At 38.4% G+C, this 70,710-nt stretch overlaps 7 protein-coding genes across 9 annotated transcripts; 3 read left to right on the top strand and 4 right to left on the bottom strand.

Annotated features, from left to right (window-relative positions):
• Positions 1–15,672: 15,672 nt before the first annotated feature.
• Positions 15,673–16,968, bottom strand: tex36 (testis expressed 36). Its single transcript, XM_056768420.1, has 4 exons — positions 16,776–16,968; positions 16,550–16,690; positions 16,264–16,347; positions 15,673–16,178 (listed from the first exon to the last, which is right to left on the bottom strand). The coding sequence occupies exons 1-4, from the start codon at positions 16,827–16,829 to the stop codon at positions 15,876–15,878; spliced, it is 582 nt and encodes a 193-aa protein (XP_056624398.1). The 5' UTR covers positions 16,830–16,968; the 3' UTR covers positions 15,673–15,875.
• A 597-nt stretch (positions 16,969–17,565) lies between these two features.
• Positions 17,566–25,502, top strand: edrf1 (erythroid differentiation regulatory factor 1). Its single transcript, XM_056768741.1, is given in 24 exon segments — positions 17,566–18,037; positions 18,386–18,594; positions 18,684–18,750; positions 18,850–18,975; positions 19,067–19,191; positions 19,270–19,417; positions 19,508–19,600; positions 19,857–19,978; positions 20,124–20,235; positions 20,392–20,539; positions 20,622–20,733; positions 20,825–20,936; positions 21,014–21,280; positions 21,395–21,466; positions 21,815–22,238; positions 22,452–22,652; positions 22,775–22,996; positions 23,169–23,395; positions 23,543–23,701; positions 23,800–23,949; positions 24,031–24,184; positions 24,269–24,387; positions 24,513–24,685; positions 24,799–25,502. Coding segments are annotated over 24 exon segments (3,786 nt in total). The 5' UTR covers positions 17,566–17,956; the 3' UTR covers positions 24,962–25,502.
• A 364-nt stretch (positions 25,503–25,866) lies between these two features.
• Positions 25,867–39,007, top strand: tonsl (tonsoku-like, DNA repair protein). The gene is made up of 28 exons (XM_056768727.1): positions 25,867–26,106; positions 26,494–26,589; positions 26,769–26,911; positions 26,986–27,169; positions 27,306–27,435; positions 27,798–27,969; positions 28,109–28,223; positions 28,750–28,895; positions 28,968–29,120; positions 29,199–29,321; positions 29,398–29,593; positions 29,751–29,806; positions 29,911–30,000; positions 30,106–30,178; positions 30,265–30,428; positions 30,614–30,737; positions 31,833–32,062; positions 32,144–32,609; positions 32,714–32,889; positions 33,073–33,158; positions 33,240–33,396; positions 33,950–34,028; positions 34,301–34,608; positions 35,900–36,071; positions 36,276–36,451; positions 36,681–36,754; positions 37,899–38,032; positions 38,248–39,007. The coding sequence occupies exons 1-28, from the start codon at positions 26,082–26,084 to the stop codon at positions 38,448–38,450; spliced, it is 4,251 nt and encodes a 1,416-aa protein (XP_056624705.1). The 5' UTR covers positions 25,867–26,081; the 3' UTR covers positions 38,451–39,007.
• Positions 38,855–40,368, bottom strand: nkl.4 (NK-lysin tandem duplicate 4). The gene is made up of 4 exons (XM_056768728.1): positions 40,227–40,368; positions 39,726–39,796; positions 39,456–39,560; positions 38,855–39,326 (listed from the first exon to the last, which is right to left on the bottom strand). The coding sequence occupies exons 1-4, from the start codon at positions 40,267–40,269 to the stop codon at positions 39,150–39,152; spliced, it is 396 nt and encodes a 131-aa protein (XP_056624706.1). The 5' UTR covers positions 40,270–40,368; the 3' UTR covers positions 38,855–39,149.
• A 3,780-nt stretch (positions 40,369–44,148) lies between these two features.
• On the bottom strand, positions 44,149–45,476 carry LOC130436460 (prosaposin-like). The gene is made up of 5 exons (XM_056767109.1): positions 45,337–45,476; positions 45,188–45,249; positions 44,951–45,049; positions 44,407–44,564; positions 44,149–44,311 (listed from the first exon to the last, which is right to left on the bottom strand). The coding sequence occupies exons 1-5, from the start codon at positions 45,377–45,379 to the stop codon at positions 44,275–44,277; spliced, it is 399 nt and encodes a 132-aa protein (XP_056623087.1). The 5' UTR covers positions 45,380–45,476; the 3' UTR covers positions 44,149–44,274.
• A 4,199-nt stretch (positions 45,477–49,675) lies between these two features.
• LOC130436459 (antimicrobial peptide NK-lysin-like) lies at positions 49,676–52,241 on the bottom strand. 2 transcript variants are annotated; one of them, XM_056767108.1, is made up of 6 exons: positions 52,162–52,241; positions 50,582–50,644; positions 50,436–50,497; positions 50,212–50,310; positions 49,964–50,121; positions 49,676–49,817 (listed from the first exon to the last, which is right to left on the bottom strand). In XM_056767108.1, the coding sequence occupies exons 2-6, from the start codon at positions 50,622–50,624 to the stop codon at positions 49,736–49,738; spliced, it is 444 nt and encodes a 147-aa protein (XP_056623086.1). In that variant the 5' UTR covers positions 50,625–50,644; positions 52,162–52,241; the 3' UTR covers positions 49,676–49,735. The 2 variants fall into 2 exon arrangements, with proteins under 2 accessions (XP_056623086.1, XP_056623085.1); XM_056767107.1 differs by lacking the exon at positions 52,162–52,241 and adding an exon at positions 50,915–51,236.
• A 12,737-nt stretch (positions 52,242–64,978) lies between these two features.
• Positions 64,979–66,833, top strand: LOC130436462 (prosaposin-like). Of its 2 annotated transcripts, XR_008909085.1 has the most exons (6): positions 64,979–65,057; positions 65,302–65,468; positions 65,649–65,698; positions 65,935–66,030; positions 66,123–66,281; positions 66,735–66,833. XR_008909085.1 is itself a non-coding variant. In XM_056767110.1 (5 exons), the coding sequence occupies exons 1-4, from the start codon at positions 65,426–65,428 to the stop codon at positions 66,276–66,278; spliced, it is 345 nt and encodes a 114-aa protein (XP_056623088.1). In that variant the 5' UTR covers positions 65,341–65,425; the 3' UTR covers positions 66,279–66,281; positions 66,735–66,833. The 2 variants fall into 2 exon arrangements, 1 of the variants encoding a protein (XP_056623088.1); XM_056767110.1 differs by lacking the exon at positions 64,979–65,057 and having other exon boundaries at positions 65,341–65,468.
• Positions 66,834–70,710: the final 3,877 nt, after the last annotated feature.

Here is a 70,710-nt window from a genome sequence, read left to right on the forward strand (position 1 = left end):
TATTATTATGAACCGTCTATGTGTTTATTTGAATCGAACAACAGCAGAAGTATACTTTAAACTTGCACTTCATCATAATCATAATCATACAGCATCACCGTTTGTACGCACCACAGCCGACTGAATTCTTACTCTTCCGCTACCATTTTGTGATGCTGTAATATGGCTCTTCTTAAAAAGGAAGTGAGTGAGATGCAAGTGACATTTTTTCATTGCAGAGGTATAGTCTAGATAAAACTCAGCTTTTCTAACCCAGGGGCAAACGAGTCGAGCATTTAACAAGGCTAGAGATGTGATGACTGGAGTCTTTGTGCAGGAGCTGTAGGGATGTTGAAGTGTGACTCAAGTTTCTAAAACCTGATATGTTACCCTTGAACCATCTCTTTGAAACCTACCCGCCAGTTACTGAACCACCATAACACTACCGGAGCTTCTCTGAGAGGAGACACGGGGAAAAGAACCAGTAGTAGATTTTATTAAACAAATTCAATAAAATCAGTTTAATCCAATAAAAATTGGTGGTAAATAGCAGCTACAGTTAAAACCATCGAAACAAGCATGGGTTTATATGCTAATTTAACCCACATGAAATAAATGAAATGAACAGCAATACACTTAAAGGGATAGTTCACCACAAAATGAAAATTCAGTCATCATTTGCTCATCATTTCTTACCTGTATAAATGACTTTGTTCTGATGAACACAGAGAAAAATATTTGGAAGAATGTTGGTTATTTTCAGTTCAGGAACATCACTGACTACCGTTGTAGGAAAAAGTGAAATTGTAGTGAAAGGTGCCCCAGAACAGGTTGTTTTCGTAAATTCCTCAAAATGTCTCATTTTGTGTTCACAAAATCAATGTAATAAAAGTCATTTATACAGGTTTGAAACAATCTGAGGGCGAGTAAACATTGACAGAATTTCCATTTTTTGGTGGCGTATTCCTTTAGGAACGTTTCACCCAAAAATAAAAATTCTGTTACCATACCATTACCATAGTAAGAAAAATTGAAAAAAATATAATTTAAGAATAATTAGTCCTACTATGGTAGTTAATGGTGGCCAAGAACAGTTCGGTTACAAGCATTCATCCAACATCTTTCTCTGAGTTCTTCTGTCATTTTTTTATACCGATTTGCACAACTTGAGGGTGAGTATGATGACAGAATTTTCATTTTTGGGTGAACGGTCCCTTTATTTATTTACTATAGTAAACTGATACTATAATATCACTATTTACTATAGTAAACATCCGAGCCAATGACCTCAAAAGTGTTCAGTCACATGGCGTGGTTGTGTATTGGGGGACCCCTTCAACCCCTAAACCCCTAAGTGTATATGAACCTTATTATTTTGACTATTAAGGTATTCTACAGTATTTACTACAGCTGATCAATTCACTAAAGCTACTAGACACAGTACACAATACTATAGTATATATTGACAAAGTGTTTTAATTTGTATATACAACAGAATACTTTACTGTAATAAATAGCCTACTAAAGTATGCTTTAGTTCTTAAATGGGTAAGTATGCATGCCAATATTAAAACCCAAGTTTAGTTCACAGATGTCAATTACCACACAAATGACTTACAATAAAAATAAAACCCTTATTTAAAGTGCAGCAAGTATTGCCAACAATAAGCCAAAAACGTATGTGCAACAGTATATATTACATGTCAAAGTGAATTGCCATTCAAGACCTCATTCACTTTTGAAACGGTGACAAATTTGAGTAAAATAACTTGAATTCAAGCATATCAACACTACCTACTTCACTATACACACATATCCACTATTAACAAGCATAACATAAACATAGAAGACATCTCTTACATCTTAAAACAACAGCCTGTCAGAAACAACAACACGGCGACTGTCAGCCCTTTCCTAAAACATCCCCAGAGGAACATTTCCCCTCCTCAGTTTCCTAACCGTGGGCTTAATTGATGTGCGAGGAAGAAAAACTATGACGCTGCCAGATCAGACCGCATTCAGGGGTCCCCGCGAGGGGGGTTTCGGGAGCCAAACGCAAACTTTTATATGCCTCTAATATGGAGCGGGCCGTGAGATGCCAAACCGCGCTCTTTCCGTAAAACGGACGGAAAACTTTCCCAGCGTTTGGGGATTAAAGTTGATTAAAGGCGATACGGGTTTTAAACGCTCATTTGTGTTCCTGCTTCATTAGAGGAACATTGCATCATCTTGACTGATGTCAACTTGGACTTCAAGAGTAAATGTGCATTCGATTCACCGTTTACTCTTTTGGTGCGTTTTTTTTCATGTGCCTCTGATGACTTTCAAATGGGACCAATATAAGAACCTTCTGGAAGCTGGAAAAACTTTTCTCAGGAAACCTTACATGACATCATTTATCATGCGTGCCCACACACAAACACAAGCACACAAATCCAAACTACACCCCTTTAAGTTGTGTAGCTGTTAAAAGCACTAGTACGAAATTAACAATGGCTTTACCACACTATATGGCTAAACTGTGATATTTGTGGTAAAACTGTAATGAATTCATGGTTAATTTTCGTGAGGGAACATACCCTGGTATATATATAACAAAATACCACGGTATTCCCACCAATACATTAGCAGAAAAGGACCACAAAGTACCATGGTAACACCGTGGTAAAAATACCATGGTACTGCCGTCTCATACTGTCATTGTTGGATGGCACGGCTCTCTCTTACCCTCACAGATTTTGTCCAATCTCTGGCGTTTGACCTTGTGTTTGTCAATCAATGCCATGGCAGCTCTCCTCTGCTGGTCTACTGGTCACGGAGCTTAGCAACAGGAAACTACAGCCCCCAGAATCCTCCAGTGGGCATAACGCCACCTGCACAGAGATACATGTATATGAACCACTGACATCATGACAGAGTTTAACCACAGGAGGGAGCCAGATAACATACCGTCACAAGTCACTTCAGGTGTGACTGAAGAAATAATAATCAAGAACAAACTCTGTCTATTTCAATTCATCAGTCACAATTATTGAGGCCGGTTCGACTTAATTCAGCCATGTGCGGACTGATCGCTGTTAGTCTCATCATATAATTGTCTCATGGCAATTATTTGACATAATCTCAATTATTTCAGATAACCGCAATTATTGGAAATCCTTAGAAAACAAGGCTGATCTGCAGCATTTCACATCCACACTCCTTGATCAGCACTCACTGTTACGTTCGAGTGACATTTCTTCACTTTAAATTGTATCGGATTTGTATTCTTAGTGTTTCTGAGTTTTATAAAAGTGATTCCAGCTGTGCTGCATCTGCACAGCAAGACGTCATCTTCCTCACATCTCCGTTTTTTCTGTTAAACGGCCTTTTCTGTTCAGGTCACTCTATAGGGAATGTCACTAGTTATTTACAGAATTTTCACATTTGTTAATGCATCAGTATTTAATTCTTGAAGAAATAAATTGTAATTAATTGTTATAATTGTCAAAGCCTTCAAACAGACAATTATTTAATAGACAATTAATCGGCAATCAAATTTCCTTTGTGACAGCCCTACTCATGAGTCATTATGAGACATACATCTGTCGGAGTAAAACAATAATGCGTCCATCAGAATTTATACGTAACGTGTTAGACTTAGTTTTATTACTTTTCTAAGCAAGTGGACGTACCATTTTCACCAAAAGAAACAAAAAAACAAACTTTTAAAAGGTTCAGAATATTTTTTGTTTTAATGAAAGTCATTTTTATTAAGTTATTCCCTTTCTGTTAAAAAGCCATGCCGGTTTTTATGAACCTAGGTTCATGGTGAAAGCCAGATTAAGCTATTCAAAAAACTCAAAATATCTTACACAGAACAACAAGATATTTTACTAGCAACTAAGCAAGAAACTTTAAAGGGACAGTTCACCCAAAAATAAATCATCATTTCCTCACCTTTAAGTTGTTCCAAATCTGTATACATTTCTTGGTCCGCAAGACCAAGACCAGCACTCAAATTGAATCTTGAAGATTCATACAACACAAAAAAGTACCAATTACAGTATCATGCGTTCCAAGCGTTCTTCTCTATTCAGCAGCAAAATTCTCACATTAATCAGACGATGCACCAGCAATTTAGTGATATTGCTGCAGTTTTGGTCTTGAAATAAAATCCCAAACCACCAAGTCAGAGACCAAGACAAGACCACCATCAAAAAGTGGTCTTGAGACCGGTCTGTAGACCAAGACCAAGACCAAGGTTTACAATACTATCATGAACTAAAACATGTTGCTCACAGTAGTTGATGTATTAAAGTCTCCAGTAAAATATGTTTAATATATAGACAGTGGATTCTCACAAGATGAACACTTATTCCTGAGTAAGTATTGAGTGTTTGAAGGCTTCTCAAACATTTCTGTCGAGTAATACAAGATGTGCTGACAAGGTAAAGTATGTCACGTTATCATGTCACCTATATTATTTCAACTAGACTTTAAAGTCTAGCTCACAGGACTGCGCACAACTTCAAGCAGCTCAGATTTAGTGTTTAGCGTTTTAAAAATGTCCTTTTGAATCACAGAGCTCTGCAAGCGGGGCTGAAGGTCTTCCTCAATCAAAGCCGTGGCAGATCCCGAGCAGAGAAAGACACACACGCTGAGCCAAACTCACAGAGACACATCTCGCTTCAGTGATTTAAGCACTGGTGCCCTCACACTCAACCCCAGACCGATCACAGCCCGCTCGCACACACTCCAGAGTCCACTCGAGCATACTACAAAAACACGACTCAATTTCAACCATCCTGCTGAAGGACAAATATCGACTCTTTAGACATGAGAGAAGCCCGCAGGGGAGATGCGCGATAGTTTTTTTATAAAGACTGTTTCATAACAGATCGTTTTCAATTTGCAATGCCGGCATCCAGCGTTTCTGAATCCTCGTCTCAACACATTTTCCTCTTCTCGCCATACTTGGATCCAGTACACAAGCGCAATGGTATTACCTTGGCCTTATTAACACAAACCTAAAGACATGAATGCTGGGTAATATAACAGATCCGACCTGTTAGGGGGCAACAATAGCCGGCGCACTCATTCTGCGAGAGCTTTGGTGTCACAGGGGGAGGTGAAAGTGACACCGCCTCTTTTCCAGCTCTTTAACACCTCGTTCTCTGGCTTCTCATTAGAATCTAACAGCGTAACACACACGGTTTAATGTGTAACTCTGTCACTAGGAGCTTTCGGGGTTTATAGAACATCAAGTATGTCATTCATTGAGTTTACAAAAAACAAACATGCTCATAAAATGCTCGCTGAATCTCAGTCAGTGCACTCTGAAAAACAAAAATGTTAAATGTGTGTGTTTTTTTGCAGTGATCCCACAGAACTATTTTTGCTCCCCCATTGAACCTTTCCGTGTTCATTTATTTCACACATTTTTACATTCTGTATTGTTTTCCGGAAAACAGTTCCTTTTATGCATCTGAAAGGTTGTTAAAGGCCGTTTGTAGAACCGTTCCGCCTGACAAATAACCTTTTAGGAACCTTTTGAAGATTGTAGTTTACACTTTATATATCAGAAATACCTTTAATCTTAGAAGATGATGGATGATCCTAGATACACTGTACATTTTTACTCCCTATATGGAAAAAAGGCCTAAATGCTATATTAAACAGATAGGGAAAATAGGGGAAATAAAAATTCTGTCATCACTTACTAGCCCTGGTGTCTTTTGTGAAACACAAAAGAAGATATTTCGAGAAATGCCTCTGTGGTTTTGTGTCCATCCATACAATAAAGGTCAATGGGGTTCAAGGTTGTTTGTTTATTGACATTCTTTAAAAGATCTACTTTTGCATTCTGCAGACGAATGAAAGTCATACAGGTTTGGAATGACACGAGGGTCAGTTAATGAAAGAACTTTCCCTTTAAATGAACAAGGTCATCCACTGTCACCTTGGCAACAGTCACTCCCTGTGACCGGCACACTGGTGTTTGAGGTCAGAGGGAAAAATGCAAAAACATAACCTGCTACTGAAGTCGTGAAAAAAAAACAATGCAATTCTGACTTGATCTGCAATTCTCTACTTTTCTACTAAAGTAGAAAGGATAAATATGTAATGACACTATGCATGGGCCGAATACCAGTTTCAAGGTATACTGAGGTTCAAAGAGTCAAAACTATTTTTTCGGTGTTTACACAAATACATTCATAAATAAGTCATGTAATGCAATGTTTGATCTTTAGGCCTAATATATTCTTAGTATTATATTTTAAGCCTTTATTTTTTCCATGTCATATATGTTCTATGATTGTTGTTTAAAAATAAAATGTATTTGTGTCCAGTTGAAAAGTTTACGCAGATGTTTGAAAATAACACATTTTAGTGTCGCAACTGCACTACCGTGGAACCGTGACACTTTTGTTAAAGGATATCATACCATCAAAATCTCATACCGGCCCATGACAAAATGACACCCAACTAATTATCCAATGAAAATCATTCTAAAAGGTCGTCGGTCAGGTCATAAGTGGTTAGAGCTTGAGATGTAAATCTCGCTGCCGTTTCTGCGACGCTGGGCATAAAAAACACAGAACCACAAGCGACACAAAGACATCAGCTGTATACACTTCAAAGACTGTGTTTTTAAAAGCACTCTTTTACTCAAGGCATGAATTACATCTGCTCCATTCACAAACCTGCTGCTTTGATTTGCCTGCACCTGTGTGTGTGTGTGTGTGTGTGTGTGTGTGTATGTTTGTGTGTTATGACAGCCGCACCACTCTCTTTGATTGATGTTTGCGTGTGCCGCTCTCCATGTGTACCCAGCACAATAACTGCATTTTCACTGACCTCACTTAATTTCAATATTCATTGAATGTTATGCAAAACAGAGCTGTTATAGGAATGTTCTCATTAAACGCTGCTTTGATACTCTGCGTCTGTGTTTCAAACTCTTCATTCACTTTTCATTTTGATTGACTCGAAACAAAAACTGTTAAGAACGTAAGACTTAAATTTAACAAAGTCAGAAAAAAGGAATTGTACTTGGCCCTATGTAAACGAAGCCAAGATTGCTAATTATGATATTTTAACAACAACAATTTTTTTCATGCAAAACACTACGGCCTGGTTTCACAGACAGGGCTTCAGGCTATTCCCAGACTTAAATGAATGTTTGAGCTGTCTCAACTGAAAATAACTTGCCCTAACATATCGTAAAATATGTCAGTCCCACTGTTTTGTCTAAAGAAGCACACCGGTAACGTTTCTTTCCAAATCATTTTTATAAAAGACACTCAAATATCCTAATCCAACGAAGGCGTAGTCCTGGCTTAAACTAAGCCTTGACTGTGAAACCGGTCCAATATATTATTATTTATTTAAAGATATATATTTAATCAAATGAGATTTGGTGGCTTAAGTATTAACTTCCAAAGAAATATAAATAGTTCTGTAAATAAATAAATAGATTTATTCTATATAGCCCACATACAAAAACAAACATAGTACTTGCTTTGATTTTAAAATGAAATATGACATCGCTGCCCATTTTTTCCAACTAAATATTATTTCGACTTTATGCAACATGGCGGTCACTCTCAATGTTTTTTCTTTGGAAGTTTCGGAGCGATTTGTTGAGGTGGCATTTTAAATATGCAGATAATTTCCTCCAGAGCACTCGCCTGTTGTGGCACTGAACAATTTCAAGCAATCACAAACAGTTTTTTTTTCACAGAGACCTTTCGAAATGCCAGCGCTCATCAGAAACGCCGTGCCGTTTCACTTCCTCTAATGCACATAAAGAGAGAAGACGAGCTTTAAATCAACCGCTGTAAAGTGTGTGAAACAAGCTAGAAGCTTATCGGAGGAGAGAACAGAGAGAGGGGCGCACTGTTCGAGTGCGATAAACCCTCACGTCTTCATTTTTAAACATTGTTTTGCAGATAGGGCTGAGGTTTTAAATGATGTCATAAGCACTTGACCTTGCTCCCACGCTGGCTGGTCCATATCTCCTAACGCATCACTTTCTTTATGACATGTCTTCTTCCTCCCTACTTATTAATATCTTGATTGCTTCTCCTTTGCAACAACGAGACTAAATGAAGAACAAATAGAAACTTGACAGTAACGTCTTGAGAAAAAAAGACCCCAGTAATCTCTCCGTCTCACATGTGCTCGGAATACAACGACAAGAGCTGTTTTCAGAACTGCCAAGACAGCACCGCTCTGAGAAACGTGACAGTCCCCGACTCCTCGTGTGTATGCCATTAACAACATGCGTGAGAGACCAATACTAATAAAGTTCAGTGAGAAAATCCTCAACAACTTAGACACATTTATCCCTTAAAACTGCTAATATTTCAACAGAAGCACAAACAGTCTTTATCAAAATTCTCAGACAACATTTCTTGAGCTTACCAGAAGATGCAATTATATTATCATGTATATCATTAACACAATATTAATGATCACAATTATTAGAATAATTCTCAAAGCCCTGTGTATTGCAACACTTCTACAACTCTACAACTGTTTTATAATACTTGGCAAGAAATAAATACTGAGGCAACATTTTAATTGCCTAACTAAACACGTTCAAATGGTTTTGTTCTTTTCAAACGTTTTTGTATAGTGTTAAAAACTGAAACAGGAAGTTCGTCTGGGCCAGCATTGAACCAGTGCGGTTTACATTTTCCCAAGTGGTTTACACTTCAAATTTGAGCAGAATTATCTGAGACGAAGTTAATACTTCAGTGAGAAATAACTGAGGAGCGCCTGAAAGAGCAATAAAAGTTCTCCCCTGGGCCTCTCCATCTGAGAGAGAAACCTCCTTCTTCGACAATGCCATCATCACTTGACAATCGCTCCCACGCATCTATATCTTCTACTACAGCGTGACTTTCTTTCTCTGCCACTTCTCTTCCTCTCTGTCTATGACAGAAACCTTCACATTTACGACACAGAAAGAAGTGAACCTGACATTTGTAATTTGACTCTACAAACATGTGTGAACGCCTCACTGATAGTCGTATTGATCTGTCAGGGCTATAATGAGCTAAGCACTCCGTCTCGACCCCTCGCGGTCACAGCACAATGAAGGGGCCCCTTTCCTCTCTGACCCCTCGCAACACATTGAACTCCATGACCCGGGTTTGACTCTCACTCTTGGGGACGAACTTTAATAATCTGGGGTGGACTGCTCACATCGCCTCCCACGGTGCAGAACGGCGGCTCTTCCCAACGATTTCAGAATACAACAAAGATTTTACCAAATAAGCTATTTGTTTTTTTCTTTATTAGACATCCGCCTCGTTCTGAGAACCGAAGATTAGAGACCGTTTGACTCTTATCTATCAGAGATAGCCTGTGAGCCCACCTCACAAAGAAATGTCACAAGATATATAAAGCTGTGAGAAACTCTCTATGTGGCGTAAACTAGGTGTCCACAATATCTCTGTATATGAGGCAACTCACATTTTTTATTATCCGCAAATACAGGGAAGAAATAACTTTAGGGTTATTTTTGTAATCGAAGCAGCTGTTCTTAAATCATTTCCAAGTCTGACATCGGAAGCAAATTCAAATTCATAACATACGGTCTACTGTGTGTAAAATAGTTTACCTGCAGTTAGTCCTGTGCGTTATTCAAACCACTCTCTTCTGTTCCCACAATGACTTTTCTAGACAAAGACAAATAAATCAAGCGTCAGCCGCCGTCTTGAGATCACGAAATCACCGTGCCCCAGTATTCATTTTTACAGATTCATTTTTATTTCAGAGATTTGCTTTTTAACACAACTAAAGGGCATACAAGTGAACCATACTGAATTGAATCAATCCTTTCTTGAAGACGTTTCATCCCGAGTCAGATTTTGAGTGACAGCTAAACACATCCAGAGATTCAAGCAAGCAAAGAATGATGGAAAGGTTGAATTCAGAAGCTTTGGACGGACGCCACATTCCAATTTCATACCAATTACCTTCCAATAAGGTGATCTCTTACACATCCTCACATCTTTCTAACTGCAAAGAAGCCGCTGGAATACATCACTACAATGTGCGCAGAAGAGGTTTGCTCATATGTGTTCAAGTGTGAAACTGAAGAGGAGTCATTGCTCTTCGTCCTCAAGAGTCAGTCTCCAAAATTCACATGACACTCATCCATCCGCTCGAAAACAAACAAATGTTTTCTCCGCACATGTTAGGAATGTCAATACATCTCGATGCACCTGTTAAAGAGCGGGACAGAGTATCTGACTCAGTCAAGCTGTTATCCCACTCTCTGGGAAAGATCAGGTGATCACTCACATGTAACAGATTCATTAAATATTTTTTCAAATGACAATTTTACTGACAATTTACTTGAAGGCTCTAGAAGTTAGATTGTAATATTCTAATAATGTTATCAGCATGAAGAAGAACAAAATAACCATATCAATTAAAAAAAGTTAAATAAATGTTAGAAGATGCAACATCGATCATTTATGGTAATACTAATGTCCCCCATTACCGTTTCTCCCAGACACCAATGAAATTACACAAAGACCAAACTGATTCCAAACACTCTTCCTCGAAGACGAAGTTGAAATGACTGAGCATCCAATAACATCTCCTGAAGAGACATAAACTTTCATCCAGCTAGAGTTAATCTGTCTGTGGTGTCAGGAACCTATAAATGAAGATTGTCTGATGTGTCAACCCTCCACACCTGGAGCACAAAATCACGCCATAAATATTAAAGAAGCTCTTTTGCGTTTTCCTACCTGACTTTAATAAATGTCTCCTTGCTTCATATGCTGCCATGTAGACTATGATTCAGTATGTGAGTGCGAGTGCTCCGGGCGAGAGAGACAGAATTCTTAGTGGGGAGACGTGTTTAGAATCAAGGTCTTTGGTCATCCAACCGACACATCAAACTGAGAATACAAACCTCACTGGTCATTATTTACACATGCATTTGTATTCCATGAACCAGCAAAGCCTCCATCTTAAAATCCGTTTGATAAGTTAAGCTTGCCAAAGTCACACACATAACATAGATCTTTCGGGGCCCCGTGCCTCCTTGAAAAGGGTCCTTGACAAAGCCCTTAGAAACAGCAGATGTCCTGGTAGAAAACATCTGTACACTCCCCCTCTCCACCAGATATTGCATCACGCAGACAAAGGGACATTTCCCAAAACACACACTTTACTTCCACTTCTCACTAGATTACACTCCTTCACTAAAAACGTCGAGGAATCAGTAAGAACCATCACAAACAAGTTGTGCGAGACTAAACTTTGAAACTACAGCCAAGCAAATGGAAGGTCGGGTTTGGCCAAAACACGTTTATTAAAAACGCACATCGTGTTTATGTACCTGATCGCAAGAAATTACAATCAACTCTCACTTCATTTGCATATGTCTTCATTATATTCTCCACTTAAAGACACTGAGGGAATAGGGTAATGCGATGAGCCAGCAACACATATGAGCTATTTTTACACATGGTCACCTACGCGCAACATTTGGTTACATTGTAGCCGCTTAATCACGCAGATCAACGTAACAATCAATGTATACACGGATCAAAGACACAATGAAACAACCGAACGCAGTTTAATTTCTAACTATGATCAGCTGCTAAGTGGCTCAAGATGTCCTCGGATGTTAGAGGAACAGAGAGGAAAGCCCACCCATTCCCTCCATGTCGCAGGCGAATAAACGCACACATGGACGGACACTACGCGCCAGACCAGCCGCTGTTCCTTTAACATGCAACCGGCCGAGTGGGTTTTACATCCAACCCGGATATTATCCTACAAATATTAGTATATCACTTTCATATAGCCACCAAGAATCAAGCCGATGCTAAAATGCACGCAGAAGCGTTCGCGATGAGTGACTCACCTTTCAAAACGCAACCCAAACTTAATCCAGCGTGTTTCCAAACTGAATATCTGAGAATGTTTTTTTTTGAGGCGTTTGGTGATTTTAGAGAAGTTACGGATGTGGTTGAGTTGGGTTCACAGCCAACGAAGGTGGCCGAGTGGGTTTAGAAAAAAAAAGAGGAGGTGATTCGGAGACTACGATGCACTTCGTTTTATCTTTTCCCCAGTGCAGGATTGAGATGTCTCTGTTTTCCTTTTCTTTTTTCTCTATCTTTTGACAGAGGCGGGGCATCTGTGCGAACGGACCAATGGGGAGGGGGTTAGGGCGCGACCACACCCCCATAATCTTTGTGCGCAGATACTGGCGAGTTTGTCCGAGTGACCACAGCAGCACACAGGCCTGCACTCCTTCCTTAATCTGCATTACATGCAAGAGATTGCCATCACAGTTTGGAAGCAGAAAACATTAGAGTTGGTCCAGTTTTAGAAACTTTTTAGGCAGTATTTGTAAGTTGAATTTGAGTTGATTGTGTGCGTGTGTGTGTGTGTGTGTGTGTGTGTGTGTACATACTCTGTATACATATATACGTATATTTACATATCATCGTTTATAATAAATATTATTAAGAGAAATTGTTCAGTTTTTTGTTTTTATACCTTTTTCTTTTACCCAGCACATAAAAACACACCATTGTTTCTATATAAGGATATATTTTGATCTCTTTAATTTTTTGTATTTCTCTGTCACTGTTTTGCAGCAGCACCCTGCATTTAAAATGTAAACCTAAAGTACATGGCATTAAAAAGCTTTATTCTGATTTTGAGAAACAAAATAATAAAGAAAATATTTTTGTCTCCTGTTGTGTTTTTATTTTCATCTCTCTCAACATCAATTTTAAGGTACATTATACTGACATGATTGCGTGTTCTTAGAATATTGCCAAAGCATTGAACATAACAAAAGACACACAATTAGTACAAACATAGAGTAAACTTAAAATTATTTTAATTATTTTAAAATTAGCTAAAATCATTTTATACTTTTTTGTGATCCAGAAATATCTCATACGTATGAAAAATACTCAAGTGGACCTGTTATACAAATTAATATTCAATGCAACAATTTTTTCTAAGACACACACACTCTTCTCTCCACCCACACCCCAAAGGCCCTTAACACACATTTTGGCCAAATTCAGCACTTTCAAGTTCTGCCTCTCTGGGCACAAACAGAGGAGCTCATTTCAGATTTATTGCACTCTTAGTTTCTATCTTTGACTTTCAGCATGTGTTTAAGTTTCATTTCTTTAACCACAATGTAAAACATTACCAGCAATATCAGCATCCTCTTTTACCGCAAACTTAAAGTTCACTCAAAAATTAAGATGCTGTCATCATTTACTCACCCTCCGGTTGTTTCAAACCTATATATATGTATTTGTTCCGATAAATACCCAAGAATAGATATTTGTATGAATGTTAACCATTTTCAGTTCTCCACATCATCCACAGCCATAGCAGGGGAAAAATGCATTTTTTTTTTCTGTTGAACACGAAGTTGTATATTTTTAAGAAAATAAACATCTGGGGCATCTTACAATTTTTTTCTATATGGCAGTCAATGATGTCACAGAAAATGCTAACATATCTTTCTCTGTGTTCATCAAAACAAAAATAAAATAAGGCTCAGTGAATGATGACAGATTTTTTTATTTTTGGGTGAACTATCACTTTAAGATATTCTACAATTAGCATTTCTGATTCACAGCTCTTTAATTCCTTTAATCTTTTCCTGTATTTTCACATGTTTTCCTGTATCACTCACCATGGTTATGGTGAGTTGTATAAGGCTTGACTTATCTTATTCACACTGATGCAAAGATGTAAGCGGTCTTTAACAATGATTTATTCTAATGCACAAGGCCTCTCCACCTCATCTCAATGAATATTTCATCACAACGAAGGTATATTCTGCTGTGAGCCGGGTCTCCCGCAGCCATTTCTCAAGGTTAGACAGTTATCACAGGGCCAAGCTGAAAACAGGAGGTAAAGCTGAGCAGCAACACTGAGTGATATCACTCAAAAACAACTTCAAGAAGAACATGGTGTTCACTGGAAAATAAAAAAGCATTATGCGTCATGAATTATAACGGTCAAAACTCAAAGGTGGGGTTTAAAAAACAGAACAGAAACAATTGTAACGTAATTGCGGCTTGAATTAATTTCTGCATCACAAAGCAGCATTTGTTTACACTTGTCTGGGGAAAAAAGGCTAATTAGAGTGTTAAGATGAGCTCATTATATAATCAGACGAGAAGCACATGGGTTAAATGATTTGTCTTGACCCCTAGTGTAACACATGCCAGATTATTTCATTAATTCATTATCTGGCATTATTAATTATAGCGAGGCGAGAGAAACAAAGTGATTAGGTTGGAATGGCCTTAAGTTAAAGATCTAATTCAGAAATGATTTATGCTGATGAATCCGCTCTATTAACTCCACGCATTCTAATGTTCTAATGTACCTTGACACCTGACCATCCTTTCATTAATCCTTGTCATAGAAACATTCGTTTCCATGGTAACATGACAGGTTTGATGTAATAGATTTCTAGCACCTCTATTGACAACTTGATTGCTTTTCAGGGAAATAACGTAATAGAAATTAAAAAATCACAGATTGGAGTGTATGAACTGATGACCGTGCAGCACAATCAAGTTAATTTCAACTTCTTTTACTCAAACATCAACATGAGATTTTGAAAATTCCTTTGATCCCAACAGTATTATTTTGACTGTTTGTCAGTGTTTAAACTGAATAATCCATATTTGCCAAATAGAGATAGATATGATGTCTTTTCAATATATAATCACTTGGAGAAAAAAGCCTTTAAGATAAATGTTTAGTGAAAAAACAGGGAGAGAGAGAGAGAGAGAGACTATTGCTGTCCCCACAATAAGTCACTCAATATTAAAAGAACAATGTTAAGAGAATTCTATGTGCCGTCGCCATGGCAACATGCTTTGGGCTTGTCTTTCATGAATTGGTTATGAAAGAAATGCTCCATTACCATCGAAGCAATAAATACTTAATTATAAGATGTCACTTTCTTGCATTATATGTTAGAAGATAAGACAACGCGGAATGAAATACAGGGAATCTCCTAATATCTCTCTTTCCCTCTCTTCTGATATCTGCTCATGTTGTTAAAGGAGTAATAAAGGCACAGGTTGATCCTCCTCGCTGGTCTTTTCCAGGTGCACACACAGACGACCATACAGCTGCTGTTTCATATGCAACACCTGTTCAAATAAGATGCCAATCTTAGAATTTCTCTTGGAACATGAGATGATGTAACGCTGCTCACTGTTTAATCTCTTTCAAAGCTTCGGCACAAATGTTTCCCTTTTTTTCTTTTTTCCCTCTGTATCCGCATAACATCAGTTTCTCTATTTCAAACACGCCAGGTGAGCAAAACGAAAATGAGGAAATAATTTGTGTCAACAACATTAACTCCACTTAAAAAGGAGATCCTCTCAGTACATTGATTGTTTCTACAAAACAGCATTGAGATGAAATACTTCCTTGACTTGAAGTCTTTCGCTTCTCGGATGTTTCTGAAAAAAACACAAGTTATGTCACATGTCTCACAAGAGGTCTCAAACTTTGCTCACATTTTCAAGAGAATGCAATGCAGAAGTCATACATTTCAATACAAACTGGAATTTCCTCCAATACTAAAATATCAAAGTTGATCATTGATAAGACAATAAGGTTACAATTAACTGCCATGTGCTCTGATCCATTTAAAAAAAAAGCTGGACTCTGTTGTGCTACTAATATCATTTATTTTATATAGAATGAAACTGCCATTTCAAATAGTCTGCCACCTGCTGGTGACAAATAAGTAATGACACACCAAACAACAAGAATTCCCATATTTCACCATATTTAGTGTCATAAACATTAATTGAAGGTTGTATGACAAACAGGTGGTTAAAATAGTTAACACAGATGACTTATTTATGGAATTAATGGTTGCTGGTGGCTAGTACACTTAGTGAAATGGTCTCTTTAGAGTTATGTTTCCCAAACCACATGAAGCACTCTCCAGCCTGAGCTTGAGCGTTTATTTGAGACCTCGCTGAGTGGTTTCTGGGGAAGCGTCTTGTAATTGTGGCTTCTGTGGCCTCTGTTTCCTGTTTGGGCAGGAAGTCAGCCTGATAGGCAGAGTGGTCCTGCTTTTCTGACCCGAGCGGGGTGTCATGATAACACAGGCAGAAATGAGAGTTATGCTGCCGTCGCTCATCAAGACATTTCTTACGCCCGAAGCCCTGTTCATATACACAAACACAGTGAAATAGTAGCTAAGACAAGAAAGTACAATGTCATTATTATTTATCTCTGTAACCAACTCACCTGAACATCATACACGTCAATAGCGTCCTGCAGAGCTGCACGATTATCATGCACTGAGAATGCAAAGTCTCTGCCCATTGTTTTCTGCATTTGATAACATATATTTTAATGTGATTGTTTATAGTGAGAACTATGATTTATGCCTACAAACATGCCCTCTAACAAATAAAAGTGCAACATATAATTATGCAAAATTTCTGCTGTCATATAAATGACCTGAAGCCTCTTTTCACTGCAGTTTTTACTGTTGTTTATTTTCAGTGTGTGTTAGATGGCAATAGCTGACCTTTTCCAGATTAATGAATATTTTGGGGTATCTCTCGTCTCCTTGTATCAGGGGTTGAGGGACTCCATGTGCCAGCATTGAACCTGTGCTGGTACACAGTTCTCGTGTTTGTTCTGTCTGGGGTGTACCTATATGCATAAACTAGAAAACAAGAGCAACAACAAAAATGAATAGGCTCAACATATTTTTACTCAAGTTTTAAAGGATTTAAAGGTGTGCATCTTACCCAGTTTCCACTGTTCTTGTATTTGTTAAAGTATCTCTTGCCTCCTTGACTCATTGTAACAAAATGAAATTAAATGTTTAAAACAAGCAAATAACTTAAAATTGAATTCCTAAGCGTCCCACATGAGCCGCCATGACTCCCTGCAGGTGAACTCAGGTGACAGAAAGCGAATGGCATTGCTTTTGTAACCATGACGACGGAACACAATCGGTATTTATGAAAAACTTCACGCGAAAAGTTTATACAATGAGATGCTTAAATACCAAAATATCATATCAAGAAAATAATGTTTAGAACACATTTAACACAAAAATAAAATAGGATTAGGCACATATAAAAAGTTATATTCATTTTGATATTTTTTTTTATTTTACGTTAGCCTAACTACATAAAACCGTTCCAGTAAATCAAAACCATTGTATATAGTATTGAAATCGAATTTTATATATAACAAAACATATAACATAAATTAAAAATGTGAAAATACAAATAATATGCGAATTTAAAAAAAGATTCAAACAATAACATTACATTCCATTTTTAATATTTTTATTCATGCAAAACAAATGTAAAATTTGTCCGTTAAACTAACTAAAATAATCGAAAATGTCGAAATAAATGTGTAAATAAAACATAAACATTATATAAATCTGAATATTTTTTTAAAATCTAAACTTATACTGTTGTATTGATATATTTAGGTATATATCATTAGACAGTTTTTTAAATAAAAATTGACAGCATCATATCAACATTTCTGAAATGTTCTACACTTTTCTAGAAAGAGGTGGACGTCGTGACGTCGCGTCCGCTTCCGGGTGAGAGGGTCTGTGAGTTTACATTGCTCAGAGAGAAGCTGACAGATGAAACACACTGCTGAAATCTACAAAACACATATATTTATACTCTCAATTAATCTGCTATTCAACAAACTGCTATCGGTTTAGTGTCAAACTTACAGCACACAGAAAAATCGTCATTTAAGCTGAAACAGCGTGCGGAATAAAAATGAAAAGCACATGATGGTAGAATGTGTTCTGGTGTAGTTTATGTAATATGTGTAGACAGTAAAGACGATATAGCGAGTCAAAGTCTAAAGTGAGAGAATCGGTTATTTCACATTCTTCACGTTTAATTCGTCGTTTTGTGGAGATCTGCATGGATGGATAACTGAGGTAAACATGAGCTCTCAGGATAACAAGACAGAGTCAGAGCAGACAGAAGAGCAGCAGACCGGGGCTGCCAGTGAAGACAACAAACAGGTATGTATGTATATATGTATATATATATATATGTGTGTTCTATACATATCAACAGTACAGTTATTTGACAAGTTCTTTCATTGTTTCATGTTCTTTCCTTTTCACAAAAAAACATACTTGTGGCCCTATAATTGATTTAAAAATCCTTTAAGAATCATCAGTTCACTTTGAGTTTTAATTGCTAGTTTTTCCAAGCCCACAACATATTAGTACCAGATCATAGCGGTCAATGGCTTGGATTGTGTGTTTATCCTTGTGAGGGACTTTTACTGAATTGATTCATAATGACTTCGGTCCATCTAATCTAGACTGAAGTTTCGTGACTACATATGAACTCTTTGACTCTAGGAGGCTGTTGTTTGTCTGGGCAACAATGAAGTGAAGAGTCGTGCAGTTGTGAAGTATTCGGCCGCTCCGCCTCCCAGCACATATGCATTACTGCAGGAGAAGACCGACCTCAAACTGCCTCCTGCTAACTGGCTCCGAGAGAATGCCCAGCTGGGACCTGCAGGGACCACGGTGCTGGGTTCCAGCAGGAAAAGCAAACCTTTCTCCAGGTACCTTTCTGCCTGTCTGGATCTACATTGCGTGTAGATGTGAGCTTTAAAACTGATTTCTGTTCTGTACGTTGTCTGTTTGATTGCAGTTTTGGGATGGCATATGACTTTATCGACAGCATTGGCGATGATGTTGACGTTGTGTCTGATTCAGAGGTGAGTCTGGTCTTCTGTTATTAGCAGGAATGTCTGTTGTTTAATGTAGGTCAAAGTATTAATTGGTTATATCTATGTGTGTGGCTTTTGTGAGTCTAGAACATTAAGAAGTTGCTAAAGATCCCGTACAGTAAATCTCATGTCAGCATGGCCGTTCATCGAGTGGGCGGCACTCTGCTGCTGGATGACCTCGACATTCAGGAGCTCTTCATGAGATCATCACAGGTAACAGGACATGTTCATTGTTTCATTACTATCACACATCCCCCAAATTTGGACGATTTAACATTGAGATCATCTGAATGAAATGTAACAGACCGGAGACTGGACGTGGCTGAAGGAGTTTTATCAGCGTCTCATCGACCAGAAGTGGCAGAGAAAGAAGAAAAGTAAAGAGCATTGGAACGAGAAAGCCATTCTCTCCAAATTTCTCTATTACAGGTGAGAACCAATCATCTTGTTGAACAAAATGTGAAATAGCTCACCGTGTTGATTTCACAACGCTCCCCTGTGTTGCAGCATTAACAGTACTGGGGCGGCTGTGCCCGTGCCAGATACAGACCAGACAGCAGACGACGGCTGTGGGTCGGGGGGCGGAGGGCCGTCTTGGCCTGCCACCTACAACAGCTCCTCACCTGATCCAGAAGAGCCTGCTATACCAAAGGAGGTGCGGATGGTCTTTCTTCTCTGGCTCATTTCTTAAGACGTGTTATTTGAGTTTTATAGTCCTGAGTCCTCTCTTCTTCATGTCTTACAGGAGCAGGTGGACACATATGCTTTGGGTCATGTGTCTTCAGTTCATAAAGAGCAGAACCTGCCAACGCTGTTCGATGAAGGAGAAAATAGTCAGGTAATGATAATAATTGCAATTTACACTTAAGTTTCTAATCTTGATTTTACATTTTTATTCAAAATGATTGGCAAGCCCAAACCACCAACGTAGCAAGGTAGCTCGAAATGGCACTTTCTATTTGTTCAACCAGCGACAAATATAGCCATTCTGTTCAGCTATGCCGAATTTGCATGCTTCATGTTAAAGTAATGTGTAATATGTGGTACTGGTTTATAAATAACACATTTCAAACAGTCTGTGTTCTGTGCCTCAGGGTTTAAAGAACGACTTCGCCCGGAATATTTTATGGACTTTTGAGGACATCCACATGCTTGTGGGATCAAATATGCCGATATTTGGAGGTGGTCGATACCCAGCAGTCAGTCTACAACTCAGGTCAGAGTTGGAGATTTGGTTTTGGCAGGAATTTTCATCTAGTTTAAATACATTTCACTCTTAGAATACCTTCATGCATTTAAAAGCTTTTGTTCATTATCCTGGAATTTTTAAATAACCAGATTTTTTCTCTTTGGTTTGCCAGGGACAACAATAAACCAATCAACATCCTCACAGGAATTGACTACTGGCTGGATAATTTGATGTGTAACGTACCAGAGTTGGTCATGTGTTTTCACGTCAATGGCATCGTACAGGTTAGAAACATAATTTAAAATATTAGATATAATAATATAATAATATATATATATATATATATATATATATATATATATATATATATAATATAAAATATATTTTTTTGTATGTGTATGTAGGTACTGAGTACTCAAAATATTTCCTCTTGTTTATAGAAATATGAGATGATAAAAACAGAAGACATCCCAGATTTGGAAAATTCCAGATTCTCGACACGAGTCGTGAAGGACATTGCGCAGAACATCCTGTCTTTCCTAAAATCCAACTGTACCAAAGAAGGCCACACCTATTGGCTCTTTAAAGGCCAGTCGTCTGTTATCTTCTATTTCATCTTAATGTTAGATCCACTCAGTGACCTAACAGACGTTCTATCCTCTTCCTGCAGCCAGTGGAAGTGACATCGTGAAGCTGTATGACCTCACGACTCTGTGCGAGGAAGCGGCTGAGGAGAAATGCCAAAATCCGTTCACGCTTCCTGTAGCTGTGCTGCTCTACAAGTAAGATTTACTGTACCTTCACAATCACATCTTTTATATTCCGTCCGGTCAGCATCATTATCCCAAACAAATGTGTTGTTTTCTATGACAGAGTGGCCAGTAACATGATGCTAAAGAAAAGCCAAAACAGGAAGAACTACGACACAGTCCGAACTCTGCTGCTCAACTGTATCAAACTGCTGAATGAGGAAAGACATCCACAGGTACAAGTCTACAAACTCTCTTAACTCCTTCCTCTCCATCTACTTGTGATTTCACACGTTCATCATGTGTGGTGTAGATCATCGCCTCTGCCCACTACATGCTAGCAGAACTGTTCCAGTTAGATGATGTGAACGAAGAAGTGGGCAACGGGGAATCTCTGAGGGGGGGCGGCTCTGAAGATAGCTACAGTGACGAAGATGAGGAGGAGGAGGAAGATGAAGACGACAGCTGTTCCTACGGCAGCTCCTCTAAGCCGCAGGACGACTCCAAAGCCGTGGCGGTTATAAAGTCTGTTGGCGAGCTGTCTGTTCCTGAGAAATACAAGAGCACTCACCAGATCAGAGTATGATTTATAATGAAAATCTGAAGATTCAGAACATTTTCTTGCGTTCATTTGAACAGAAATTCAAACGTTGATCATGTTTTCTTATCATAACAACATTCCTATCTTTTTCAGCCTAACTGTGCCTTCCCTGTGTCGCAAGACAAAGTGGAGAAGTGTCGACTGGTTCTCAGCTATGTTCTTAAGGTGAGAGCCGCAGCGCACCCTAGTGTGTATTATGTAATATAAATTATAAATATATATAGTTTTTTATATTTTAAGATACAGTTCAACCAAAAATTTTAATTCTGTCATCATGTTTTTCAAACATGTTTTTCTGTGGAACAGCACGGTATACAGAAGGTATTTTGAAAAATGTCTCATTGATGTTGTGTTCATACAATGGACGTCAATGTGGTTCAGTGTTGTTTGGTATCAAGCATTCTTCAAAATATCTTCTTTTGTTGCTCTGCAGATACAAGTCAAACAGGTTTAAAATGACGTGAAATCTTCTTCATCAGCATTCAAAATCTCATATCCTTGTTTTGTTTATAGGGTCTGAAGGCAGTAGACAGCAGTATAAAGAAAGAAACCGACCTGCCTGCCGCTGACCCCAGCACCCCCATTCCTCTTAAGTATGAGGAGAGATCTCAGAGCGGAGCGAGAGAAGTGGAGAAGGAGATCGCACTCCTGCTGGACAGAGGTTAGTCATTCTCCTCTAACTCGACCAGAGAGCGATGTTGTCCTCATCATCATTACTCACGTTTCTCTGTCGTGCATTTTTCAGTCGTTCCGTGTAATGAGGACCTGAAGATGCCGACACGCTCCGGAATGCTCCCGGGCAGCTGGCATCACCGTGTGAAACAGCAGCTCTTCCTGAAAGCGTCGAAGGCATACTACATCCTGTCAGATTCTGCCACCAACCTGCTGAAGTACGGCCGTGCACTGCGTTACATCAAACTGGCTCTGCAGTGCCATGGTAAGAATGTGTAGCAAACATGTATTTGGGTTAGTGGGTAAAGATTGGCAGACTGTAGGTACAAATCACAAATCGACTTTTTGGGGTTTCTAGCACCATTCTTTAACAACTGAGCTGAGGTGAATCCACAGGTTATTGAATTATGAAAATGCACATTACAACGCAACGATTTAAGGAGATGTTTGAGTTCTAAATGTTTTTCTTTGTCTTTAGATGCGTATTGCTCCATCAGCGGTGGTCTCCACCCACAGGTGCTCCTGTTCCACTGTCAGTGTCTGTCTCTGTGCGGTGATGTTCAGCTGATGTTGGCTCAAAACGCCTCCAACAGAGCCGCATATCTAGAGGAATACAGCTATCAGACCAAAGATGACCAGGAGATCTTACACTGCTTGCACCGCGAGAGCTCCTGCCAAGGTCTGAACGCTTCATCACAAACCTCTTCGCACATTGTAATGAAGCGTCTGTCTTCATATCTGCTTTAGTAGGGTCATAATACTGACATGAATACTCAGCAACGATTTGTTTTTTCCTCTTAGCCTTTAGCATGGCCACCGATCTGGCCACAGACCTCGAATACCAGCTGATCATCAGCTGTAAGTGTTATGAGGCGGCCCATGACCTGTTGACCTCTGGAGTTCTGAAAGATTTGGGACAGGAGCAGCTAGGTCAGGTTCTAAAGCGCCTAGGCAACATCCGCAACGAGATGGGCGTCTTCTATATGAACCAAGCGGCGGCCATGCAGACCGAGAAAGAAGGAGGTAAGATGTGGAGTTGGGCAAGTAAAGCTAAAGTTATAAACCAAAACCATAAACATATGGGCGATACTGGATCTCCCTTGCCGGGTTTGAACCTAGAACAACCTTTCGATAAGTTCTTTTCAAGTAATTTGTGGGGAGATGCTTTTACCTCACAGTTTTTGATGTTCTCTAGTGCGGAGGACCGTCTGCGTGGCAGAGCAGGAGTTGTGGAAGAAGAGTTTCTCATGTTTCGAGAAGGGAATGCAGAATTTCCAAGCGATTTCAGACTCCGTGAACACAGCCCTGCTGCTGTGTAACATCGGGCGGCTCATGCGGATCTGCGCACAGGCTCACTGCGTCATGACATCAGAAAACAGCCGCGGGGAGTTCTCGCCCGAAGAAGCTCTCTACTACAATAAGGTTTGCAAGCTAAACAGGATTCAGGATGCACATTAATTAAGAATCAAACTTACATTTATCTTAAAAGATCTAACAATTTTTTTAAACATAATGTAATTACCAATATTATAATGAGATAAGGTTGATGAAGTGAAATTTCATATTTAGGCAAAAGATTATTATCAGAGGGCCCTGAAGTCTCTGGGATGCCGGGACAGTCATTTAGCAGTCTGGGATTCTGTGAACTGGGAACTTTCAACAACATATTTTACTTTGGCCACACTGCTGCAAGATTACGCTCCGCTGTCCCGCAAAGCACAAGAGCAGGTACCGCAAACACACATGCTTCATTCCCTTTGAAAAACAAACTGCTGTTTGGCTTTGTGACGATCAGACCTGGCTGACGTGAGTGTGGCGCGTTTCAGATCGAGAGGGAAGTCACCGAGACCATGATGAAGTCACTGCGCTACTGCGACCTGAAGACAGAATCTGCTCGCCAGCCGCTCTACCAGTACAGAGCTGCAACCATCCACCACAGACTGGCTTCCATGTACCACAGTTGTTACCGTAACCAGGTACACGGTCAGATGCACACAGAGCATGTGCGGTACAGTGCACGGTCCTCTAGGGCACATTCAAATCATCTCTCTTTACAGGTCGGAGACGAGAGCATCAGGAAGCAACACAAGACTCAAGCCGAGCAGCATTACAGCAAAGCCGTGCGGCTCTTCGTAAACCTGAGCGACGCTCCGTGTGAGCTGCTGCGAACGCTGCTGGAGAGAGTGGCCTTCGCCGAGTTCACCATGGCAGGTAAGAAACGTGCAGCACAGAAAACCTCAGCCAGGATGAGAGAGGCGTAGAAACTTAGATCAGGTGTCTTGTTTGGTGTTTCAGGTCAGAACAGCAACACGGTCAAACTGAAAACTCTGACGGGAGCTCTGGAGACGATGTGTGAAACTCGGCACGCTTTCAAACTCATCCATAAAGAACTGCTGGAGCTACAGGACAAAGTGGTACCTACACACACATACTGTAGTGCACACATTACAAAATGTTAAAAGCTTGAGACAGAGTTTACTTCTGGCCATGTGCACATCTGCATTACTGATTTACGCTGTACCGTGATGTATGTGGACAGATGCTGACTCCAGAAGCCTCTGACAAAGCTGAAGATGTCCAGGGTTCAGATAGCACCTCCTCAGAGTTGAACACCGAAGAAGTTGTGAAGTTAATTGGCGTGTTTGTGCCAAGTTTCTCCTTTCTGCTGTTACAGATGATTAAACTCAGCACTGCAAGCAAACGTAAACTTAGGTGAGGGATACGATATACACAATACCCTATTTCAAGACAAATATATTTTTTGTTTTGTATCATGAAAAAATCGTTTTGGTAATAATTTACCATGTCTCATTTGTCTTATGCAGTGTGAAAGAAGAAGAGCAGGTGAAAGTCTATAAGAACGTATATTCTCGGCTGTTGCGGGCTGAGAAGTCCATCCCGCTTATCCAGCGGGTTTCCCTCTTTCTGGATCTACTGGATCAGTTAAACCCGCCCACAGGAAGTGATGAAACAACATCAAAATCTTGAGAATAACAGTTCAGCTTGGTTCGAACAGTTTAAAGAATGCTTGTTTTCTTTGGCTTCCTGGCTTAATTTTTATCTGCAATGTTTGCATATGTTTTGAGATGAACCCATCTTGCTTTAACAGCAGCTGATGATCAAGGCAATAAAAGAGATGACATCATCTGTCTTTGAGAAGTACCATAGAAATGTGTGAACACAACCTGCACCAGCAGTGCCTTTACATATGTCCACATTTAACAGGATGAGCCAACAACATACTCTGTCATTTCCAATATGACATTTGTTAGAAAGGAAAAGAATATGAAACTGTACAGTTGTTTGTAGAGCATATATGTATTTCTTATTAGACACTATGTACAAAATGTGAACCTGTGATTTACGCACGTTCGGGTGGAACGAAATCACAGACTTTATTTCTGGTGGATAAGCTTATGTATTGAACTATAAAATGTGCAATAATTTGGCAAGCCTCGATGCAACAGGTGCAGTTATGTTTGAGAACGCTTGTTTTGACTTGGCTTTCAATAAACGTTTTTTAAAGTTATTTCATTCCAGGCCTGTCTTTAATTTAATCAGAACCTGAAACTGTTCTTAAAGATTTCTCTGTTAATAGCGACTGTTTCTTAGGAAACCAAACCTGTAAATACGAAAAGATTAAAGGCAAAGAATTAAAAAAGCTTTCGCAAATTTCAAATTGCTTATCAAAATATAACAACCAAATTTAATAATATGTTGTGTAAAAAATTATATGTTTATTTGTAACGTAAATGAAAAGAATGAAATAAGATCAATGAAAAAGCCCTTACCAACATGGCCTCTCGCTGCAACCGGTTTCCGGAAGGGCATTGTGGGAGTGATGTGACGTCAACTGCACTAGCCAATCAGCTACCTCTGGTGTTTCTCTTACCGTAACTTTGGCGCGCCGCTTTGAAAGAATGTAGTAATCGAGTAAAAACAGACGAGTTTTGTGATCATAACAATTGATCGATTTAAAACAGGCAGGGAAACGATTCGTGAGGACGTGATTTAAAGTTCTGCAGCTGATCGCTGCCGGGTAATGTTGTTCATTTATTAGTTACGTGTGCGTGTTTGTGGAAGTCCGGAGTCTCGAGCTATAGACAGAATGACGTCAACAAAAGAGATCAAACGTAAGTATTCTTCTGATCTATCTATCTATCTATCTATCTATCTATCTATCTATCTATCTATCTATCTATCTATCTATCTATCTATCTATCTATCTATCTATCTATCTATCTATCTATCTATCTATCATCCAACGTTACGTATATATACTTCAAATAGATTTTATTTCATTATGCATACGTTTAATTACATTCACTTTAAAATACATTTAATATTTAATATAATACATATGAAAATAATTGTTTGTTAATGTTTTAACTTGTTCATTTTGTAATATAAGTTTTAAAAGATGTTTTAATAAAAACTTTAATTTAAATTATTTTATTCTATATAATTACAGTTCATATGTTACCACCTTGAATGTTGTTGCATTATTCTTATGTATACAGAGCTGCAGAAAGCTAAACACAAAGCCCAAAGCAGCAATAATCTGAAAGAGGAGGCGAGTCTGTGCAATCAGCTGGGAGAGGTGTTCGCTAAAACAGGTACAACAGCCCTTTATTATAGACTTGTTAGTGGGTCAGTAGTTAAAACATTTCTTTAATAACCCAGTGACTGTCGGATCAAACCCCAAGAGATCCCATTTAATTTGTCAAACGTTAAAATTATTAATAGGATTTTGTGGCTGTGAAATGACTGTTTTTTTTGGATGCGTTTCTTGTAGGAGACTACCGTGCAGCTATCGATGAGCATCGGCAGGAATTAGCACTGTCTGAGATTTTGAATGACGTCATTGGTTGTGCTGTGGCCAATAGGAAGATTGGAGAATGTTACGCCGAGTTAGGCAACTTTGACGACGCTCTTAAGGTGTGGATATACGTCTGTGTGAAGAATAACTCATCGCCGAGTCACACCGTCTCACATACGGTTTCTCTCTTCAGCATCAGAGGCTTCATCTGAATCTGGCGCGATCCGTCAATGATGCGGCAGAGGAGCAGAGAGCCCAGGCCACCATCGGACGGACGTACCTTTTCCTCTTTGATTCTGACCAATCACGGGAGAGCTTGCAGCATGCTGAAGATGCTTTCAAGAAGAGTTTGACCATCGTTGATGAGCGGTTAGAAGGTTAATAAACCGTATCCACATTAATTCACATATTAATACTGTGTCCCATAATGCAGTGTTCTTGGTCTGCCATTTAATTTCAGAAGTGATGTTAACAGATTATAATAAATGGCTTGACTGACATCTGTCTGCGCAGGTACAGTTTCATCACGAGAGCTCAGTGAGATGAGAGCTCGTCTTCTGCTTAATCTGGGTTGTGTGTATGATGGGATGAAGGAACCGCAGCGGTGCAGTGATCTTATCCGACAGAGCATCTACATCGCTGAGTAAGAAACTTCGGCCTGTACAGTGGCAAACATATTTTAACATTATTTAACAACTAACATGGTGTTGCAAATGTTTTCTGACCATTGCACTTTTTTCTTTATTTAAAAAATTAGAGGACTGAATTTCTTTATATGATTATGTTATAAATGAAATCTTTTAAATACAGCTTTTATATCTTTTTCACTGGAAATATTTGATTAGGTTTCACTTAAAAAGTTGCAAAGTCTTACAAAGTATTTTTTGACATTTTCTATTATTTCAAAGAAAATTGTAGTATATGTAATTCTGTAATCTGTAAAAAATGAGAGATTTTAAATTTGTTCAAAAATAATTCATAGCTGTTAAAACCATTTTCTTCTAGAAAGAACAACCTCATGGAGGATCTTTATCGTGCCAACTTCAACCTGGGCAGCATCCACTTCCGAAACGGGCAGCACTCGCGTGCCATGCGCTGTTTTGAGCAGTCTAAAGAAAGTGCTCGAAAAACCAAGGATAAATTCAGCGAGAGCGAATGTTTCCATAGCATCGGCAAGGTAACAATCCAAACCGCATCAGTCATTGCTGTGTGCTAGCAACGTTAGTCGTGTGTTCGAATCCCAGGCAAAAAAAATGCATCTGCCAAATACTTGTATGAAAAAATATTTGTGTCAGGTGCTCTGTGTGTTTGTTCAGATATTGCTTCATCTTGGTGATTTCGCGGCAGCTCGGCGTTCTCTGAAGAAATCTTTCTGTCTGGGCTCTCAGCAGCCTGCAGAACGAGAAGCTGTGAAGAGAGATTTTAAACACGGTGAGAAAAACATTAAAGTCCCAGTGAAATTACAAATGACGATGCCAATTTTTCATGAAGTATTGCAGCGTTTATTATAAATAGTTTATCAATGTGGGTCATTCTCTTTTTAAAATTAATGTAACCTCATAATCTTCAGTTAAAATCTGAAAATGCACTTCCGTCCTGTAAAGACTATCCATCTTAGATGAAGTATGTGAGACGGCATGGCACGGCACCCGTTAACTCCTCCCATTCTACGGTCAGTCTGCTGCTAGTTCCATTTCAAAATGCAACGGCTGCTTTTGTATATCCAATCAAATCGAAGAGAAAGACGAAAGCGGCGCCCACTATTTTTCTCCTTAAAAAATCTATTTCACTGGGAAATGCGTCAAAATACGGACGTAATAATGATCTCAACTTCCGGTTCGCGGGGACTTTAAGGTCTGATCAGATCAACAAGCATTTAAAATTCAGTTTTAAAAGTCTAATTGAGCTCTCAAAAAGTTGGTCTTGCTTTGTTCAATTTTGTTTTGCATTTATCTAGCGATCCGAGGCTGTCAGCTGGAGCAGGCGGCGTCAGAAGTAAGCCAGAATTTTTCGCATGAGGCCATGGGGCTGTCCGAGCAGTTGGGTGATCTCTACTGTAAAGTGGGCTGCTATAACAAGGCTTTGGAAGCGTATCAGACACAGGTAAGAAAACTTCACGTCATAGACCCTCAAACCTTGAACGATGAGGTCCTGACGATGTATGCATGTGTTTAGCTGGCGTGTGCGGAGGCTTTAGATAGGCCGGCCCGGGAGTTAGCGGTAATTCACGTGTCGCTTGCGGCCACGCACACGGACCTGCGACAGCATCACAGAGCTGTGGAACATTACAGACAGGAGCTGCGACTGAGACAGGGAAACCCTAAAGAGGTGAACACACGCAGGCACTCGACGTGTTTATATATAATATTGAGGTTTCTCAATATTTCTATTATCTTTGTGCGTCAGGAGTGTGAGACGTGGTTGAACATCGCTGTGTGTCAGGAGGAGATGGGAGACCCGATGGAGAAAACGGATGCTAGTTACACCGCAGCTCTGAGCTGCGCTGAGCAATCGGGAGTAAAACAACAGGTCGGTTTCTGCCTCCCCAACGTTCACATTCCACCTCCTCTTCTTCACACTGAAGTGACACTGGTTGTGTGTGCAGAGGCGGGTCTTGAGGGCGTGGCTACAGGCCCAACGGCGCTGCAGCTCCTCCCAGTGTGACGACACCGAGACGAGGTTGCAGGAGCTGTGTGAGCGTGATGGGCGGAGTCTGGAGGAGAGCGATGATGATGAGGAGGAGGAGGAGATGGACAACAGTGAGCCGCTGGAGGATAGTGACATCCAGTGCTCAGACTCCGGTAATAAACAATATTTGTCTTCTGCTGATGTTGGGACAATACTAAGATCGGTACCCTCAAAGGGATAGTTTAACTTGAAAAGAAAATCTAAGAGCAATGGAATGTAATAAGTTTGTTGATAGATGTTATGGATGTTTGTCTTTGAATGTTTGTGTAGATGAGGATCTGGAGGGCTATGATAAGATGGTCACGGGCAAGAGAAAGAATCAGAGGGTGAGCTTGACCCTCCGTCTCATTTAATTTAATTTAATTTAATTTTTATTTCTTTATTATTTTATTTATATATCCATTTCATTTAATAATAAATATTTCTTCAGTGGACCCGTCGGAATGAAAAGGGCGAGTCTGTTCTTCACAGGGCTTGCATCGAGGGGAATTTCAAGCAGGTCCAATATCTGCTCGACCAGGTAAGCTGTGTTAAATGGTCATTCGCTTTACATCTTTTTCCAGTGACCGGATCAGCAGGTGTGAACTTTCCAGTCGTGTGTGTCTTCTGTGTTTCTGTCTCACAGGGTCATCCTGTAAACGTCAGAGATTACTGCGGCTGGACTCCTCTGCATGAGGCATGTAACTACGGTCATGAAGGTGCGGCCTTCATTCTTGCTTTATTTTTACAGTCAAGGAGTTTCATCGGAGAGCAATTTTATACAGATATATGTATATTTTTGTAGAAGTCGTAGGTTTACTGCTGGAACGTGGTGCGAATATAAATGACCCGGGGGGTCGAGCGTGTGAAGGGGTTACGCCTCTGCATGACACTCTGAACTGCGGACACTTCAGCGCAGCTCGAATTCTGATACAGAGAGGGGCGTCTGTCACCGTTCGCAATGGCAAGGTCAGACCTGACCATATATTGGACATATGTTATACACCTATCCCTGAATTCGTACACATCTGTATCACTTATTCTTGTTAATGCATGCGTCTCGTTTTGTGGTATAACCATTATGATTTGAAGCCACCAAAACATCACTTTTCCATTTGTGTGTGTATGAATCTTGTCTGTATGTGTTGTTGCAGGGACACACACCTCTAGACACGCTGCGTCAGTGGTTTAAGATGTACAGTCGAGAGTTAGACCATGAGACCAAGCAGGAATGTTTGGAGACTGAGAAACTTCTGAAGAAGGCTTTATCCGGCGACGGTGAGAAGTTCACATCAAGAATGATAGATATAAAGATAGAGTTTTAAAAATACCGTATTGTCCCGAATAGGAGACATTTTTTCTTAGAAGTACTCTACATCTGAAAAAATGGGGTTGTCTTGTATAGAACAATAGATGGCGCCAAATACATACATACATGAGTTTCATCAGGACTGAAGCCACTGTTCTGGTAAATTGTAGAATTAAAAATCCTTTGTCTGTTTTTCTCTCTTATTCAGATCTCAAGTCTACAATAAGACGTCACTTCTATGTTGATAAAATTTTGCTAGGCTACATGGTTTAATAGCCTTAACTTTAAATTGTTCTATAGGTTTATTTTATGGTATGCTATAAGTGTTTGTCAGTTTGCCAGTCTAACTCTAAATATACAATCAATTATGCAATATGAATGATTTTTGGGTAAATGCATTTTCTTACGACTAAAGGCCTTTAAAAAATACCCCAAAGTTATATCTTATAATCAAATTAAATAATGTCTTATAATCAGGCTTGTCTTATATTCAGGACAATACGGTTAGTGTAAAAAAAGAGAAAAACTCACCGCAACTGTATAACTCTTGAGCTTTTTTATAAATTCATAATAAAACTTTGTCAGCCACTGAACTTAACCATGCTGAATAAGAAAATCACACTAATGATATAAGGTCAAAATTTACTTGAGCTAAATATTCAGTAAAAAATTTATGCTACATGAAAATGAATATTACCACAATAATGATCACAACTGAATTGTACAAGAACTTTTAAAAGGTCCGGCCAAACAAAAGTTTGTTATGCTGTGTAATGTAAAACTGGTACAATTAAGCTAAAAATAAACATTTTTTGTTGGCGTAAATACTAATATAGTTATTGGCATCAGAATATTTATTTTCAATTGTTTTTTCTTTATGTGGAGAGGCATTAAGTCCTAAACATACATTTGAGTTCATTAAAAATTTCAAGAGCACTTTCAATAAAAATGTATTTACATGTATTCATTTAGAAGACGCTTTTATCCAGAGAGGAAATGATAGAACACTTGATTTTACATTTCATTCAAAATTGTCTTCATGGTTCTTCATTTTTCTGTTGTAGTGTGTGTTGTGTCGGCTGCTCCGCTCCAGCGGGGGGAGCTACAGGACAGTCAGCTCTTTGATGCTGAGTGTTCAGAACCGCTTCTGCAGGAGGATGTGCCCCCCTCATCGCAACGAACAGCCCCCCGCCGGGTGACCAGCCCCGCCCACAGTAACTCCGCCCCCAGACACAGGGACTCTACTGGCCCAGCTCGCCGTGAACGAGGGATGGAAGCAGATGTCCTGTACGGGGTATGATATTTCAAGACTGAAAATATGTCATACTTTATAGTTCCATTATTATATGAGTTAAGGACATTTTTCTCTGGTTAGATCGAAAGCAATCTGTCAGATTTTTCCGACTCTGATTTTTCGGTCAGCCCTCTGCGTCATGTTCGGTCAACCTCACGTTTCCCAGCCAGCCAGTCCCCGCAGAAAGTCCCGCCCAGTCAGGAAGTGCCCTCCGTGTATGGGGTCAGAAATGCCACGTCTTCTGTGGCGAAAGATTCGAGCAGAATTCAGTACCATAAGGTCATGCAGAACCTGGGCAGCGCCAAATCACGCCTTTTCACTCAGAGCCTATCAGAGCCGGCCTCCAGCAGCACTCCAGCGGTGTCAGCCAATAGCAGATCAGCGTTGGTCCCCGAAGACGAGTATGTGGCAGACGATTGGTTGGAGGATGACTTGGGAGATGTTCAGCCAAAGAAGAAACGGAGAGTTTCTGAGCATAATGTCTCGCAGGAATCATCTTGGAGGAATCAGAATCATTTCTCCATGTCTGCGGAAGTGCATCCGAAAGGTGTGTGACATTGATATAAGAGATTTTCTCATCTGATAAAAGCAATGTTTTTTATTCATTCATGTTTAGTTTGTGATAATGAAAGTTTTACTTTGTACTGGCAGTTCAGAGTTTCTCCAGCAGGGGTCTCTCTCTGAAAAAGGGAGCCAGTAAAGCTCGACAAGTGAAGATGAGTCATCTGCCTGGAATGGTGATGTTGGGTAGAAGGGAGGTCAGCAGGTCACAAAGCCCCACCATGAGCCAAGACCCCGACCCTGCACCTCCGTCCCATCAGCCAATGGTATTGCAATAATCACTTTTCATTGGCTATATTTCTAATGGAACGCTATTAAACTAATGTAATGACAAACAGCAGCAACTTTGTATAAGTAATACGTCACACTTACAGACACTCGAATAAGTGAATAAATGAGTTAATGTTTTGTCGGTTTATTGAATGACGTTTTCTTGTTGTTTTGGAAAGCCACACACCTCTCACCATGTTCCTGCACCAATCAGGATGAGGGTCAGAGTTCAGGACAATGTCTTCTTGATTCCGGTCCCTCATGGGTCAGCTGTGGTTTTGTTTATCAGTTTGTGTTGAGCAGATTGTATATGTGTGTGTTATTCTGAGTATTATATTGTCTTTAGTGAGGGGGACTCTTGTACGGTAGCGTGGTTGTGCGAGCAGGCCGCTCAGCGTTACTATCAGAAGTGTGGATTACTGCCGCGCCTCTCCCTGCAGAAAGAGGGCGCTCTACTCCTACCCACAGACCCACTGCTGGCTGTGCTGCACACCAATGAAGAGGTCAGAGGAGATATATATTATTTAGATTTTTATGCTGTAGTGTTTAAAGGCTAAAATCAGTCTGGCATAGTTTAATCTCAATAAACAACATGCATATTGCTTTCTGGGATATAAAAAGGTTATAGCAATAGGCTACAAAAATATTTCACACAAAGAAGCGCAATGCGGTTGGATGGTGTCCAGTTATTAGGAAGCTTCCCAAAATCACCTGAACCCCCAAAACTGTAATAAAAGACCAACAAACTTGAAGCTGAATGAAATAATTGTAAATACAGTTTCATCAACATAAATAAACTTTCGTTAGACCACCGCCAAGAATCAAAAACTGTTGAGTCGTTGTTATTTAATTTATTACAATTAATATACATTAAAATATTAATATGACTATAAAATAATTGTATAATTTATAAATGCAGACCCCAGGCGTGTGCGTCACGGGAAACTGTGTGTATAGAAATAATCCAAATTTAAAGGGAACAAAATGTAACTTTACTCGTGCATTTTAAGGGACTGTCTCTTTAAATATATTTGGCTTTTGACTGGTTGTCTTTAGGTTTTTGCTGAAGTTTGTTCGTGGGATTTGCCTCCACTCCCCGAGCGCTACAGGAAAGCTTGTCAGACTCTGACAGCGGGTGAGTGTCATGATTCACAAATAACATGTAAAGATACCCGGGTTTAAAAAATACTTCGATAAGATGTGTTATTTATCCCGTAGCATTGCATTGCCCAGCAACTTTTTTGTTTGTTTTGGTAACTTTTATCATTTAGAGCTGGAATTCTTTGTTAGAAAAAATATCACAAGCAATTATTATTGCATTAGTTTACTCAAACTGGAATGAACTGTACAATATGTATTTTTGTCATTTTCTGAGCGCATGTTTACGTGTGTGAATCTGTGTTTCAGAGGAGAACAAACGTGTGTCTCGCTTGTGTGAGGTTCAGGACAACGGTTCCTGCGTGAATGTGTGTGGACTGAGTCTGCCGCCCGCGTCGCTGGCTCCTCTCCTCCGAGCGTTAAAACTACAGGCCAGTCTGACCGAGCTCCGGCTCTCCGGCAACCGTCTGAACGACGACCTCCTACCTGAACTGATGTCTGCCGTGGCCACCATGCCCAAACTGCGGATCTTAGACATATCGGCCAATCAGATCACAGGAGAGGGACTCGGTAAAGCTTTAGACGCTTTCGAGGGGAGGAGTCAACATGCATTTCCTGTAATTATTTAATTATTTATTTACTTCTTTTTTTTTATTTATTACAGGTAAAAAAAATAGATGCATGTGATTTTTACCAGGCTGTTATTTATTTATTTATTAAGAAAAAATGCTTTTACTGGCCCAGCAGCTATGTGTTTTCATTTTGAAACTGTAGTTATAGTGAAACTATTATCTGTCACCACCAGCGCGTCCTCTAGATGACAGAGTAGCGTGTGTTTCTCAGTCCCCTGGAGGTTTTCGCAGGTCTTGGTGGGTGGGTTAGTTACTCAGAAGTCCTGCTCTTTTCTGGGAATCAAGATGTTCTTGTACCTGTGAAATCGTAAAAATAGCTCTTCGGCCATTTTACATTTAAATTTTGTCATTCGGCAGACGCTTCTATCCAAAGAAACTAACAGAGAGTTCAGGGAGCAATAAGCGATATGTCATATAGGAGCAACAATACAATAGGTGCTAATACAAAAAATATCTTTTTTTTAAGTCATAATAATAATTAATAATATTTATATAGTGCTTTTCTGGGTATCAAAACGCGAAGGGGGAAATCTCCTAAACCACCACCAATGTGCAGCATCCACAGTGAAGTGGAAGTCAGTCTGTACTAGTGACCATGTAAGGTATTAATCGAGGAAGGAAGATGGTGTGCAAAGTGACAAGTGTGAGAAAATGTTTCTGTCAAATCACAAAGATTAAATCAACATCTTGAGGTAACAGTGCAAAGATAGTGTGATCACATGAAGATAACTGATAGAAAATTGTATAAAAGAGAACATTTATTCATCCTAATGTCATTCCTGCATGACTTTCTTTCTTCTGCAGAACACAAAAGAAGATATTTTGTAGAATGTTGACAACCAAACAACTCTGACCCCCATTGGCGTCCATTGTGTGGACACAAAAACATTTCTCAAAATATCTTCTTTGTGTTCCACAGATGGAAGAGTCGCACACAGGTTTGAATGACACGAGGGTGAACAAGTGATGACAGAATGTTCATTTTTGGGTGTACTATCCCTTTAAGGCAATATGTTGAATGCGGCCTCATTTGCCGGATATGGCCAGCTGTTGCTGCACTCTGACGTTGCTTGAAGAAAAAAATGACTGTTTCCTCTTTTGAGATCAATGTTGTGGTTAATTGTGTGGGTGATGTCGACCAAGTGTCCTGGTGCAAAGATCGCAGATTCACACTTTGATACTTCACACTTCACTACTAGTTAATCATCCCTTACGAATACTCTCATCTATTTCCTTGATGTCATTGTTAATCCCATATTCTCTCTTTTGTTTCTAGTGTCTAGAGGAGTTAAATTTCAGCACGAATCCTCTGGGTGATGGGTGGGCACAAGCACTGGCGACTCTCCTGTCCGCCTGCCCCCTGCTCTCCACGCTGTCCCTGCAAGCATGCAGCCTTTCTGCACGCTTCCTCCAGCAACATCGCCTCATATTGGCCAACGCCATGAACAGTGAGTTCACAAAATCCTTCTCAAAACAAAACGACTGCATGGCTTGTTTAACATTGATTTCTACTTGAACTCTGTTTTTCTTATTTTGTTAGATGTCTGGAATAGATTCTTGCAAATCAAAAACAGATACGTGATAGATTTCTTCAATAAGGGAGACATGTTCATTCTCAAATGGTTTTATTGACGGTTCTTCTATTAATGCAGGCACTGGAAACCTGAGGTCAGTGTGTCTGTCCCACAATGCACTGGGCTCCACAGGTTTTGAGCTGGTGTTGAAGACATTACCGCTGCAGTGTCTCACACATCTTCGGCTTTCTTCGGTCTGTAGAGGTTCATCTGATCAGCCTGCCGTTGAAATCCTCACTAAACTTCTAACACAGGTCCTCAAACACTCAATCTTTTTAACTTATTAGCATCATTTTAAAGCACTGCAAGCAAATCTAGGACAAAAATAGAATACGTGGAGATACATTCATGTTGTTATCAAGGACTGCCAATATGAAGTGATCATTTTTTTTTATGTCTAAGGATAAATTTAAGTAGAAACAATGGATACACATAGTTTGTGCAGGGTTATTTTTGTGTGTATAATATTGTGTTTGGGTACAGGTTGACTGCACACTCACACACTTGAGTCTGGCTGGAAACGGTCTTACGGACAACAGCATCCTTTCTCTCTCCAGGTAAATCGCTCATGCTCACTTGTAGCTCTGTCCCAATACGGGGGCTGTGCCCTTTGAAGGCTGCATGCACTTTAAGACCAATTGCGTCGCAGCTGTTTGATTATTGATTATTAATTCCACGACCTTAGAAAGTTGCAGCCTTTGAATTTGGACACAGCTTGTGTCTGCAACCATCTAGTGGTCAGGTTTGTGAATTGCAACCAATGGCTCACTCAACCGCTCCCCCCTCCCTTTTGAAGCACTATGGTGGCTTACACAGAACTAAGGCCATGAACCCAATTGACGTCTTTTTGACAAGAAAAAGTTTACAAAAGCACATTGACAGAATTTGGTTACAAACAGCAGCCGAACGGCATGACTTCGTCGTCAGCGTCTGTGCACGAAGGCAGCCCACAGAAACAGATAGGCAGCGTAACAGAGGTCTATTTGAATTACAAACAGAGAGAGTCTTTGCAAAAACTAATTGCATATTTAAAAACTATAATAATATTTTCTACATAAATGGAATCAAAAGTTATTGAAAGTTCAACTTTAATTCATACTAAACTATGCTCCAACCAGCATTTCGGCCGCCATGTATTTTTCGACCAATCACCTCCCTCGCCTGTTGTTATGGAAACGACCAACGACTCACTTGTCATTGGTTAACTGTGAAAAGGAGCTTGACGTAGGGCATTTTTTCCGAAAAGTTGAACTTTATTCAACTTATAAAGACATTTTTTGAAACCACAGTTTACTCCATAGGATTATAATGTAAAACAGTAAAAATGTCGTCACGTTTCTGCTTCTTTCTCGAAGGATATTTACGAAACGAGTTCTGTAGAGCAGTTTGTCCGTTCAGGGCTACTGTAGAAACAACATGGTGTATTTTATGCGAGGGAACTTTTGTTGTATATAGCTCATTCTAAGGTAATAAAAACACAAAGCTTCATTATGTAAGGTCTTTGTACACCTATGAAGACATATTTGTATATTATTGCATTTATATTAAAAGATCCTTCAAAAAAAATACACCCAGGACTTTTAATCTGGAGCTTTAGTGGTTATTATTTGTGAACATCATGCATTGGAATGTAGCCAATCAGAATAAAGTATTCCAGAGAGATGTCCAATGAAGTAAAATAAAACAAATGATTGTATTTAGGTGTCTTCCTGTCTGTCCTTCCCTGGTATCTTTGGACTTATCGGCCAACCCCGCTGTGACCTCAGCAGGACTCCAAAGTCTCCTGGACGCCCTGGTGGAGGCCCAGCGACCTTTGACCCACCTCAATCTTCAAGGTACAGTAATACATTTATTTTCTTATTTTCTCATGTCCCATCAGCACAGGAGCATAAACACGTGTTTATTGTGTATTTAAGTTTTGTATCATGTCAGTGGTTTAGTGGTTCCATATGTACTCTGATTAGTTTCAAACTCTTTATCACTTAAAAGTGTGAATAATGTGTTTTTTTGTCGCCATGACCACAAGTTCCTCTTTTTCTTGTAACGGCAGGTTGTCCGGTGTCTGGCCCCTGGGGTGATCTAAATTTGGACAGCTTATCGGATCACATCCGAGACCTGCGTTTGTGTTCTCAGAGTCTGAATAAACTGGACCAGAATGCACTGCAGCACAGCTGGAGACAAAGCACGGACCCTGTGAACATCTTCTCAAGCACCTCCAAATGCATGCTGAGCGTTACCGGAGCGTCACAGTAAACCTTCCAGACTGTTTTCACCTGTGGTGTTGGGCAAAATATAATGTGAAAGTTGCTGGCACGCGATCCGTGTGCTGTCTGCTCTGATCACACTCCGGATGTATTTATGGTAGAATATTCATCAAAAAATTGTCTGTAAATGTGTGATTTGAGCGTGTGTTCATTTTTTAATGATAAGTAGTTGTATATTTGTGTGAATAAGTGTCACTCGAACCCATTTTATTGTACAATTATTTCTCAAAACTCATCGCATTGAGTTTCTGTGTGAAATGGGATTGACATCTGATTGTTCACGGTGTTGCGAAACTCTAAACTGGTGGTTTACAGTTACAGAAAAAAAAGGACCAATAAAATACTAATTCAAGCAAATTTTCTTTTCAAAAGCATTCAATCACACAAACAAAGTTTGTTTTGCACATTTTATTTTCTGTTAATTTTCCAGTGAATTTTCCAAAAGACAAGACATGTGTTTGTGACATGCAAGAACATGACTTTATGCTAATCATGTCTTCACACTAGACACTGTGTGTGAAGTGTATTAAACCACAATGAGCAACACCCTAAACTTGCTTTGCATTTCTTGGCACGTAAAATGTGTAACTTCTGCGTCACTGGTTTTACTGAACACAACTGGAAAAATAATGACTTTCAGACAGATCTACTGAAAACATTGCTGTTTTTCTACAGTGAAGAAGCCCATTTAAACATTAAAACTCTGCTTGCAAATGCCGACATTTATACAGATGGTGGCTGGATTATCTGTAGTTGAAATCTCTTCAACCAGAGTACCCACATACTGGTTGACCAAACCCTTGCAGATGGATTTCAGGAACCCGATCTCATCACAGACGCTTAATAGCTTCTTTTTAATGTCATCCTGTAGGGAAGCCACAATCAAAATGAACCTCGTAGAAAATAATACGCCAGTCTAGTATTGATCGTAAAGTATCCAACAATATTTAACATTGTAATGTCATTTCTATTTTCGTAACGTGAACACACTGACCTGAGTTGAGCCGGCAGAGATGCGTTTCTTCAGCTTTTTCATAATCCACTTACACGCCCAACACTTACCAGGAAGCCCTTGACTCGCTTTGGCCATCATCTCACCCTGACAAGACAGAATCATCACATGCTTGTGCACTACAAATTATTTCATGGAAATGATTTGTTAACTACAAGTACTGCTACCATATCCAGCAATTTAAAGCAAATGTACATATTTAAAAATATTTACATTTGTCACAGTTGATTATAATATTTGAGATGAACTCACAGAGCTTTCTTCAATTTCATTGAGAGCTTTATCCAGTGGAATTCTGTACATCTCGTATTGAAAAGTGCACACTAGAAAATGAAGAACACGACATGATCCCTAATGAGAGCACTAAACGCATGAGATTGTGTGGGAACTTAGTCAAAATTAAGAGACAGTTTACTCAAAAAACAAGAATTCTTGAATCATTTACTCATCATGTCACTTCTAAGCCACATTAATTTCTTTCTTCTGCGAAACACAAAAGACGATATTTTGAAGAACGTTGATAACCCAACAACACTGACCCCATTGACGTCCATTGTAGGAACACAAAACCACCCAGACATTTCTCAAAATATCTTCTTTTGTGTTCCACAAAAGAAAGAGTCACATACAGGTTTTGAATGACAAGAACATTTTTGAGTGAAGACCATCTTAAGATTAAAGATGGTCTAAACCATAGCATGAAAGATTTAAAATAAGTGATATCTAGTCAATGAAAGATGAGTGAAATTGTACCTGTGTGCACCAGCAGGGTAACAAGGGCAATCATGCGGAGCATCTTGCTTAGCAAACACCTCGACCGTCCCAACACTATGAAGATGACAAAAGTGGTTGACTTAGCCGAGCGCAAGATCTTTTGTAGTGGAGCTCTGTTCAACACTTCAGCCAAACCACAGACATATAGTACACGCGAGATCTATGACACCCAACATTTCTATTCATGTACGTGTCTTTTACATATTTTAAATTGATGGCACATGTTCAATCATGGGGGGGGCACGGTGGCTTAGTGGTTAGCACGTTCGCCTCACACCTCCAGGGTTGGGGGTTCGATTCCCGCTTCCGACTTGTGTGTGTGGAGTTTGCATGTTCTCCCCGTGCCTCGGGGGTTTCCTCCGGGTACTCCGGTTTCCTCCCCTGGTCCAAAGACATGCATGGTAGGTTGATTGGCATCTCTGGAAAAATTGTCCGTAGGGTGTGAGTGCGTGAGTGAATGAGTGAGTGTGTGTGCCCTGCGATGGGTTGGCACTCCATCCAGGGTGTATCCTGCCTTGATGCCCGATGACTCCTGAGATAGGTGCAGACTCCCCGTGACCCGAGGTAGTTCGGATAAGCGGTAGAAAATGGAATGGAATGGAATGTTCAATCATAGTCATAGTAACATTTATGGTGACATCCAAGGTATTCAAATTTAATCAAGAAATATTGTAATTCATAGCGAGATGAAGTGTGTTTTGGATCACAGTAGTCAAATTACAATAAGTCTGTTAAACAAACGATCCCCGGAAGAAGAAAAACACAAGAGACCACAACAGAAACCGAATCTAATGGTTATAATGGGAACTGTGTTAGTTTTAATGGAAACTATAAAGCTCTTATATATTTATAATGGTTTTGACAGTAAACAGCGGATGGCTCATCGTGATATTTGAAATGAATGCAAGCATTTTTCTTGATGCATGTACAAGCTTTGACCAGCGGATGTTGAAGAGATTCATGTAATTGTCTTTATAAAAAAAGAATTTAAAAGGCACCATGTAAAAGGTTGAAGGAAACCTGCAAGTATTTTTAGAGTCTCTGGAACGGATGTGAAGTTAAACCAAGTAAGCGACACCATTAGCTTCAGTGCACTTTACTTTGAAAAAGTTTATTAACCTTTGCAGCTAATGAGAACACAAAAGCCATTGAACAAAATGACAGCATTCTTTCATCTCAAAAGCAAAGTCAATGCTAAAGATGAAGTGATTTCAGTAGTCAGTAAGATGATGCTTTTCAAAGAACACAGCTCTGAAAAAATGCAAAACTGGTAAATTATGAAATATACATGATTACAATATTTAACGAAAACAATGAAAGACTTCATTCATGATCACATTGACTCCATACACTAGCATCAACGAACAAACCTTTGACTTTTGGGCGAAATATGAATGTTTAATGGTCATCTCTGTCTACTAAACTGCAATGTTAACATTAGAAGACATATTTGTGTTTATTAGCAGATTCCAACGTGACGGCAGATAGTCGGAGCATCATCTGTGGTCGAAAGCTCTTCGATGAGAGTCCCCATGTAGTTGGCCACGAGGTTCTTACACACAAACTGCAGGAACCCAATCCCATCACAGACCTCACGCAGCATCTTTTTAATAGCACCCTGTGAAAAGGTTACATCCAGAATCAACGTTAGGAAACAATTTGGCATTTGTGCCATTAAAACATGATTTCACATATGAAATTGTAATTGATAGGAACACACCGACCTGAGATGTGCCACCGGAGATTTGTTGTTTCAGTTTGCCCATAGCCCACTTACATGCCCAGCAAGCTCCTGGGAACTTTTGGCCTGTTTTGGCCATCATCTCGTTCTAACAAGACAAATTCAACATTAATACGTCACATATGAGATCTCTGTCATATCTCAGTTATTTCTCCTAGACACAAATGAGAGAGCAACTGGAAACTTTTGCTTAAGTCTCCTGAAAAAAGATTCAGAAATCTCACAAATGTGTCCATTAGAGTTTGAGAACAGACGTCAACAAACTGAGCTCAGATTTGTCAAGTCAATATTGTGGAAGATCTCAAAATGAACTCAAAGATTTCTTATCAAATTTACCCAAACTCAGATTCTTCATGGATTTAACCAATGGTTTCACTTGTTTGTTTTCAAGCTCCTAAGCAATTTGAGAGAATTGAGAAATATATAGGACTTAGTTGATCCTTAAGTGAAACTCCATCAAATCTTTTGAGCTATAAAAAGAACCGGGCTATCTTCAAGTACCTGTATTTGACAAAATGTCCAGTATTTAGTGTATCGCTCTCGGCTGTACATTTAAATATTGCTACATCATCACTCCTGTAAAAAGACTGAAAGCAGTCAACAGCAGAACTGGGAAAATGAACAGATAACAGAGCAAAAGTGGCAAATATTGTAGAGACACGCAGCCGTCCGTGACAGTAAACTCACATAGTTCTCATCCATTTCGTTATCAATCGAGTTGTCTTCGTACACTTCCAACGGAAGAGCCAACACTGAGGAACACGCAAAAATGAGAAAAATAAGATGATATACATAATGTTTCAAACTAATCGTAATGATCGATCTGTGAAATTTTACCTGAGGATACCAGGAGGGTGATGAGGAAAATGTTTGATAGCATCATGTTTGACAAACGCTTACTGAGATGTGAAGATACAAGATTGAAGAACTTGGTTTTAGGTTTGTCAAGATCTTTTATAGAGCTCTTTTTCAACACAATCAAAAACCACAGACAGTCTTAAAGTGATAGTTCAGCCAAAAAGAAATATTCTGTCATCTTTTATTCACCATGATGTTGTTCAAACCCTATATTTGTGAGTCTTTGTACCTTGGCAATGTCGCATTTTGTTGACAACATTTTGAAGTCAGTGGGTTTCAATGTTGTTCAGTTATCAAAAATCTTCAGAATATCTTCTTTTGTGTTCTTCAGAAGCAGCTTTGGAATGACATGAGGGTGAGATCATATTTGTTCGCGCTTTCTCTTTGAGGAGAGATCTCTAGTCAATCATTTGAGAATAAAAAAACATTTTTACCATACTCATTATAGCCAACTCTTATTTATTTATGAGTTTGAGTTTTTTTTACATGTGTCATAGACCCCACAGTCTGAAAATGGTTCTTACACCTCAACCACACAACAACTGACAAATAAACCAAAGAGACTTCCCGAACACAATCTTTGTTCCACTTTAATGGCTTTAGCTATTGACGTGTCATCAAGTGTCTGACAACCTAATTTCTCTTGAACTGAGAGCCAGTTTCTTAAAAACATCAAGAACTTGAATAAAGTTGCCTCGACTAGGCTGGACAGACCCAGGGTCAGTTTTTAAATTACGCGGCCACACAAGAGATCAGTAGAGATGCTCTAAAGTTATCAGGAAGTGTTTTTAAGGCTGTGTTGATTTAAAACACATTCTCACTCCCGACTCCTCACATTCTCACTTTTTAACGCGGAAGGTTACCCCTTTAGCGTCCAACGGGTTGTGATTTTAGGTCGTTTTCATCGTCCAATCCAAACCGGTCACAGGTCTTCAGCCTCTCTACATCTCATCTGAATCCACATTTTCAGATCATGTATTTCAGCGTTCATAATTGAAATATATACAAATGTATAGCAATAAGTCTTCCTAGAAGTATCATTAATTTTATTCATTCAGTGAAGATGAAATGGATGTATAGCAGGGAATTTTTCGGGTGGCTCAACAACATAACTGTGAATGTGCGTGCGTGCGTGACTTTCACACTTTCTGGTGGTTCTTGTAATGAGAATCCTCTGAAGGTCCTCATGTGCTTTGGTAAGCACACACGAACAGTGAAGCCTAGAGGTCATTTCAATCATTTAAAACAAACCGATAATGTATGAAAAAATTTTAAATGAGAACTTCATGAGAATTGTTTGTTTCGTAGATATGAATTTTATTTCATACATACACTCATTGCATACATACATTACATTAAATCGGTGATTTCATTGTAATGCATATAATGCTGTTAGTGATTTTAGAGATTGTCAAATACTTGATCAAATTAAAGAATGAAATCCTTTAAGAATGCCGATTTTGACCTATGACAAAAAAAAAACAGTTAAGACTCCTCGGTTATAATCTGAAGCAGTCAAAGAACAAACAGGCACTGGAGATGTAATCTGGTGAAACTCACTTGCAGGCGCGTATGCTGGTGCAGATGGTCTTTGGACCATCAGTGGTGCTGAGTTCCTCAACCAAAGTGCTCATGTACTTCTGAATGAACTTCTTGCACTCTTTCTTCATAAAGCCAATTTGATCACAGGTGGCAAACAGCTTCGTTTTAATTTCGTCCTAAGGGAAATGACGCAATATTTACATGCATTTCAAAGTGTAAAAAAGGTGAAGGTCACTGAGTGCAGCTATGACACGTCCGAGGAGATCTGGCCTCCCCGGCTGAGCCTGGTTTCTCCCGAGTTTTTTTCTCTCCATTTATTCATCATTGGAGTTTGGGTTCCTCGCCACAGCAGGGCCATGTTGGCTTGCTCACATGGAGACTGCATTTATTTCTTAGATATTATTTGTAACAATGACCTTGCTTGGTCTATAAACACATCAAATTGAATTGAATTAAAAGGCACATTGACTTGTAAAGCATGTCATCATCAGTGTCGGGCAAGTTACTCTGAAAAAGTTATTAATAGCTAGTTACACCCAACAGTGGTCATCATAACACTTACCGGTGTTGAGTTCACGGTGACCCTTTTTTTCACCTTGTTCATGACCCACTTACACACCCAACAAAGGCCAGGCAGCTTCTGTTTTGTCATTCCGTCCGCCTGACAGACACATGAAAAAGAAGAAAATCTTCAATCTCAGGTTTTGCAGAACAGATCTGAGATTGTATTTTCCATTCACGACGTGTGCGAGATGATGTACAGATACAGAATTTAACAAAACTTTCAGGAAAAACTAACCGGCATGTCATCGACATCCTCGGAAGACTCCACTTCTCGAATCTCCCAGTGAGCTGCACACACTGTCCAAAATAAAGAATAAAAAGAGATGAATATTTTGATCACTAATACACTGAGACCATCTTAGTAAAAGAAAGTGCTGATTTTACCTGAACATAAGAGACAGGCGATAAAAATGATGTTGCGGAGCATCTTAGATGATGAGGTGTGACCTGAAGAGTCTTTCACAGTCTGATCCTCAGTGTTCTTCTGAAGCCTCTGGGGTCTCTCTTATAAGGCTTTGTGTAAACCACAGTGAGTCTTTCTTTCCAACCACAACCTGAAGATCATTGAAAAAAACGTGTGGAGGAATTATGAGAAATATTTTCTTATTACATTCATTTGATAATGAATAGAATGTTGTGTCTGATTAAAATAGTGTAATATTCTGTTATATATTTAAAATAAATAAGCCTTTCCTGGTGTTTACCAGAATTATTCAATCTTTTCAGGTGAGTTACAATGCAGTGGTTGAAGATGATCTGTTTTATCTGTTCTTTATTCTTATTCTTCTCTGTGCATTTGATGTGTTTGTCAGGAGTAGCAAAGGCTTCAGTATTTGTTCGTGTTTTAGAAAAATTGTGAGAAAGGGGAAAAAAATACATAATTCCTGATACAACACACGTAGATGCCACACAAATAACAACACAGGTAGATGCCACACAAATTTCATACTTTTTTACATTTCTATATTTAATCGGAACCATTCATTTTTGCAGCAGGGATATTTTTGGAGGCTATTTTTGATGTGTTCATGTTGCATTTACAGACTTAGACCAGCGGATGTTTCCAGAGTGCAGAGGTTCAGGTTAATGTTTCTATGAAGAAGGCATGTGAAGGACACTGAGATGGTTGCAGGAGAACTTGCGAGTATTTTAAGGTCTCTACAACAACAGATGCGAAGTAACCAAGTAAGCAACACCCTTAGATTCAGTGCACTTTGCTTTGCAGAATTTTACTAACACCTAATGAAAATATACAAGCCATTGAAAACAAAAATGACAGCATTTCATCACTTCACATGCAAAATCAATGCTAAAAATGATACAATCCAAAGAACACAGTTATGGAAATTGAAATATGAAATATAAATGTTTGCAATATTTAAAAAAAACACAGCTTTATCTTATTTAACACGATATGTATGGTCATATTGAATCCATACTAGCGTCACCAAACAATCTCTTTATTGAAATTTGTATTGATATGAGTAGACACGAGACTGAAGAACGTGGTTTTAGGTTTGTCGGAGAGCTATTAAAGAGCTCTTTATAACACAACCAAAAACCACAGACAGTGATAGTTTAGCCAAAACTAACATTTGTTGTTCACAACCTTCATGTGACTCTTTGTTCTGTGGAACACAACAGAAGATATTTTGAGGAATTGTTTTGTGTCCATGCAATTGATTTCATGGGGTTTTATGTTGTTTGGTTAACCAATGATCTTCAGAATATAGAAGTCATACAGGTTTGGAATGACATGAGGGTGAGTTCAGTTTTTGGTGAGCTGTCTCTATAAGGAGAGATCTGCTAACCTCTGTTTCATTAGGCCTGTCACAGACCCCATGCTTTTCTAACACCTCAACCACTCAACATCTGACTAACAAACCAATGACACACCTAAACTTTCCAAACACCCCTAAACCTTTTTTTGTACCACCTTTTCAGTCACTTTAAAAGCTTTAGCTGCATGCTTCTCAAATGTTTTTTTCTTCTCCATGTCATCAAGGGTCTGGCGAAATTATAACTCTTGAACTTTGACCCCAGTTTCTTCCTCTCACATTCTCTCACTCTGGGTGTGTTTTTAGATCTCTGAAGATCATACTGTAGCAACAAATCTTTAAACAAGAATTACAAACTTTGGCTGTTGATATATGTGGGGCTCATGGACTCTTATTTGACTGACTCTTATAATAGGACCTTTGACCCAAAGAACATCCTGGTTTCACTAAAAGCTCTTTGTGGTGGAAAAATGTTCTTTAAAAGTATTGTTATGTAAAAAAGTATTGGCCTTATTAAGAAAATAAAAGATAAAGTGAGATAAAATGTGATTTACCAGATCTAACCATGTCTTCAATAGTGGGTGGTATTTTTCTTATTTTATGACTTCAATGTGATTAAGATATTCACATATGAATTAGAAATAGGATAAAAACACACAGATTTGCTTTATATATTTTATTTCATATATTTTTAAACAGCATATCTTACAGTATATATATGCTTTTATGTGAATGCATTAAATGTAACCTTGACACATTCAGAGATTGTAAACCCCCCGATCAGATGAAAGTATAAAGTCCTTCCTGGGCGGTGGTTTCAACCAATGACTGCAAAATAAAGATGTGTGACTTCTAAATGTGTTGAAACATTCGCCCTTGAGATGTATTTCACTGAACTCACTTGCAGGCATTTTAGTTGGTGCATATGATGTTTGGATCGTCACTGTTGCTGATATCTTCAAACAAAGTGCTTGAATACTTACTAACCAAACTCTAGCACTGGGCTTTCAAAAAAACACTTTGATCACAGGCGTCAAGCAACTTGTTTTTTATTTCATCCTATGGAAGATATAGGCATTTTACACGATATACCACATATTATATGTAAAGAACATTTCTTGTTCTATAAGGTGTTAAAGGAAAAATGACTGAATGTGTGAAGTGATGTCATCGTGACGCTCACCGGTGATGAGGTCGGGAGGATTGACACACCCAACAAACACCATGGCTTCTTCGTTCTTGCACCAAATGTGCAAAGGTTAGGCAAATCCTGAAATGAATATAAAAGGAATGTCCACAGCGGTGCGTTAAGTTATGGTGTATGAACAAGAGGAGTGTCATGTCGGAAGCCAGATGTCTGAAAACAGATGAAAGATTGTAATTTGCATTAATACATGCACGTAAAGTGATTATTTTAAACTATACACACAAGATTTTAATGAGCAGACGAAACTTACAGGCATCTCAAAAACATCCTCCGAGGAGACAACTTCACAAATCTCCCAGTGAACTGTATATGCCGTCCAAAATAAAGACTCAAAAGAATTTAAGTTAGTTGACCCTTCATACACATTTCACCGTCTTACTGAAAGAAAGTGCTGATTTTACCTCAGCATACGAGCAAGGTGATAAGAAAGACGTTGCTTAGATGATGAGCGTTGCATGAACCGCAATGAGTCTTTTTATTTCTAACCACAAACCAAAGACAGATGATCATTAAAAATACTATTGCTGGAGCAATAAAAAGAATGAAAGATGGATGTTTTTATGGAACAACAAAATGACTAATGGTAAGTATGTGTGTATGGAACAAATGTCCCCACAAAGATAGTAATACCAGTCAACTTTTGACCTCGTGGGGGCAATTTTTGGTCACCCTGAGAAAAACAGCTTAGAAATCGTACTGAATGATGTTTCCTGAAAATGTAAAAATGCTAAAGGTTTTTACTCTGATAGGTTTAGGTGTAGGGTAATGCAGGGGAGCAGATGGGATTTTTAACTCCATTCGCTCCTCTTGCCTTTTCACTCGAGTGGACGTGTGTGTTTCCTTAACTTGTTGTCCCCATTGACTTGGGGTGGCGCAGTCCCTACTTGTTGGCCACTTGGTCACATGTGCCAGCACAACAATTTCATCCCTTTCATTCATTTTGTCTTGGTCCCTTTCAAGTTTGAGCACATACCAGACAAGCGCTGTGTCCTCCGGTGGTCACATTTGTCCTCAGCATGGCATCCCTGTCATTGCGCGTCAGCCTGTGTCTGTCCCTCCGACCCGATTCTGAATTGAAGCAAAATAATTAAGTGAGCGGTGGGCCTGTCCGACACTGTTAGGCTAATGTACATGCGGGAAACCCTGATTAATCCTCAGTTGTACTGATGTTTGTCGCCTTTTGTAGGGACAGCAAGGGGGCGGGATCAGGTCACTATGAATCTGAGAGGGCCAAACCTCCCGTCCCTAGTGCCATCTGCGTGCCTTGAGTTAGGGGATAGAATACAGAGTTTATACAGTATAAAAAGCCCCCCATAAAAACCGAAACCCAAGATGTGTGTTTGTATTAGAAGTGATATACAGTTGGTCCAAATATTCGGATATCTCAAAATGTCCTCATGTGGTCTGGTAAGGACTCACAACTTAAGTTAATGAAGAACTAGCTTAGTTTTCATTTCATAAATGCACACACATATTCCGAACATTGTTAAAGGGCTCTTATTATTATTAGGGGGAAATAAAATACTGTTGCAAACTTTATTGATTTAAAACCTCGGTCTTAAATCGCAGTGTGAAAACAACAGACAAAAGTGACATTTAGCAGTGAGTCGGTATCTCTAAGCTTGCATGCTGTGTGCCATTTTTGTTATATGAAAATACTTAAGTATTATTTATCATATAGATACTTAGGTTGATTGAAAAAGAAATAACATTTGCATTAATGAAACAAATATGACTGTTTGTTCAATAGATATATTTTATTTTATTAAATGTACACATATAAATTTAGTATGTGCTGCTAGTAATCTGATCCCATTAGGAAATTGTCAAATTCTGGATCAGATGAAGGAATGAACTTTTCAGAGAATGATGATTTTGACCTGTAACAACAATGAAAACACAGTTAAGACTAGACAGGTTAATATTACTAGTCAAAGAATTAAACAACTCTTTGCAGACCACATCATGCAGGCAATTGATTTTAAGAATTCACAACGGAAACATTGTCTGTTTCGGTGAAACTCACTTGCAGACTCCGACGTTGACGCAGATAGTTTTTGGACCATCTGTGGTGCTGAGATCCTCCACCAAAGTGCCCAAATACTTTTTAACAAAACTCTTGCATAAGCTTTTCAAAAAGCCAATTTTCTCACAGACGGCATGTAGATCTTTTTCTATTTCTTCCTAATGGAAATTGCATAATTTCTATACTATTATTATATATGTTTAAGTGTACAAGGTTTGACGTGAGAAGAAGGACATCGTGACACTTACCTTGGTTGAATTCGGGGTGATCATTTTTTTTACCTTTCTCATGACCCAATTACACGCCCAACAAACGCCAGGCAGCTTCTGTTTTGTCATTTTGTCAGCCTGACAAAACATATCAAACACGCACAGATGACAAAAATCTTGAATCTCAGGTTTTGCAGAAAAGATCTGCATTAATGCTATACATGAAACTTTCAACAAACATTTCATGAGCAGGAGAAACTTACAGGCATTACATCGACATCTTCAGAGGACTCCACTTCACGAATCTCCCAATGAACTGCACAGACTGTCCAAAATAAAGAACAAAACGAGTTAACAATCGATCCTTCATGTACTTTGACTATCTTACTGAAAGACGTGTTGATTTTACCTGAACACATGACCAAAGTGACAAGAAAGACGTTGCGGAGCATCTTAGAAGATGAACTGTGACCTGAAGAATGAAGAAACTGTCAGAGTCTGATCCTCTGTGTTTTTCAGAAACATCTGGACTCTTTCTTATAGTGGTTGTTTAAACCACAATGAGTCATTCTTTCCAACCACTAACCACATACAAAAGATCATTGCTAAATTTGTTGGCTTCATGAACACATCAGATACATGTATAATATAATGAAATGTGAGTCGCTTTGGGTAAAAGCGTCAGCCAAATGCATAAAAATGTAAATATAAAATGAAAAGTGTACAAAAAGTGCATGGGTACCTGTGATATTAATAATTCCATTCCATTATCTACCGCTTATCCGAACTACCTCAGGTCACAGGGAGCCTGTGCCTATCTCAGGAGTCATCGGGCATCAAGGCAGGATACACCCTGGATGGAGTGCCAACCCATCGCAGGGCACACACACTCACTCATTCACTCACGCACTCACACCCTACGGACACTTTTTCCAGAGATGCCAATCAACCTACCATGCATGTCTTTGGACCAGGGGAGGAAACCGGAGTACCCGGAGGAGACCCCCGAGGCACGGGGAGAACATGCAAACTCCACACACACAAGTCGGAAGCGGGAATCGAACCCCCAACCCTGGAGGTGTGAGGCGAACGTGCTAACCACGAAGCCACCGTGCCCCCCATATTAATAATTAATATTTGTAAAAAGAAATTGACTACTTTAAATCATTTTTAGTCGCATATTGCTGTGTATTTATCACTTTGATTGATTCTGTGAGTTGAAAGTCATTTTTTTCTGGACAAAAAAAATCTGCACTGAAACAATAAACAATGATTAAATAGTATGTAATAAAACATATTTTTTTAATAACAAATACAAATCTGTGGTAAAACAGTGAATTGAGTCGGCTGTTCATTCAGATTTTTTTGGAGTCGATTACAATCCCTGGTTTGGGAATCGAAAGAATTGAATCAAAGATTCCAAGCTGCTGTTTTCGATTCTTGATTCAATTCTTTCGACTCCCAAACCAAGGATTGTTATTTATCGACTCCAAAAAATTGAGAATCGAACAGCCCTAGTGTTGGTAGCTAATTTCAAATAGAAATGCAATACATAAAATGGAAATGCATTATGTAAAATGGCAATGCAATCGTGTATTTAAAGATATATCATTTCAGTTTCTGAATAATTATGTTAAGATATTGACAACAAATACTGAATGTGTTTATGATGAAAACGTGTATGTGCAAGCCGTTTAACGCTTTTATCATCTCTGCAGTCGTCCGTGTTTTCAACACATCAAAACATAACACACGACACATGTAATAAAATATTTCGTTGTGTCTTCATGCAAAAAATATAATTGTCACACTGATGGTTGCAAAACAAAGAATTTAAAGAATATTTAAAGAGAAAGATTGTGGAAGTTGCGATTCAACGAATATTTTGCTAAATCAAACACGGCGCCATCCGCTTATCAATATAGTGTGTGTATATTAAATCAGTGAAGATTTATGCTGCATTTATAATTATAGAAAATAAACGTTTACCAGCCACGGCAGCAAATTCATCAGCTTTTAGCTCCTGTTGGTCTCGAGACAAACTCAACGGAGCAGACTTTAAATTCAGGTCTTTCCTGCTATAGCTGTTGATTATATGTTCCGCATTCTGCGCTTTAATTGAGTAAATACAGACACTATAGCAACAAATGTTATGATAACATAAACCGGGGAATCACAATAATGAAAGGTATCATGACACACTGAGAAAATGGTTTTGTTTTTCTTGTCATGAATGAATAAATTTAATTGCAATGTCAAAAAAGGCTCATCTCGTTTTAGGGCTGCACAATTATGGCATACTTGTCCTCTTGATATTGTAAACGCGCCTCTTGCGCATCCAGCATGCAACCATGAGAACTACACAAGTCTAATTGTTAGTTGCTGGAATAAACTTTTTTAATGCACCGCAGCCATCGGCTTACGTGACCCAAAGTTTGAGAACCTTTGATGTAAATGACCATACTGCCAGTTAGTGTAGCGTAGACATTTGGGCATGAAATAGCGGGTTCGCACAATCGTTTATTAAACACAATTTCATTTACATTTAGGCATTTGGCAGACGCTTTCATCCAAAGCGATCTACATTTCATTATCCTATACATTTTTACATAGGTACGTGCAATCCCCTGGGAACGAACCCACAACCTTGCGTTGTTAACGCAATGCTGTAACCACTGAGCTACAGCCAAAAATGTATTTGGTTTGTAATTTGGTCTTTATCCTATGAGTCCTAATAAATCCAAGCTTTACTATTTCTAAAGTGGTTATTTTATAAAGAACGCCGCCATCTCACATAAAGAGCATTGTAAGAGACATTTAGCTATTTGTTTGTTTATGATGTGTCCAGTAGGGGTCATCATTGCCTAATTGAAAGCGCCATATAGGTGGAAACCTTCCCTCAGGTGATAGGTGTAGCTGGGGAGAAGGTGAACACAGTTTTTGATCGCTACTCTATAGGCTTTCTGTACCACATAAAGTAAGTCTTTGTAAAGGTGAAAGACTGGTGGATTTGTTGACTGTTTGTATGGATATTGCTTACATGGAAATGAAGACCAGTAACTGTAAAATAAATTTACAACAGTGAGCATTCTAACATCTTGTGTGGACATTCCAATTAAAAGCAAGTAAAATACAAGCACCGTCCAGCATCCCTCAGCTGCCTCAAGCAAGACTTTACAGAAGTCCCTGTATAGAGTGAATGATTGTGGGTCGATCTATATTCATTAATTCATGGACAGCACCCGTTAATGTGACACGTAGTAAAGTCACCTCCTAATGTATAGTTCATAGAACACACGATAAAAGGTATACATGTAGTGAAGATATATCTTTAGAGTCTTTGTAGCACGCTAAGAGACAACATCATGTGGAAACGCAGCCCAGTGATGTTACTTGAGGTTCAAAGCTAAAAAACTGTCAGAGATTGCCCTCTATCGGATTGTATTTATTTAGTGTATTTAAGGATATTAAACATTAGGCGTATGAACAGCGTTGGGTGACAAGGTTAAATTAATAATAAAAGCAATGCATAAAAACATTTGAACATCAAGATTTAAATGAAGACATTGTGATATGTTTTAAAGCATTTCCAATGTCATCTTTATTTAAAAACAAAAAAGTCAGCAGGTTTATTCTCTGATTTAATTTATTCTCATTCAAGGAACCATTGTTTGCGTGGATTCTCTCTCATGATCTAGTTTTAATGACTGTATATTTTGAGAGTTGACATAAAACGGATTGTCTTCAGTTATGTGTACATTATATGTATTAGGTCATTAAACAATTTGAGGTGACGTGTTAAAAATATTCCAACAGTTAACAATGTTGAAGCCATTTACAGCTATGAACAAGCATAGTATTTTTACTCAGAATTCTTCTACAATATGTTTTTTCAAATGGTCTGTGGTTTGTGGTTGTAAAGAAATGCTGTGGTTTGTACAAAACCTGTAAGAGATGGACCACAGGCTTCTGAGGAACACAGAAGATCAGACTATAAAAGATTCTTCATCAGCTGGTTACAGGTCATCATCCAAGATGCTTCAGATTGTGTTTCTTGTCACCTTGGCCATATTCTCTGCCGGTAAACCTGCACTGCTGTGATTTTAAAATGATTTCATATTTGACTTATGTTTACACTTTATACCCAAGGTCTTTGTATATATTTCACATAAGTGTTTTCATTAAGATGCTACAGTATTTGAAAGACCGTATTTTAATAACCATTTTTCATTTATTACATTCAACAGCCCGTGCAGAGGAACTGGACTCCAATGAACTCCAATTTAAAGAGGTCGTAAGCCTATATTACGATAGAGACAAGTGTTAGTGTTGTAGTGGTCAAAGATGATGATGCTTTATCTGTTTTTGGTCCGATCCTCATCTGTGCAAATTTTATGCATTTTTTTCAGGAGTTGCAAAGGCTGAAGTTCAATTTTTTTTGCTCGCCATGCTTAAAACTTGTTGAAAAGGTGAAACAATTCATCATTCCTGATACAACACAGGTAGGTGCCACACAAATGAAGTAAATAAAAACAAATGGAAAATGAATTAGTATGATATATTTACATACGCATGTAAATACAGTATGTGTAAAGATCTTTCAATTTCATATCATTTTCTAGGACAAAGTTAAGAGACTTTTCTCTATCGCCTGTGATCAATTGCCTCTTTTCAAATCTGCCTGCAAATCCCTTTTGGATAAGCATGTGACCAAGATAGCTGGAATAATCAGAACTGCTGACCCAAAGACTGTCTGTATGAAAATCCATGCCTGCAAATCGGTATATATTTTTCATTTTAACAGAAAAAGAGTTAAAAAAATGCAACGGTGCAAAAATGTGAAAAAAAACACCATTTGATTTTACTGTCAAATATGGTAATGTTGTGTTTTTAGTATCGTCCAAGTGTTCTTCCACAAGAGTTTTTTTACATCCCAGAAGTCTTTGAGTGATCCATAGCAACTTAATCTTGTTGAAATAGTCATGTTTGGTTGTCATTTGTTTGTTTTTAAAGTTCTAACAATCACAGCTGACCTTTTATACCTTAACTTTAACAAAAATATTTTTATAGCGTAGTTTTCTATGAAGGTTTATGGACCGTTATAAATGGAAGTTATAAACAAGGAGAGTAATTACAACATTTTCTTTGCTCTGCTTCACTTCCAGGTCAGAACGAGCTCTTTGTTGCATCCGATCGAGCGCATCGACAATCTCTGAATGAAGAGAAAAATATTTAATGATTTGCATGCATTAAAACATAAATAAATAAATATGCATTAAAAATGATTTGTGCGTCTTCAGTTTTTTGTTGTCTGCAGCAAATATTTTCAAATGAGAAAACAGACTTTAAAAATAAAATTTTGACATGATTATGAACATTTTATTTCAGTTAAGATTGAAATAGAAAAGAATAGCTTTTATATTGTCATTGTAGTCAGAGCAAACAACAAGACTCTTAGTGCACCTCTCGCAAAACATGAAAACCAAATCAACAACAAAACATATACTGTATGTGCCAGTTATACAAGCAGACAGACACAAACAGTCATGAGGTGCAGAAACAAATGTCAGAGCAGCATATTTGGCTAATTGAATCGACTAACAAATAAAGACAACGGGAAGATCCGAAGAGCAGGGAGATCTAAAAATACAGACAGAGCATAGCTGTGTTTTAGTTTAGTTTAGTTTGCTACAGATTTAATGTAAATAACTGTTTAAAATGTTTATGACCCTGGGATAAAACTGTCTCTGAATCTGCTGGTATGTGTTGTGACTGATCTGTACCGCCTACCAGATGGTAACCGTTCAAATAGGCCATAAACAGAGTTAGAGCAGTCTCTGTTAATGTTTTGTGCCCTGCTAAGATAGTGTGCCGAGGCGACAGCTTTCATGAGTGGGTACTGACAGCCGATAATTAAAAATGTTTTTAGTTTGTAATTTGTTTTTTATCCTATGAGTCCTAATAAATGCAATCTCAACTATTTCTAAAGTGCTTATTTTATACAGAACGCCTCTATCTCACACAAAGCAGTCCCTGTATAGAGTGAATGATTGTGGATCGAATGATATCCATTAATTCAGCACCACCGTCATGGACAGCACCCGTTAACGTGACACGTAGGAAAGTCACCTCCTAATGTATAGTTGTATAAAAGCAATGCATAAAAACATTTGAACATCAAGATTTAAATGAAGACATTGTGATATGTTTTAAAGCATTTCCAAAGTCATCTTTATTTAACAAACTGATTTAATTTATTCTCATTCAAGGAACCATTGTTTGCGTAGATTCTCTCTCATGATCTAGTTTTAATGACTGTATATTTTGAGAGTTGACATAAAACGGATTGTCTTCAGTTATGTTTACATTATATGTATTAGGTCTATATACAATTTGATGTGACTTGTTAAAAAATATAGCAATAGTTAACAATGTTGAAGCCATTTACGGCTATGAACAAGCATAGGAAGTTATGACAAAATAAAGTACTTTTTCGACAATATATTTTTTTAAATGGTCTGGGGTTTGTGGTTGGAAAGAAATAATGTGGTTTGTACAAAGCCCTGTAAGAGATGGACCACAGGCTTCTGAGGAACACAGAAGATCAGATTATAAAAGATTCTGGGAACTGAAAGCCGATCATTTTCAACATCGTTCTCACCACCAGTGTTATTCCTCTTAAGCACCCGCAGGAAGTGGAGTCTCTGACCATACCAACAATGAGGACAGGCACATTTATTAAATAATTAGTTATATAATTAATTATAATATCAAATGTATTAGGAGCACAGCAATGCAATTGTGAAATGTTTCATTTTGAAAAACAATTCAAAAGTTGATATGATTTATCCTTCAAATCCTCTCAAGTTTCTCCCACTTCTGCATCTTCAGACCTCTCTCCTCAGGTGATCCAGACCCAATTTACAAAACTCCACTATGGACAAAAGTGCCGGGGTTCATTGAACATCACACCAGCTATGAAGCATCAATTGATGTCAGGTTGATGGCTTGAGAAAGCCAACATACTGATGTTTGGCTTAAAATTATTCTTATTATTATTTCTGTAAGGACCAGTCAAATATTGAAACAATAGCAATATTCAAGGTTAGCGGAATGAAACTGTTCTGAGCAAACTCTCCGCCTGTCCATAGAGCCTTTGACAGAGCAGGAGTGCCACAATTCATGTCCCTCCACGCAGGGCTGTATCTAAACATTTGTAGGATCTGGGCAACATTTATTTTGGAGGCCCCTCGCAGCACCCCCATCGCCTCCACCTTTTAGAAAAAATCTAATATTTTATTACACTGTGAAAATGTAACAATTTTATCAAGGTCATTATATTATTAAAACGTCTGTTTCATTTTGAAATAGCTTTGAATAAAATTTTAGCACAGTCGAGATAAAATATTTTGCAATAATTTTACAGTAATACAGCAAATACTTATCCACTGTTTTGGATGAGTTTACTTTGGAGGAGAAAGAGAAGGAAAGAATGACAGACTATTACGGCCAAAGTAGTTGTTAACTAAATATTATTCCACCATTTGATTTTACTATATAAATAGAAGCAATTTGTGCAACAAAAGAACATCAATGCATAGGTGTAGTAAAACTGGTCTCAGTTAACCCAGTATATGAAGCAAATACTTTTATACTAAAACAAATATATATTTTTAGAACAAGCCATGATCTGTGTCGCATATCGTGGTGGTCGCGTTTTATTTCTTTTTGATTGACTGCTGACTGAACTGAGGCAGATCAGATGACAGCAGTTATCTAGAAGTTACATAATATAAACAGTAAGACATATTGGCCAATTATTTCACCACCCTTATTACACAAAACAGGGAATTTAATGGTGGTCGCAGCCCTGCATGCAAAAACATAGACTACATGTTTTGTTAGACCGTGTGAATATGTCAACTGTGTGAATCTCAAACTAAATGTAGGCCTAGCAGAGTTGTGCACTTAATATTATATGTAATATTTTTAGAACTGGTTGAAAGTGACCTTTCTAAAGATGCCAATCTCAGACTCTCACTCAGTTTTAGATTTACATTAATGATTTGAAGAGAAAAGGAGTGAAGTGGGAGCTTACAATAAACAACACAATCTGAAGAATGATATTCATGTTATTATACAGCCCTGGCCTTTCTCTCGCATCCCTGAACACCTGCTGTAAATAACTCAAACCAATAGAAGGCATAGACCGTGTTTTCATTAGGATATTATATATATATATTATAGCTATTATTTTACTTGTTAAATTATGTTATAAAATAAATTATGCTTAATTTTCGAATAATACAATAAAATACATAACATAACATAATATATAATAATTTTAGTAAAAGTGGAACTCAAAATAAGCAGAAACAGCATTTTAAATATTCTCACAATAAGTCAGAGAATAAGACATGGCTTGGAATATGAAGATGGAGTTTTGCAGATAAAGTATCTCCGGGTGACACAGCTTTAAAGGGTCCCGGCAATTCTAGAAAGTGCTTCTTGCTCAAATAATGTGAATTTAACATGGTCAACGTCCTGCAAAAGTTGCCAGACACAGCCCTCTATAGGGTTGTATTGGTAGTGACGCATATTTACAACCGCACACACTGATATTCAACCTAAACTAAGACCATAAAGGTTGGGTGCAATGGATTTCTTTAAAAAAAGAATCAACGTATGCAATTACCAAACATTTGTCAGTCACAAAAATGTGTGAATACGGTTTTTAACCACTCAGACTTAAACATCAATCAACTTATATTTGCAGTCATTCAGACTTTTAAGTCTATAATGTTTTTTGCCACTAGACAGCACATTGCAGCTGACGCTCGTTTATTTCAGTAACTTTTAATAAGTTTAATTTAGTTGTTGTTTGTAATTCTACTTTTTCATCATACGTATTAAAATATATTTTAAAAAGGGCTCTGTAGATGATAATGTCATAAAATAATTGAACTATTTAAACTGAACTACTTTCACCTGCTTTACCTTAATAGCTTGCGGATGAAACCTTGATGATTTTGACAAACATCTTTATCTTGGTCCTGCTTTCAGTCAAAGAGACATTCCTAATCTAATGCCGATCCATAACCCCAGACCTATTCTACCTTCAACTCAGACGGAGTTTCGGCTATATTTTGACAAGATACTTTTCTTGGCTACACTATACGGTCAGGTTCTGTTCATAAACATGACTTATCATCAACAAATGCACCAAAGCACAGCAGATTCAGCATTTGCTATTATTAAAAAGTTATAATTGTCCATTGCTTGTTTACGTTAGGTCTTTGTGCATCTACCAATGTTAACTGGAGATAGACATGGCGCCACAATCAAGTACCAAAGTGCTTTGCTGCAGCAGTAAAGACAAAGAGCCTGGCAGCAAATGTCATCCCCCACAATGCCCAGGCTAACTCGCTAAAACACAACCCTATATTCAGGAGGGGCAGAAAACACGGGCACAGCCCTTATCCTAGGATTCAGGTCTGCAGAGTTTAGCCAGGGGGAAATGTGAGTTGATTTAAACCACAGACTTACTTTCCCCTTGGAAATCACAGCAAGCAACCTGCAGCCGTACATTAGGACAGTCATCATAGTTCAGTAGACTGTACCATTAATGAAGTGTTTGAAAGAAAGAATCTCCACTATAACAACTTGGCAGCGGTGGCTGAAGATCGGTGGTGCGTATGTTTATGTGGATTTTGGTAATGTGTTGTACTGTTATGCCATACGGGACCAGAGGCACTGAGCATGCATTAACGGTGCCAGTGGTCTAGAACTGCCAAGTTCTACCAGCATGTAAAGTGTTCCACAAGGGGGGAGAAGACTCTGGATCATGTCTACACCAATATTAAGCACGCATACAGAGCCATACCCCTCCCCCACCTCGGCCAGTCAGACCATCTTTCCCTCCTGCTTTCGCCAGCCTGCACCCCTCTCAGAAGCAGGGCCAGGCCCACCACAAAGTCTGTTACAACCTGGCCTAGAGATGCACTCTTCAAGCTACAATACTGCTTTAATTCGACAGACTGGGACTTATTTGTACACCAAGAGTTGGGGACATTCACAGGAACGGTACTAGACTATATCCAGTTCTGTATAGGAACTGTGACTGTGGAAAAAAACATCCGGGTCTTCCCAAACCAGAAACCCTGGATGACCAGCCAGATACGTACACTCCTAAGGGTCTGCAACACAGCCTTTAGGTCTGGGGACAGTACTCTATACAGAGCGGCTCGAGCCGACCTGAAAAAGGGTATAAAAGAGCTAAGGCGGTCCACAGACTGAGCATCGAGTCTCATCTGTCCAGCAACAACACACGGGAGGTGTAGCGGGGCATAAAAGACATCACAAACTTCAGAGGCGGGGATGCGCCTATAGATGACCTGAGTGCGCCGCTTGCAGAGGAGCTAAATTGCTTCTTTGCTCGCTTTGAAACACCTCAGCAGCACTCTTCTGCTCCAGCTCTCCCATCACCTGCAATTTCCTCCCACATCACTTCACCCACCGTGCAGGAACATGAAGTAAGACGGGTGCTCTTGGCAGTGAACCCCAAGAAAGCTGCCGGCCCAGACGGAATTCCTGGCTAGGTGCTCATAGGGTGCGCCTTCCAGCTTGCCCCCACCTTTACCAGGATCTTCAACCTCTCACTGGCCCAGGCAGTCATCCCGCCATGCCTTAAATCATCCATAATCATTCCAGTGCCAAAGAAGTCTCCCATCACAAGCCTGAACGATTACCGGCCGGTGGTCCTTACCCCGGTTATCATGAAGTGTTTCGAGTGACTGGTCCTTCAGCACATAAAGGATCATCTCCCCCCAGACTTCGAACCCCACCAGTTTGCATACCGTGCAAAAAGATCCACAGAGGACGCCATCTCCGTAGCTCTCCACTCTGCACTGAACCACCTGGAGCAACAGCAGAGCTACCTTCGGATGCTCTTTGTGGACTACAGTTCAGCCTTCAACACCATAATCCCAGACAGACTCATCACCAAACTGGCCACTCTGGGCTTTTCCCCTCTCACATGTGCCTGGATAAAGGACTTTTTAACCAAACGTCCCCAGACTGTGAGACTTGGTCCCCACCTATCCTCCACCCGCATGCTGAGCATCGGCTCCCCACAGGGCTGTGTGCTGTGCCCCCTCCTGTACTGTCTCTACACCTACGACTGCAGTCTGGTCAACAACGACAATCTCACTGTCAAATTGCGGACGACACCTCTCTACAGAGAAGAGGTTGTGAAGTTGGCAGCCTGGTGTTCAGAGAATAATCTCACTCTGAACATCAAGAAGACCAGAGACATCATCATTATCGAAGCACAGGACCGACCCAGCCCCCCTATACATCACAGCGAGTGTGTGGAGAGGGATCATTCATTCAAGTTTCTCTGCGTCCTTATCTCCGCCGACATCTCCTGGACAAAGAACATCATAGCAGTCTGCAAGACTCAGCAGCCTACACTTCCTGAGAGTTCTTAGGAAGTACAATCTGAACTCCAACCTGCTGCTGACCTTCTACCACTCATCCATCGAGAGCCTGCTGACATACTGTATCACAATATGGTACGGCAGCTGTACCGTTGCAGACAGGGAGAGGCTTCAGAGGGTTGTAAAGGCTGCACAGAAGATCATTGGCTGCCCTCCCCCCTCCCTGAAGGGCATTTACACCTCCCGTTGCCTAAACAGAGCTCTAACCATCACCAAGGACAGCTCCCACCCTGGTTTTGACCTATTCAAACTGCTCTCCTCAGGGAGTCATGTCATATTGCTCCCGGTGCAAGACATTGAACATCTTATTTCCTGGCTGTAAGTCATCCCAGTCTAGTCTAGTCTAGTCTAGCTTTATCAAGTGTTGTGTAGTCTAGTGATGGTTAATCTGCGTTTCTTTTTGTTTATTTTATTATCCCTTGTGATTATTGTTTCACCCCCTCGTGGTTCTTTGTTTTGTGGTCTGTGTTAAAGGGCCGCTATCCCAGAAAATGGACTTTTAAATATTTATCTACCAGAAATTGAGTCACCAGCGTGTGTGCAGAAACAGCCTGTTATTATACAAATCCATCTATTCTTCTCTTTGTAATCTCCTTTAAACCACAACAGTGACAAAAACAGGATGTTGGGGATCCCCTATCAATCTGATATCACATTGTTTATGCCTCCCCATGACTCCGCCTTATGAGCACATAGTTCCACCTTCCCCCATAGACACTCTGTCAGCCATTTTCAGGCAAGAGCAGATGTAGCCACTAGCCAGCGACAAAAAATTCTAAAAAACAACAAATGTGTGCTGTGTATGGAGTTAAAATGGAACATAAAAGGAGGCCGTGGAGGAGACCTGTCAGACGAGCCCAAGTTCGTCAGATGGGCACGCCATCTTCCTGTGTGTACAGGGCGGAGACTGGCATGGCATACCAGTCGCCAAGTTCAATGGCCTTTTAAAAGTACAATCAGGGATTATAGGTTCTCAAATTCAAACCCAATTCAGTTGGACACAACGTCGAGAGACCAACAGACAGGGAATTTAAAATTCTTAACTGCAGTGTTGGTGTGCATACACTGTAAAAAAAATCCTGTAAAATTTACAGTAAATTACTGGCAGCAGGGTTGCCAGCCAGTTACTGTAAATTTTACAGCCACAGTACTGTAAGTTAATTAACAGGCATTTTCTGTAATTGCATAATACAGGAAAAAACTGTAATTTTGAAGAGCAACAGTATAGTGCTGTATTTTTTACAGCCAATTGCTTGATTTTAATTTACTGTATTTAGAATAAATACATAATCACTGTATATCCAGTACGTTTTGCATACTGGATAAAAATGTGTTTATTTATTTTTTAATGAATACAAAAATACCTTGTGGTACATTAAATATTTTTATTCAGTTACAATTTCATAGTAGCCAACATGGCTCTTTAAACAAGGAATGTTTAAACATCATAGTTAAACAACATGTTAACCAACATAACAATCATGTAACAACATCGCAAAACAATGCCCAAGTGAGTCTGTAAAACGGTCCACATCTTGATCCATCAGAGCACAACAAGTAGCTAGAACTATGGAAAAGAAAAAAGAGAATAATGTTAGATATTTATAGTCAGAGGAAAAACAGAGGACATCATACACAGTTAGAGGCAGTGAATATTAAAATGATGTAATTCAATGATGAGATCTGTGTGTGTGTGCTTGTGTGTGTGTGTGTGCTTCTTACTTTTCATCGATTTCACTGAAAATTCATCATTGTGTTTAGAAGAGCGGCGACATGTGGGTTCACTGCAACCTGTTTCTTCTGTATACTGGCATTTTTGATGACGCTTCTTCTTGTTCCACTCTCTGGATTAATATCTACAAAGAGTCAGGAAAAACAAAATGTTATATATTAAATATACAAAATATATTATATTAAAACACATGAATTAAATGATCAGCTTGGTAGTGTTAAATAGGGGAGACTTCTAAATAATTTGCACTAAAAAAATCCATCTCTTGTTGAGAAATATTGTTTTAATGGTCTTAACAGTTATATAACATTAACATATCTATAAAAAGCAGGTAAGGAAGTTGTTCAACTAATACCTTTAATCATCCTGGTACTCAAAATTGAATATGTAACATGTTATGAACAGAGTGGGAAGGCCAGACATGAAGCTGTGCTGAGCACCGTCACACACAACCTAACCTTCAGTAGTCAGCATCCAGTGGCCTGCATGGCAAAGTGTGTCTTAAAACAAACAATACCACATGTGACAATAGTTAATAGTTACTATACAATTTTATCTTTAAGCTTTTTACATTTAAACTACATTTAACTATAAGTGACTCTACAAACAAACTCTAAGCAAATTACACAGAGTAACTTACACTTAAAACCGTACTTATACAGAAATGTAAGCCATTAACGTTAGGGATGTCACGGTCAAGAAATTGTCACACTGGTATTGGTAACGGGCCGTCTCACTCCCACCCTCCAACGGTCCTATTTGGGGACAGTCCTGCTCTAACGATGAGGGTGTCGCTAACGTCTTTTGCTACAGCTCTCATCTGGCCTCCGTTACATAAACTGTATATCTAGCTGGTTACGTACATTAATCACTTTACCGGGCTATCCTCCGTGAACATCGACTTACCGGAAGCTTTGGAGACTGCAGCGTGAAAAGGCTGAAATGTGTGTGTTTCATGGTGAACGTGTGAGTCTTGAGAGCCCTGTGTAAAGATAAACTGTGGGCAGCTAGAGATAGAAAGCTTATGAAATCAACACTGCCGCATGCAAACTGTTTATTGCATTGTCATATGTCTGTCTCAGTGAGATTAGATATAATCAGTTCACCTCTGCACCTGCTCGATAAGATTGATGGATCATTAAGACATTTTTGAACAAACATCTGTGTCCGTCCAGCTGGCACTTCATTCACATCATGAAATACACCGGAAGAACCTAATTGCAGGCAGCGAGGATCAAGGGGTTCACACAAAGACTTCTATTGTTCAAGAAACCCAAAACAAAAATGTTGGATTCAATTTAGGCTTTCCTGTAGCTCAGCTGTTATAACGTTGCACTAGAGTTTTAAATGTAAATTTACCTCTAAGAACCATTTTTGTTTTTTTCTGGATAATTTATTTCATTTCATAGTTTGATATAAGTACAAAAAAGTTTATTGCTGCTACCAAAATGTTTTGACATGACAAATAACACTTTTAATAAGTAAAATATTAAGAGGTGTTGTCATGTCAACACTTTTTGGTAGCTGTTCGTATGAAAATATGTTGGACCAACATTATTATTATTTAAATACCAAGTGCTTTAGACGTTATTAATTTGGTAAAAAAGCAAAAAGAAATGAATTGTTTCCACACATTCACTACCCAATATGTATAGGTATAGTGAAATGTTTTGACCTTCATAAACAGAAAGATTACATGACACCTGTCTGTTGGTTATTCAGCAGAATTAAAATAAATACTTTTGAATGCAGGCACTTGCTTTAATTATACATTTAATTTTATATGAACTGTTTTTCATACAAATTGTAGTCACTAAATCTGCAGATACTTTTAAACTTTTTTCCTCAAAAATGTACCAACATTTTTTTATCTTCTGAATATTTGTGGTTTATGGCTAGAAATAAATAAGTCATTGTGGTCGATACGAAGCGCTATAAGAAAGAGTCCACAGGCTTCTGAAGATCACAGAGGATCAGACTGTGAAAGATTCTTCATCGTTCAGGTTACAGTTCATCATCTAAGATGCTCCGCAACATCTTTCTTGTCACCTTGCTCATATGCTCAGGTAAAATCAACACTTATGTGATCAAAAAGATAAATTGTACTTCTTCATAATTGACTTCTCATGTTTTTAGAATCTTGACCTGAAATAAAAAAATGCTTTCACTAAGATGGTCAGTGTATGAATGAACATCTGTTCATTTCATGAAAATCTGTAACTATTTTTATTTAACACATTTAACAGCCTGTGCAGATGACATGAGCTCCACTGAAGATGATCTTGTCAAGAGTGATGTAAGTTAAATACTAAATCTATTAACAACAACTGTGGATAAAATTTATTGCAAATACATTGTATTTTTTAAAGACCTCGATTGTTTAATCCTCCTGTTCACCAGTAAAGCTTAGGTCTGGCCGACCAGCATTGTGTTTCAGGTGATGATGATTGTCCAGGGTTGAGCAGCGTAGTAATGCCTGAAGATGATTTCCTTTCTCATGATTTACATCTGTGTTTTTCTGTTTTTTGTCAGCCTGAGTTGCCGAAAATAAATGGGGACTTAACTTGCTACCTGTGTAAAAAAGTAGTGTCATACGTGAAAAGCAAAATCTCTTCTGATACAACAGTGGTATGTGCCACACAAATCTATATTAAAACAATGCAATTTTGTGTTCATAACAAAAATATGATAACATTTTTCTTTATCATTTTTCCTCATAGGAGAAAATAAAGAAAATTTTGCATTCTGTCTGTGATCACCTTCCCCTTTTTAAAGACAGCTGCAAAACCTTTGTCAGTAAATATGCAGACAAGATTGCTGTCATTATTCAGAAAGCTGACCCAGAAACCGTCTGTAAGAAAATTAGTGTCTGCTAATAGGTAACACAGAACACTGCTCTCCCCTTCTGTTATGTCAATCTTAAATAAAATGTTTTAGTTTTAATTTAAAGAGTTCAAAACATTCACTGTAAATAAATTATACTGTATTTACATAAAAGACAAAACATATAATTTTACTGTAAAATATTTTTGTATCAGTTACAATTATATCATTGTTCTTGTCTTTCCCAGGTTTCTAGTAAAAATATAACTTTATACTCTGTAGTTCAAAGTATTAAAATATAGTTTTTTATCATGCCATAACTACAATCCCCTAGTTTGCTGAAATCTTGTCACTGTATTTTTACATTATGGCAAACCACACCTGCCAGTTTATAGCTAAATTTATCAAAATATTTTATATAGTGTAGGCTTCTGATTATTTTTCATTCGTTAAATATAAGTGATAAAAAGGCGAGACTTAACATTTTCTTTGGTCTGCTTCACTCATAGGTCTGAACCAGCTCATTGTTGCATCTAAACAAACGCATCGACAATCTGTGAATGAGGAGAAATTACAATGAAGCTTTGCATGCATTAAAAAGAATAATAAAAAATATATGCAATAACGATCAGATTTGTGTGTTTTCTTCCTCCAATCTTTTCCAATCGTGGTTCAGATTTTATTTAGTTATATATTTTAACTGTATACTGCAGCAGGGGTGGAGTGGGACTAAAAAGTGGCACTGGACTTCTTCACCAGGAGCGACTCAGAACACCAGGCAGTCAACATAATACACCAGCCTTTTGATGCACAAATCATACTATAACACCACAATTAAGAAACAAATGTTTTTAAGGACATTTTAATGACACATTGGAAAGCCAACAAAAAAACAACAACCATTAAACAGTAAAGGCCAGTACAGTATAAGCAACAAACAGACATCAGAATGACTGAAAGCCTGCCTAATCATGTCAGTGTAATGTAGGGTAATGTATTAGAATTTTGTAAATGACACTTTACTGACCATCACATGTAACACACCCAAGTCAAAGATTCATGTTTTACCCTGTTTTAAGTCTAAAGGTGATTACTTCCTACTTTTGAATAATTTCTCAACAAGAGAATTTCCTTAAATGCTGCCAAACGGTGTGACTACCTTTAAAAGGTAGGTAAAAGGTTTTGTTCTTTGTTTTGTTTTATGTTTAAAAATAGTGCATTTGGATCTGCTTCTCTGCCCTGATTATCATTTGTTACAGAACGACTGACCCTAGACAATTGAAACACAAGAATATGGGCTTGGAAGAAAACCATAGACAAATTAGCACTTTTTTTTAAACATCGGCAAAAACACACAGTCAGGAGTCTCATTTTACATAAAAACTTAAACACTTTACAGTCAGATTCCATCTGTTAACATCAGTAAATGCGTTAACTAACATGAAATAATGATGAAAATTGTAGTTTTACAGCATGTATTTATCTTTGTTAATGTCAATATATTAGTTCATATTAACTAACGTTAACAGTTAGAACATTTGATTTAAAAATGTTTGAGTAAATGCTCATGCAACAACTATTGTTAACAAATACAACCTTACCAAGAAAACTACAAAACCTCTTTTTATAATCCATCAGGGTTGGCCTTGGCAATCTCTCCAGCCAAAATGTTCACATTGACTATACAAAGTTGCTCTTGTAAGTCCTCTTAACTACAACGTTGCAGATGGCTGAAAGGAAATTCCATTAAAGTTTTCCCAATAGAAAATAGAAAAAAATCATATTTGAGATCTTTATATAAATTTACAAGCAAGGGACAAATATTGGTGGAGTGATGCGTACCTGAGAGGTTTCAGTGAGTTTTCTTTACCATCATGTCTACAATCCATTAAGAAAAGCTTGGTAATGTCATCCATAGAATACATAAAAAAAACAACGAAAAAATGCATCAAACCCCTTTGGTCAATCACTCCCGCAGTCAAGGTTTGCCAATGAACATAAACATCTACCAGAATAAACCAGTAGGAAATTCATGCTGGTCTGAACGGTTTTTTAAGAACTAATGTATATAGTGAACTCATAATAGTTTGGAAACAGTCAAACCACATATTTTGTTGATAAACCGTAGTTTAGTTGGTAACTGATTACGCTTATTTTTTAAATTAGAGAGCCTATACATTACCAATCTCCATTAAGCCACACACTGTGAAAAAAAATATCAGTTGATGCTATAAAATGTATCTCAATGAATCCTCTTCTGATTCTATCCTAAAATATGAAAATGTGCTACAATCATCTGTAAGTTCACTTGTAGTTGCAGTACAAATTAAAAATGTTGTTGTAGTTGTGTACCCAAACGTTTACCACCATTGCACTCAAAGTACACTTTATAAACTAAAAAGTGGGAAAATTTAGTAAAAAAAATAAGTTGTAATGTAGTTAATTTAATTTTACTATAACACCCATTTCCACACAATTGAATTTGTTTATCTGAATTTAAACTGTGTGATATGTACAGACAAGTAAATATTATTATGTCATTCATTTGTGTTAAGACAATTAAATGTGAATGCTATTTTTTAATTCAACATCTTTATTTTTACCACATGTAATGTAAAAAATAGTATTTTTTGTATTTTGAAAGTCTAAATCCAGGCCTAAATCACTCGATGATAAGGGAAAAACAATTTCTAAAAGGGATGTGACGAGTAGCACAAGCAAGGTAACAAAAGGAATTCTAAAATAAAATATTTTTAATGTGACATTTTTGTGACCTTTGACAAAATTTATTTGAACAAGTTGAAGAAATGCGGTACGGGAATAGAAAGTGCAACAAATATGCTGCTGGTTCTTTCCTGAACTTGATCTTCGTGTAAGATTCAATAAAAGCAAGAAAGAAAATCAACAGTTCTGACAAGTAAACAACCAACATTTTAACAACAAACATAACAACACCAAATATCATGTTCTCAGCTTAAATTAGTGCAGATGTGAACTAGCGTGACTTTATATTGAATATAATTTCCATTGCATGTTAGGACACTGAATACCAAAGGATAATGAAGGTAAAAACAGTATTTACTAAGGTGGGAAGTATCAGCTGATATCAAGATTTTATTTATTAACTTTCAGTCGGAAGTTGAAACTAGAGAGCATGCGGAATGGGATGCATTACCTTATGTATGTAAACATCTCTTTATCTCAGTATACTGTACAGAAGGCCTTGAAATAAAGGGATTGAAGGCCTTAATACTTCCAAAATGATTCTTGCAATGTGTAACATTTCTATCTCATTTACAAAAATAAGTGTGACCGATTATCAACTTTGACACCTCATGCAATTGATCATCAGCAAAATGTTTGAATGAAAAATTGTGGTTTGACTTACTGTTAAGAATTCATAAACGCTTCTTTAAACCTCGGATAAAAGTGTCTGCTAAATAACTAAATCTAAATGTTATTTTTCAAAAAACAAAGCTGGTGGTTCTTGATGGTTTATTCTGTTATAGTAACATCATTAATTGAAAATAATTCTTATGGATGCTTATCTCTAAAATATGCATTAGATGGCAGCAAAATACAATTGCAGACGTTCAGATGTTCAACAAAAAAAGAAAGTAAAAGTGAAAATGACATAATCTTTACAATATATAGCCTTTATATTTACATCTATTTATTCACAAAACTCTAATAAAACATAATTTTTAAGCTAACAATAAGATAACATCTTCTGTATTTTCATAAGATTATTCCTCTTTAAGGGCAATAGTTGCACCCTATTTATGCATCAAAGCATCTATGTATTTTTTTATAAATATTCAGTGTAAGATATATTATTCCATTCCATTCCATTATCTACCGCTTATCCGAACTACCTCGGGTCACGGGGAGCCTGCGCCTATCTCAGGAGTCATCGGGCATCAAGGCAGGATACACCCTGGATGGAGTGCCAACCCATCGCAGGGCAAAGATATATTATACAGTATGTTAATTTTATGTGCATTTTAAATATAACCTTTGCATTATTCATCACATCTACTGATAAGTAAGAAAGAAACTAAACAAAAACATTCTGCCATGCTTGATTCTCAGTAATAGATAATACAGCTAACCTGAAGACATTTGTTATGCTTTTACTTCAAAATTTGCTCAATGAACTCAATGAAAAATGCTCAAAGTGGCTTTGGTGTTCTGAGCAGTTGCTTAACTAAATAGGAACAAGTCACTTTCAGAAGGGAAGCATTAAAAAGACACTGATAAAACTTCTAAACTGATAATGTGTAAATGATATTCACATTGATCTGACGTGGTTAATTATTATGTTGACCGTGATTTTCTCACCTGTGATTAATTGTTAGTTGTGATTATGTCGATCTTTTGTATGAAGTTGTATTATGACTAACGACTTCAAATTATAAAAATCTTAAGTAGGTGCGCAGCTACATTGAAAAGGCCTACATACATATAAGCCAACTGTAGTAATGT

Source organism: Triplophysa dalaica, chromosome 15, assembly GCF_015846415.1.
Source record: "Triplophysa dalaica isolate WHDGS20190420 chromosome 15, ASM1584641v1, whole genome shotgun sequence".
Classification (NCBI taxonomy): Eukaryota; Metazoa; Chordata; class Actinopteri; order Cypriniformes; family Nemacheilidae; genus Triplophysa; species Triplophysa dalaica.

Bases quoted from the DNA above. Each gene is read 5' to 3' on its own strand.
- LOC130436460 (XM_056767109.1), bottom strand. From the start codon at position 45,379: ATGCTCCGCAACATCATTTTTATCGCCTGTCTCTTATGTTCAG. The intron at 45,050-45,187 runs GTTAGTTTTTCC...TGTGTCTGTCAG, and splicing joins AGGATGTCGATGACATGCCG to GCGGACGGAATGACAAAACA. The intron at 44,312-44,406 runs GTGAGTTTCACC...TTTTTGTCATAG, and splicing joins ACCAGCATACGCGCCTGCAA to GTCAAAATCGGCATTCTTAA.
- LOC130436462 (XM_056767110.1), top strand. From the start codon at position 65,426: ATGCTCCGCAACATCTTTCTTGTCACCTTGCTCATATGCTCAG. The intron at 65,469-65,648 runs GTAAAATCAACA...CACATTTAACAG, and splicing joins CACCTTGCTCATATGCTCAG to CCTGTGCAGATGACATGAGC. The intron at 66,031-66,122 runs GTATGTGCCACA...TTTTCCTCATAG, and splicing joins TCTCTTCTGATACAACAGTG to GAGAAAATAAAGAAAATTTT.
- LOC130436459 (XM_056767108.1), bottom strand. From the start codon at position 50,624: ATGCTCCGCAACGTCTTTCTTGTCACTTTGGTCATGTGTTCAG. The intron at 50,311-50,435 runs GTAAGTTTCTCC...ATGTTTTGTCAG, and splicing joins AAGATGTCGATGTAATGCCT to GCTGACAAAATGACAAAACA. The intron at 50,122-50,211 runs GTAAGTGTCACG...AATTTCCATTAG, and splicing joins TCACCCCGAATTCAACCAAG to GAAGAAATAGAAAAAGATCT.
- tex36 (XM_056768420.1), bottom strand. From the start codon at position 16,829: ATGAGTCAAGGAGGCAAGAGATACTTTAACAAATACAAGAACAGTGGA. The intron at 16,691-16,775 runs GTAAGATGCACA...CTTGTTTTCTAG, and splicing joins ACAAGAACAGTGGAAACTGG to TTTATGCATATAGGTACACC. The intron at 16,179-16,263 runs GTGAGTTGGTTA...GTATATGAACAG, and splicing joins TTGACGTGTATGATGTTCAG to GGCTTCGGGCGTAAGAAATG.
- tonsl (XM_056768727.1), top strand. From the start codon at position 26,082: ATGACGTCAACAAAAGAGATCAAAC. The intron at 32,610-32,713 runs GTGTGTGACATT...TTGTACTGGCAG, and splicing joins TGCGGAAGTGCATCCGAAAG to TTCAGAGTTTCTCCAGCAGG. The intron at 36,452-36,680 runs GTCCTCAAACAC...GTTTGGGTACAG, and splicing joins TCACTAAACTTCTAACACAG to GTTGACTGCACACTCACACA.
- nkl.4 (XM_056768728.1), bottom strand. From the start codon at position 40,269: ATGCTCCGCATGATTGCCCTTGTTACCCTGCTGGTGCACACAG. The intron at 39,561-39,725 runs GTGAGTTCATCT...CTGTCTTGTCAG, and splicing joins ATGAAATTGAAGAAAGCTCT to GGTGAGATGATGGCCAAAGC. The intron at 39,327-39,455 runs GTCAGTGTGTTC...GCTTCCCTACAG, and splicing joins TCTCTGCCGGCTCAACTCAG to GATGACATTAAAAAGAAGCT.